At 15.0% G+C, this 72,089-nt stretch overlaps 1 pseudogene; it reads left to right on the forward strand.

Annotated features, from left to right (window-relative positions):
• The first annotated feature begins 29,324 nt into the window (after window positions 1-29,324).
• On the forward strand, window positions 29,325-31,716 carry LOC111313242 (ATP-citrate synthase alpha chain protein 2 pseudogene; annotated as a pseudogene).
• The last annotated feature ends 40,373 nt before the right edge of the window (window positions 31,717-72,089 follow it).

The following is a 72,089-nucleotide window of genomic DNA, read 5'->3' on the forward strand; positions in this document are numbered from 1 at the left end:
TTATTTATTTGAGCTTAAATGAAAGTCCAATTGTTGTTTTTAAAGTGAACTTATTCATTTTGGACTTAATACAATTTTGATAATATTGGTTTTGAGAAATAGATTAACTTAAGAAAGCTATTTTACAAGAATAAAGTTTTCCAATATTGAACTTGTTTTTATTTTTCTGTATTAATTCACAGAGTCTTAATATTTGAATTTTATATGGTTGAAAAGCTCTTTGAGTCTACTTTCTAATGGATTAAACAAAATCAAAATCCAAATTTTCTAAGAAAAGATTTTGAATTTTTACTAGACACTCTACAGTTGTTAGAAAAACTGCACAAGGCGTAAATGTGAAAATTCACTATAATTCGTACACAGTGAATTAGGTGATTAAATTTACATGGATAAAAATTCCTTTAAGTCTAGTTTCTAAATCTTCAAACGGTTTATGATTTGGATTTGTATAACTCAAGTTATGATCAAATTAGTAAGTAGAGTGCAAAACGCAAAACTGCCACCCAGCCACTGACAGGATCGATCCCCTCATGGAAGGGATTGATCGGGTCATGATTTTCAAGTGAAAAATGGTTCAAAACATGAACCAATTGATCCCCTCAAGCAAGGGATCGATCGATTCTAGGCGGAAACACTCCAACGGCTACTTTTTAGTGCTTCCAACGGCTATTTTCTTCTCCCAAACACTTCCAACGGCTACCTCTTCAATTTCTCTATAAATTGGGCACTCTAACACACCAAGAAGATTGATGAATCAAGAGAGCAAGAGCCAATAAGCCACATTTTCATTCTCTCAAAGAATCAAGAGGTTTTAGAGCTTCAAAGTCCATATCTTTGTATTTATTGTATCCAATTTTTATTTGTTGTTCATTCATCATTTTCTTGTACTTAAACTTAGCAAACACTTAGCCTTAGAGAGGTTGTTCTATTGTTTGCAAAATTATCTTTGATATACAAAGGTGGAAGAGAACAAGAGGTGAGGTATCCTCTTGAGTGTAGTGAGATTGGGTGAAATACTATAAAGGGTAGAGGTTTCTATCTTAAGCCTTAGAAAGAAAAAGATAGGTTGTATTTTCAATTCAAGAATAGTGGATTGAAGCCTTGGTGTGGACAACCAAGAAGAGAGGACGTAGATACCTTGTGGAGAAGGACCGAATTTCTATAAATCATTGTGTTTGATTTCTCTATCTCTATCTCCTTACAATTTATTGTTGTTTATATTTGATTTTAGATTCATTAATTGTTATTATTTGCATTATATTTTCATCAAAAGTGCTTATTATTTTAATTTCCATTCAACTATATTGAAATCATTTGTTTGGGAAGAATTTGGAGAGATCAAATTCACCCCCCTCTTGGATCACCATCTAACCTATAAAGCTAACATTTAGTTAAATAAATAATAATTATTTAAAACAAACTTGTAAGATATGAAACAAGTATTTGATGACCAAATTATATATTATTTAATAAATAATATAACTACTATATTTATATCATTTTAAAATTATTTATATTATATTATAAATATAAAATTATTATAATATTAGTAAAATATTTAATACTAATAATAATATCATTATTAATGATACTAATTTTTAATATATTTCAAATCTATTTGAATATTACTATTAGTATTATTATAATTTTTAAAATTATTTTTAATATAATATTTAAAAGTAATTAGAAAGAATATTAAAAAATATTATTAATTAATAATAATTAATTTAAATTATTTAATTATAAATTTGATAATTAATTTTTTAATTTTTATTTAATTATTACTAATATTATTGATAATAATCTATAATATATTAATACTACCTAATTAATTATAATAATTAGTTACTAATAATTATTAAATTATTTATAAATTATATTTAATATATTAATCAAATATAATTATATAATATTTAATTATATAATTAATAAATTATTTATTATGATAAAGTAATTGATCTATTAGTTAACAGATTATTAGTTAATATAATAAAATAATAATTATAATATAGATATAACTTATTAATACTAAGATATTTAAAAAATAAATGTGTTTGCCGAGTCAGTTTAAATAGTTAAAACTGTTAACCTTTTATTTAGTCATAAAATATTTGTTAGTAATCATGTAACAAATAAATTTTAAGTTATTTATATAATTACTTATATTATTGAATAATCTGATAAGAATTAATTATATTAATCAATAGTTAAAATATATAATCAATTATATTATAATTATATACTATTATTAAATCTCTTGCTCATTAATTTTTTGATTGTTATTTTTTGTTATATATATTAATTATATTAGTTAATTAAATTAAGATAAATAAATATAACTATTTTATGTTATAACTAAATATATTAGTAATAAATATTAATTACTATAGTATAATATTATTAATTTATTATTACTATTAAATAAGTTAATTAATTATTTTTATTAATATTAATACAAGTTCAACTTAATTAAATACAATATTTATCTTCATACAAAATTTATTTTTTAACCCAAAAAACTCTTAAAACTTTTTTTGCTTTCTGCTTTTCTCTCTCTGTTTTTTTGTTTCCTTATGTGTTCTGTTTGGTATTTATAGAATGAATCAAGAGAGTTCCTAATTAACTCTAAGTCCCACCTTTGATTGGATTTTCACATTATCCTTGAACCTAAGAAAATTAAAACCCATTGCAATTCTGCCAGCATCCCATACATGGCAGAATTTATATTTATATTTTTTTATCTTTTACTATTTCAGCTATTATCCTATTATCTAAAAATGAAAAGAAAAATAAAAATAAATAAAAAATAAAGCCCATAAAAATAATAAATAGTTAGGCCTGACTATTGGACCTTATTTAGCCAGGCCTGATGGGCTTAGGCCCAGATTTTATTGAACTAGGCCCACTAGGTTTAGGTCCGGACCAATTAGGGTGTCTACAGCTGCCCCTCTTTGCACATTTTCTGTGCAATAGGAATTGTGCAAAGACATAGACACCCTACCTATTATCAACCTAATACATTCATTTTTTCATTTTTTTTTCTTTTTTTTCTTTTTTGTTTTTCTTGAAAAAGTAAACAAAGCTCCTCTAAACAGGGGTTTAACAACTTTGAGAAAAATAAATGGCTCCTCTAAACAGAGACATAACAACTTTGAAAAATAAGAGGCTCCTTAACAATCATGTCCAAATGAGTCATAAATCAGGTCTGATGAAATTTGTAATGAAAACTTAAAGATTCACAATTCGAGTTTGAAATTTCAAAGGTTCAGATTCGCAAGAACCTTTCAACTTCGTAAGAATTCACTGGAATTTGATTATCAAAATTTTAATTTCACAAGAATTCAAATTTGCAAGATCTCAAAAATCACACTTGCAAATTACAAGACTCTCATCCACATTTAAAGATTCTCATTTGAATTTTGGAGATTCACATTCAAAAGTTCAAAGCTTCTTATTCGAGTTAAATTTGGGGTTCACATCCAAAAGGTTTAAGCTTTTTTGTTCAAATTTTGGATATTCACATCCAAAAGTTCAAAGCTTCTCATTTGAGTTTAAAGATTTACATCTGATAAATTTCATAGTTTCACATTTCAAAAATTCTCATTTGAAACTCAAATATTCTTATTTAAAGACTCAAAGATTCTCATTTGAAAACTCAAAGATTCTCATTTGAGGATTTCTTAAAAATTCTCATTTAATACTCAAAGATTCTCATTTGAAGATTTCTTAAAAATTCTATTTAATACTCAAAGATTCTCATTTGAAGATTTCTTACAGATTCTCATTTAAGACTCAAAAATTTTAATTTGAGGGTTTACAATTTTATCAAAAGACTTCATCCAAAGATTCACGATTTTTTTCCAGATGACTTTTTAGAGTCAAAATTTTGTATGTAATAAATGTCATGAACAATGATGCAAATTCTTTCTTAATGGTGTGAATGCAACAATCTAGATTCTCACAATACTGAAAATGTCATGTTCTCAACCATGAGTCAAATGTTTACTGCATAATGCAAATGCATGGCCAAACCAAAGTTTTAAACATTCTCTAGACAATAATGTAAATGCAATGCATGTAATGCAGATGTCACTGTCATAAAATTTTAATGTGGTAACATGGTTCTCAAGTCCCCATCATTTCACATTTTCCCATTTTAGCTTCTTAGTGGTTTACAACAAGTTTCATCAACTGATCCTCATCATTTTCATCACTTAATTATCATTTACAAGCTTCTCAGCATTAGCAAGTTTAAAACAAGTTTCATCATCCATCATTTGGTCACCACTCACAAGCTTCTTAGCACTAGCCATTTCAGAATAAATTTCATCTTTCATCATTTGGTCACCACTCATAGGCTTCTTAGCACCAGTCATTTCAAAACAAATTATGTCTTCTATCACTTGGTCACCACTCATAAGCTTTTCAGCATTAACCATTCCAGAACAAATTTTATTTTCTATCACTTGATCAACACTCATAGGCTTCTCAACATTAGCCATTCCAGAACAAATTTCATCATTCATCATTTGGTCACCATTCACAGGCTTCTTAGCATTAGCAATTTCAAACAAATTCTGTCTTCTATCACTTGGTCACCATTCATAGGCTTTTCAGCATTAGCCATTCCAGAACAAATTTTATCTTTTATCACTTAATCACCACTCATAAGCTTCTCAGCACTAGCCATTCCAGAATAAATTTTATCAATTGCCCCATATCATTTAATCATAACTCACATGTTTCTCAACATTATCAATCTCAAAATAAATTTTGTAAATTGATCCAGTCTTTTATCACTTGGTCACCACTCATAGGCTTCTCAGCACTAGCCATTCCAGAACAAATTTTGTCCATTGCCCTATATCATTTAATCATAACTCACAAGTTTCTCAGCATTATTAATCTCAGAATAAATTATGTCAATTAATCCACATTATGTTCATCATTTGATCATAACTCATAAGTTATGTCGACCAATCCATCACCATATTCATTTTTTGATCACATCATCCTTTTATAGTTTTGCCTTCTCTTTATTTTTTTGGCCAATCCATCACCATATTCATCATTTGGTCATACCATGCTTCCTTTTAAATCATCTTTTCAAGTTTTCGCACTCTCTTTAATTTTTCCCTTATCATCTTGGATTTCTTTTCAAAGAAATGCAAGACTCTTTTATGCACATTATCATTCATTCATTATCATTTTAAATCATGACAATTATAATGCAATCAGACATTTTTTCAATTTATTTTTAAGGATCTAAGAATAAAATAGCACAAGGTGAATTGGGAGAAAGGCAATCAATGAAGAGTGAGTTTTGTATAAAAACAAATAGAGAAAGAAACAAATTGGATGAATGGTGTATCTAAACAATGAATATTCAAACAATTCTAAACATTAATCTAGGATTCTTTTTCAAAAACTCATTCCATTGACTGTCAAAATCATTTTGAGCTCATCAATCTTTATTTTATCTTTGAGAGATCTTCAGATGTCTTTGATCTTCTATGAATTTGAGCTGTCCAACTTTCAATTCAAAGGTTTTTCTACTCAAATCGCTCTTTCGGGTTTTCAATTTGAGTTTTCCTTTTCTCTCATTTTACATTTTTCCATTCTTTCATTTTTTTCCTTTTTTTATTTTTTTATTTTTTATTTTTTTTTCAGTTTTTCTCTTCTCATTTTTCATCCATTAGTGATATCTCCCACCCATCAATCTCTAGAGTAATATAGCATGATTCCATTGTTCCATCATGAGCATGCCTTAGCCCAACATATGATCATTCAATTCAAGCACTCACATGGACTTTTAAAGGTTGTAATGTAGGCCATGGTGAGGAGTCATGAAAGAAATGGATAAAAATTGATGCTAGGAATTGATGTTTGATATGTGAAGATTAACTGTAAATAGAAAAACTCACAAAAAAGACAACTCACAAGAATTTGAATAATGGAAAATATGATTATTAGATAAAAAGGGATAAAAGTTTACCACAAAGACTAGAAACTAAGGGATACAGAAATACTACCCTAAGAATTCTAATCAAGGATATAGAACAATAGAAGTTTACCACTCTAGGAAATCTACCTAAGAGATACAGAACTTAAAAAACAATCTAAAAGATTACTTAAGATAAAGAAAACTCTAGTCTACCTTTTACCAAAGAATAACAGAAAATATATAGGCTAGGAACATCCCACTAAGCATGGAAACTTTCAAATTGCATTGCTAGAATCAAGCTAAAATCATGGGATTTGCATGTGAACATAATCTGCACATTTACTCTTGAACCTGATCACAATCTCATTCATATTCATGATCTTCTTTTCCAGTTAGTGTGAATGCAATCTCCCTATTCCAGCTCACCTTATTTATATGTGGATTTGGACCAAGGCTAGGCCCATTTTATTTTTGGATAAGTCTACCTTGGTCTTAGCCTAAGTTGTATGATGTGCAGACACTCTGATGTCAATCTCCTCTGGTTGGAAAAAACTTATCCTCAAGTTTGAACTACCATTCTCTTCATGGTAGGTTGATAAATTAATAACATTGAAGGTAAAAGATACTCCATAAGTGTCGGGAAGCTCTATTTTATAGGCATTCTTTCCAATACATTGGAGAACTCTAAATGGACCATCTATCTTAGGTTGTAATTTACCAAATTTTTTTGAAGAAAATCTCTTTTTCTGTAAGTTAATCTACACTAAATTACCTTCTTTGAACTCCATATGTTTTCGATGCTTGTTTGCTAACCTTTTATACTTCTCATTCTGCTGTAAAATCTTAATTTTGACTTGTTCATGTAATCGTTTGATACCCTTAGCCATTTCCTCTGCATCTCCACTAAATTGTTGATTAGTAGGGAGAGAAACTAAATCTAGAGGACCGATTGGGTTCTTATCATATACCACTTCAAAAAGGCTATAACCAGTGGTTTGGCTTGGTGAGCGATTATAGGAAAACTCCACTTAAGGTAAAACAAAATCCCACTGCTTGATATTCTTTTCCATATAACTTATTAGAAGGTTGCCCAAGCTGTGGTTGGTTACTTCTATTTGACCATCTGTTTGAGGTTGATAGGAGGAACTATACTTGAGATTGATGCCAAACTTCCTCCAAAAGGTGCACCAAAAATGGCTAAGAAACCTGAAATCTCGATCGGACACTATGCATATAGAAACTCCATGTAACTTCACAATTTCCCTAAAATATAGATAAAAAACATGAGAAGCATCTATAGTTTTGTTACAAGGAATGAAATGGGCCATCTTAGAAAAACGATCCACAACCACCATGATAGAGTCTTTGTTCCTTTGAGTTTTGGGTAGTCCAACCACAGAGTCCAAACTAACATCTTCCCAAGGAGCATTCGACATGGGCAGTGGAGTATACAACCCAGTGTTTTGACCATGACTCTTGGCAATGTGGCACATTCTACATCATTCAATGTGTTTCATTATATCCCTCTCCATTCTCGACCAATAAAACCTATCCTGCAAAAGAGTAAGTGTCTTGTATTAAGGAACATGAGAGAATGCAAAAGCTGTTAGCCTTGAAGAGATATCCATCATGCAACAAAAACTGGTGGTGTGGTCTTTGCTTGCATTCTTTCCAAATTCGACCAAAGTAAGAATCTGTCTCATAGAGCCCTTTGATCACCTTAAATCCAACAACTTCAATAGCCATAATCCCCAATAAAGAGTGCTTTTGACTCAAAGTATCTGCCACCACATTCTGGGTTCTCGATTTGTGTTTGATAGTGAAGTTGTAGGCTTGAAGGAACTCCACCCAAGCTACATACCTTCGGTTAAGCTTGTGCTGGCTATTGATAAACTTCAAGGCCTCATAGTCTGAATATAGGACAAATGGCTTGGGAAGAAGATACTGACTCTAGTGGAATAAAGCTCTATATATGGCATAAAACTCTTTGTCATAGGTTGAATACTTTCTCTTAGCTTTATTGAGCTTCTCACTAGAAAATGCTATAGGCTTTTCTCCTTGACTTAAAATAGCACCTATTCTAGAATTGGATACATCATATTCCACCTTGAACACTTGATCAAAATCTGGTAAGGACAAGATGAGAGTTTTAGTGATCCTAGTCTTGATGAGCTCAAAGCTATGTTAGGCTTCTTTGGTCTACTTAAAAACTTCATTCTTCATACATTCAGTGATGGAGGCCACAATGGAGCTAAAACTCCTAATGAAGTGCCCTACAAAAAAATGCAAGACCATGGAAATGGAGAATATGATTAAGACTATTAGAACAATTATTATAATGTACATTATAATAAATAAAATTTTAATTATAAAACAATTTATATAATAAATAGTATATAATACTATTTATATTTAAGTTATTATTCATAAAACTATTATAAATTTTAATACAATTATAATATAAATTATAAATTAATTTATAAATTAAGAAAATTAAATGTAATGTTATAACTATAACATACATTATAATATATTATAATTTTATTAGGCCGTAATTATTTGATCTAATTTGGTTATAACCTATACTTTGTTAATAATAGTAATATTTTTATATATAATAATAAATTAATAAAGTATAATAATATCTCAATTATAATACAAATTTAAAATATGTAAGTTATTAAATAATATATTAATATATTATTTACTAATAATTATTAATGTTATAATATTCTATTATAATATATTTAATTAAACATATAATTTATTATAATTAAATGCTATAATATAAGACTAATATGTTATAAAGTTATTATTTAATAAATTATATTGTATTATTATAATATTATAATAAATAATTTAAACATTATATTATTTAAATATAATATAATAATTATAAGTTAATATATTAATAATAATAATATTATTATTCATAATATAAAATAATTATTTTTGTTAATATAAGTTTGTTCGAAATAAAATAATATTAATTTATTAATATTTAAAAAATAAATTTGTAAAACATTTAAAAAGTAATTCTGCTTACCAAACCATTTCAAATAGTTTTTACAATTTCAATAATTATTTATTTCAAATCGTTATAACTTTTTTATTTTGTCATCAAACAATTGGTTCCTTTCATACTATTTTATTCAAAATAAAATAATACTAATTTAATAATATTTCAAAACATAATAACCAAGAAAATTAAAAAACAAATCTATTTATCGAACGAATTCAAATAGTTAAGACTCTATGAACAAAAGGTTATAATATTATTTATTTTTTTCAATAAGTATAAATTATTTTTATATTAGATTAAAAATTATTAATCCCTTATAAACAAACAATTATAAATTTTTGGAATATCAAAATATTAAAAAATTGATAATTAATAATATTATAAAATATAGTAATAATTTGATAAATTATAAAATTATATATTATTATTATAATTAAGTATTAAATTAATCTATAAATAATAATTACAATAAATATAACTATATTGCTCTTGTTATATATTTACTTAATTATTATGAATAATATATATTTATATTATATAATTAGTTAAAGGATTAAATTTATTTTATTGTTATAATAAAAGTATTAAAATAACAATGTATTATAGTTATTAAACTATATTGCTGTTGTGATTATTAATTTATTACTTAATAATAACTAATATTTCAATTATAAATATAAATAATTAAATTTATTTATAACTTAATAAATTGATTATTAACTATTTGATAATAGTTCATCAATTAACATCCTATGATTTATTAATATATATCATTATTTTATCAAAATAAATAAAATAGGTATAAGTTTTGTTTAATTTTAATAATATTAGTATATAACAATTTTTATAAAAAATAAATAAACTATAATTATTATATAAATTTAATATTAATAATAAATTAATAAAAGTATATTCATTACTAATAACAATATAAACTTATATATAAATAAGCTTATTATTATATTATTCTAAATTATATAATTAGATTTTATTTTTAATATGATTAAATAGTTAGGATTGGTTATAAATAGTTAATTACTTATTATAAAAACATTATAATAATTGTTCAAATTAAAATGAACATATCATTTGCAATAAATATTGTATATTTATATAACATATTGATTTTAATACCTAATTAAATCATTGATATTTTAATTATCAATAATTATTAAAATATTGAAATTAATTTAAATAATAATAATCATTATTAACAAAAGTCAATAGTTTTTTTAATTTGTTAATATTAATCAAACTTATTAATTAATTAATTAATATAATAAATTATAAAATTTATTTAATAATTGATAAAAATAGTTATTCTTTTGTAATTTTTTTATTAAATTAATCTTATATATTAACTAATTAATATTATTATTTATTTAATAATAGTTTATATAAATCATATAATTGTTATAATTTAATAAAAAAATATTTGATTATTTATTTGTTAATAGTTATTCTTAATATTTTTTTATTGTTATTACTAAATAAAGATTATAGATATAGTAATTAATTAATTACTATTAATAAACTAAATATTGATATATTATTATTAAATTAACATATCAATATATTAAATTGAACAATATATTTATAATTAATAATAATTATTAATTATTAGTTATTTAAAAATAATATGTATATTAATACAAATATTAATAAGCAAATAGTTAAATTTTACTAATATAACATATATTCATATTATATAATAACAAAATAATTAATATTTTAAAAAAATTAAATTATTATAAATTTCCAAAATTTATAATATTTAGTATTATTAATATTTAAATAATATTTAAATTATTTATAAAAATTCTTATTAATAAATAATTAATAAATATTGAATAATTATTGTACAAATAATAATAATTGAATTAATTTGTAACAAAATAGACTATTTATTATCAATAAATAGAATTTATTTCAAATAATTTAAGCATATAATATTTTAAATATTTATAAAATATTATAGGAACAAATTCAAATAGATAAACTTATACATTAAAAAATAATTGTTTTACGACAAAACAAAAAGTACTAACAATTTTATTTCAAATAAGCTTGTATGTTGAAAAATAATTGTTTTCTGGCAAAATGAAAGGTAATAACGATTTGAAATGGATAATTAAATTAATTATAATTAATTATAATATTATGCAAATATAATTAATAGTTATTATATTTATAATAATAATTCATAATTAATAAATTAATTATCCAAGTTTATAGTTTACAATATGTGCTATAATAAATTATAGCTAATTATGATAAATTAACTTATTTATTAAATATTTAAAATTATTAAATATATTAATTATATAATGATTATTAATATGCCAAATAATGTATATATTAATTAATATTTATAATGTATTTAATAATAAATAAATTTGTATATTTATAATAAACAAATTTATTAAATTAATTTATAAAATAATTAATATAAATTAATATTATAGATAATATTATAATAATTATAATTAATATTTAACCTATTAAAGTATTTTTATTGTTAGTATAATAATTATTATTTTATATATTATATATTTATATTATACTATAATAATAAATAATATAATAATAACAATATCTTATAATACTAATTAAATGTATAATTAAGTTAATATTATAATTATATAATATAATATTTTTCATATTATATAATTGTTATTGATAATTATAAATATCAATCATAATTAATATTATTATAGTAATAAATTAAATATTAACAAATATAATAATTTAAATTGATTATTAATCAAATAATCATAATTATTATTTAACTGATTATTTAATTAGTATTTGTAATTAAATATAACTTAACTATATATATTATTTGATATTACAAGTTAATGATTTAGTTAATATATATAAATTATTAATATATTTAATAAATATAATTATTTATAATTATAACTAATTATATAATTTATTAATTTATATTATAAATATAAGTATAATATATAATATTTATAATTATTTATTATATTAATATAAATTTTAATAAATATAAATTATAAATATTATAATTTATATTTTAAGAAATATTATAATATATATAATAAATTAGTATATATTATAATATAAGATTATTATAAACAATTATAAGTTTATAAACTAGTTATATTATACTATAATAACTAGAACTTATTATAATTTAATTATATTAATAAATAAATAAATAAATTTATTAATTAATTTATACAATTAATAATTAGTTATAATTAGTTTTATCCGATTTAATTGAAATAAAATCTGGATTACTATTGAATTTTATTATAACCTATTATTAACTAATTATAACTATATTAGAAATTCAATACTATATTTCTGGAGGAGACGTAAAAGATAATGATATAAAATTATTGATAATCCATATATTTAAACTAAATATTTAAATAATATAAATATTATATTATATTTTGTAATAGTTTAATAAATTTAAATATTTTCTAAAAGAGTTGATAATCATTTTAACTAGAATATTAAAAAATAATTTAAATTATTATTATAATTTATAACTTATTATTATATTAAGATTTTAATTATTATATATTAATAATAATTATAAATATGATATAATTAAGTTATAACCCATTATGTAATATTTATTTTAATTATTTAAATATTAATAAAAATTATATATTTCAAATGGACATGATTATATGAACTTGTTCATTATTATAATAAATATAATTTAATTATATGATCTGAAAATTATTTAAATTACAATAATATCATTATAATAATTTATATCAATATATTAATTATATATTTATAAGGATGTTTATTATCATAATTATTATAAATCATTATATATTATTAATAGTTTAGTCATATCAAATACTATTTTAATTGTATTTTAAATAATTTTCATAAAATATAATTAATTAAAGATATTATATTAATTATCTAATATAATTATAATTTAATTAATAATTATCAAAGGGAAAAAATGTTTTATTTTGAAAATTAATTATAACTTGGCAAAATTGGAATAAACAAATAATTTAATATTTATCAATATTTATTGATAATATCATTAATTTATTGATAAAATATTAAAGTAATTAATATTTATTAATTATACTATTAATTATTATATTTAATTATATTTAATTATTTATAATATAATTAAGCTATTAGATAAATATTAATATAAATATTAATTATATATTAATATTAAACAAATTATTAAATATTAATAATTAATATGCATGTATTATAATATATCATAATTATATATTTAGTTATATATAATAATTTGGTATAAGTAATTAAATTATAATAAATTTAATTAAATTATGATATATTAGTTATAATAATTATCTAATATATAATTAAGCTAATTATTAGAATTAATAAGTAATTAAATTATTTTATTCTGAATAAGCTAGTATGAACAAAAATATTAATATTATTAATTCTATTATTTGTCATAATATGAATATATAATTATTCATATTAATAATAGTATTAATAATATTTTAATAAAATATTAAATTAATTTAACTAATAAATTAAATATTATTACAGTATAATGACATATTGACTCAATATATTATAAATAATTATATAACTAATAAACTTATTATTATTAATTTAAATACTATATTAATCTAATTGCCAAACCAGTTTAAATAGTTAAGACTATATGAATAATTATCTATTTTAAATCATTATGACCTTTTATTTTGTTGTAAAACATAAATATTTATATAGTTAAATTATATAATAATTTAATAATTTATACTTAATATATAATTATATTTAATAATTAAATATTTATTATTATAATAAATAAAATAATTGAATAATTTATTATATAATAATATATGAACAATAAATTTATATACTATTATTACTTAATTAGTTTGATTAATAATTATGTATTATTAATTATATAATTAAAATAAATATAAAACAAATCATATTAATAATTCAAAAAATACAATATATAGATTAAATCATTTCTAAGTATGATATTAAACTTATAATATTAACAATGCCAAATTGAAAATTTGTTTATAATTATTAAAATTTAATAATTTTAATTGATAATCATCTCCTCAAGAATTAGTATTATCTATTTAATACCAATAATAATATATGTTTTATTATTAATATAAGATATTGTTAATAAGTATTATAACTTAATTAGGTTATAATTATTAATTCATAATTATTAAATTTATTTTATTAGTATTATATTACATTAAATTTATATTTAATTATAAAAATGGTTATCTGTCATATAGAGACACAAATATATTAGTTATTTTTTGTAAAATATTAATTCACAATATTTATGTTATTAAATATAAGTTAATATTAAAAAAATTTTAATTATTTATTTATAATTTTAATAATTATTAATAATAAGTATTATTAACTTATTAATCACTTTTATAACTATATAATTATAAAAATATATTATATAATTAATAAATCAGTATAGAATTAATTTATATATTATAAAATTAATAATATAATCTACTATTTTAAGTAAATAATATGCAACCATTTAATATAATATTATTTATATTAGTATTTAATGTTATATAATATTTATTTAATTAATAATTACAACTATTTGATTACAAGTAATTAAATAAACTTCTTTATTAATTTATTATATAATTTATTTAGTACAATATTATCTAATAATATGGAATTATTATCTTATAATATAATGTGAATATATTATATTTATAAACTATATTATATATAATTAATATTTATAATATTGTAAATAATTATTATTTAATAATATATTAATTTCTAAAATATAATAATATAATTTATTATTAAATAATATAATTATTTAACTTGTTTATTTATTATAATTATAGCTTATAATATGAATGTAATTTATATAATAAATATATATAAATAAATAATATATAATAATTATTATTTTTATAATTATAATAATTTATAATATATTCATTACATATTAATATTGATATAATTCTATTATTTGTAGTTAATAAATATTAATCTATAGCAAAATTATATAATTACTTAATAATATAATTATAATTTTAATAATTATAATTTACAATTATATATTAAAATAAATTATTAATTAAAAATTGTTTTAATATATCAAATTAATATAATTATTAATATAATTAATAATGATAATATTTTAATAATATATTTATATCAGTTAATATTATAATTAATTAATAATTAATAATATAAATATTATTTTAAATTAAGTATTTAAATATTTATAAATATATTCAAAATATAAATCCAAAAGATTTATATTAATAAATACATAAACATATTATTTAAATATTTAACAATTAATTATATTAATATATTTTGTTTATATTTTAATTTATAATAATTAATAAATTAATCTATTTAATATTATTATTGTTCTCTGTCTTTTACTATAGGTATAGGGAATTTATTTTTCACTGTAACTATATTTAATTGTCTGTAGTCAATACACATCCTCTAGGTGCCGTCATTTTTCTTAATTAAAAAACAATAATTTTTAATTAGTATTATTTTTGCTATAATTTAGTATCAAATAATTATTATATTTTTATTAAATATATATCAAATATGTAATTATGAATTACAATATTAATTATATAATAATTATAATATTTTATAATTTGTTAATTATAATTCAAAATTATTTAGCCGATAAATAGATTATTTTTTTAAATCTCTTTCTTATTAATTTTTTGAATATTAATAAATTAGTATTACTTTATTCTGAATAAGCTTGTATGAACTAAAATAATTGTTTTATGACTAAACAAAAGGTCAAAACAATTTCAAATAGATAATTGCTCTAATAATCTTAGCTATTTGAATTAATTTAGTAAACAAATTTATTTTTTAAATCTCTTATTTATTAATTTTCAAAATATTATTAAATTAGTCTTATTTTAATTAGAATAAGTTTTATGAGCAAAACAATTCTTTTAGGACAAAAAAAGAGGTCATAACGATTTGAAATAGATAATCATAAATATAATAAATATTTATAAAATTATATATTAAATAATATTATTAATAATAATTAGTTAATATATATAATATTTCAAAAAATATTTATTATTATAATTATTTAAAACAAACCAGTAGTGATATGCTTGTCTCAAATTATACTATTTATTAATATTAATATAATTAATAATTTTAATTATTTATATAAATTTACAGTAACAAATATTTTATGACTACTGATTATTTATTATAAATAACTAATTTTTCAAATTAATAAATTATTAATTTTAATATAATTCAACATTAAGTTAATTTATAATAAATAGTTATAATTAATTAGTAGGTTAGTATTCTATTAGTTTCATGTCTAATAAAATAAAATTAATTAATTAAATAATATAATTAATTATTATATTGTAATTATTAATATTAAATAAGCTAATATAAGAATATAATAACTATTATTATAAATAGTCATAATTATTAATTTTTTAATAACTATATAATATTATAATTAAATATATTATATTTAATATATAATTATAAATTAATAATTATTATAAATAATTAATTATAATAAATTAGCATTAGTATTTTTTATTAATATTAATAAATATAATTATATAATTATATTTATCAAATAATATATTAAATAATTAATAATTATTATAATAAATAATTATAATAATAGTTATAATTAGTACCATAATTATTTGAACTAATTTCTCTATCATATATGTAAATTATTATGTTATAACTAATAATAATTTGATAAAATTATTATTATTATTAATTAATATTATAATATTTATTATACTTTATAATAATATAAATTAATTAATTAACTTAAATTAATTAAATATAATTAATTATTATTCAAATAATATTAATTATATGATAAATTATAATTAATATTTTATTAATATATTTAATATTATTTTATAATTATAATATATTAATATAATTATTAATCTGAATAATTACTTAATAAAAGGTTATAATGGCTTGAAATATATAATTGTTTAAATAGTCATAATTATTTAAACTAGTTCAGTAAACAGATAATCTCCTACTTATTAATTTTTAAAATATTAATAAACTAGTATTATTAATAATTTAAAAATTAATAATATATTAATGATTATAATAATCAATTATGACTATTTTAATAATGAATTGTTTAATTATTTATACAAATTATGTATAAAATGAACTAAGATAATTGTAATAATTATTATTATAATAATTTATAATATATTATTTATAACACGTTCAATAGTTATGACTATTTTATTAAAAGGTAAATCTAATTTACTATTTTAATATTAAATTAATATAATATAACTATATATTAAATTATAATATAATTAATTAATATAATTGAATATTAAGCTACTAATTAATAATATTGTTTTAATATTCTAACAAACTTATTTCAAATCTATTTACCAAATAAGTTCAAATAGTTATGACTATTTGAATAATTATTTATTTCAAATCATTAAAATAATAATAAATAATTAAAGTAAATATAATAATTATAAATAACTTAAATATATAATAGTTATTAATATTATATAATTACACAGTATAATATATTAGTATAATTTATAAATATGATATAATTAGATTATTTTATCAAATAGTTAAATAATTATTTGTAATCATGAATTAAGATTAGTATTTTAACTATATTAATATTAATTATAGTATTATATTTAAATTATATAATTAATATTATTATTTGATATATTACTAATATAGAAATAATATAACATAATTATTAATTTCGAATAAGTATGTATGAGTTGAAGCAATTATATTAAATTTAAATTATAATAATTACTAATTTATTATAATAATAATTATAAAATTATTTTATTAATATTTTAAAAAAATTTAAACTAATAGTTATATTAAATTGTAATACATTATAATAATCAAATAACTGCAATAAATTTTGATTTTAATATTATAATTATTGAAAAATTTGATTATAAACTTTGATCAAAAGGAATTTATTAATTATTTATTGTTATATTAATTTAGTAATAATAATTATCCGTTATTTGATAATAGATTAAATATTTATACTTGTTTATTTTTATATAAAAATATACTCATTCATTATAATATAAAACAATAAATATTTAATATTATTTTACAAGAATATATAATATATATTTATATATTTGAATACTATAATATTATTTTACTATTTGATTAATAAATAATTTTTAAAATATTACTACTATTATTAAAATTGAATACTATTTAATATAACAGGTCACTTGTTAATTTATCATTAATTTTATAATATTAATTAATTATAAAATATTATAATACTTATAATATTATAATTAATATTATTAAATTATTAAATTATTTATAAATATAAAGTAATAGATAATTTAATAAATTACTACAATAATTTATTTTACTAATTTAACGATTAGGATTTGAAAAGGTCTTAACTAGGCTTTAAATATAATGATAATTATAATTATTAAATATTAATAAATTACTATTTATGATATTATTATATTGTTAATTAATTTATTAATTATAATAATTTATTAAATATAAATTCTTATTATATAATTAATTTAGTAACTAATTATTATTAATATTAATTAATAATATCCATTAATTGTTTTAATTAATCTAGTTTGTACAAATAAATTATTAGATTTAATAATTTATATTAAATATAATTTAATATTGAATTCTTAGATCCACTTATTAATAAAAAATAAGTTCAACCGCATGACTGTATCCCAGTTTGAGAAATAAGAGCCATCTTTCAGGTTCTGCTTTGGCTTTGTACCCAACTCCAACAATTTTAAGAAAGTGAAAGAATTTAGCATTACAATAATAAATAAATTTAATAAAATATAAAATAATTAATATTTTATTAATATTTATATAATTTCATTATTATATGAAATTATAATTTATTATAATCATATAATAAATTATAATGAGTTTAAATGTTATTTCAAGATTGGAGTAAGCTATTTTAAATAGTTGTAACTATTTGAATTTGTTCGGTAAACAAATTTATTTTTTAAAACTCTTGCTTATTAACTTTCAAAATATTAAGAAATTAGTATTATTTTATTTTAAATAAGCTTTTATGAATTGAAATAATTATTTTATGTCATAACTATTTTAAATAAATAATTTTTCAAATAGCCATAACTATTTGAACTTGTTTGGTAAACAGATTTATTTTTTCAAATATTTTGCTTATTAATTTTTCAAATGTTAATAAATTTGGATTATTTTATTCTAAATAAACTTGTAAAATATGAAACAAGTATTTGATGACTAAACAAAAGGTAAGAACGATCTAAAATAGATAATTATTCTAATCATTTAACTATTTGAACTGGTTCCGCAAGCAAATTTATTTTTTAAATCTCTTACTTATTAATTTTTGAAATATTATTAAATTAGTAATATTTTAATCGAATAAGCTTCTATGATCGAAAACGATTGTTTTATGACAAAAAATATCTCAACGATTTGAAATTGATAATTGTTCAAATAGTCCTAACTATTTGAACTGGTTTGGTAAACAAATTTATTTTTTAAAATTTCTTATTAATTTTTGAAATATTAATAAATTAGTATTATTTTATTTCAAATAAGCTTGTATGATCAAAAACAATTACTTTATGACAAAACAAAAGGTCATTTATTTAATCACTTAGATTTTTACTTATGACTAAGTAATAATTATTTAATTATATATAATTAAATAAACTATTATTAAATTTATATATTAATAATAGTTTATTAATATTTAAATATTATAATTAAATATTATATTAATTTATAAATATTAATAACTAAATTAATTTAATTATTAAATTAAATATTTTATATAATATTAAATAAAAAATATAGTTATATAATTACAATTAAAATAGATAATTAAGTATTTTAATTCAAATAGTAATTAAATTAAAAATATTTATTTATTTGAATAAATAAATATTATTAATATTTTGAGAATTAATATTAAAGATAATTGAAGATAATTAATATGACTGGTTTCATGTTAAAATAATTATTAAAATATTAAAATATTTTTTTAAATAAATTATAATATTTTTAATTATTAATTATATAGATTAATTAATAAGTTAATATAATTCATAATAGATTATACTAAATTAATATTATTTAGTTATAATATTTTTACTAGTTATTAACTGTATAGATTAACTTTTATTAATCTATTTGATTTAATTATATCAATAAATTAGATTTAATATTTAAAATTAATATATATTATAGTATTAAATATAACTAGTAATTTTAATAATTAATTATTAATAATTAAATATTTAATTATTATTTAATTAATTTAATAATTGTATAGATTATATAATTTAGTATAATCTATATAGTTATAATATCTATTTAAATTTATTATTTGATTTTAATAATATCAAATAACCATATTTATTAACTGTATTATTTAATTTTATATTAATTTAACTAATATAAATTAATTTAAATATATAAAATCTTAATTATTAAATATTTAATTTATTAATGATTATATTAATTTATTAATATTAATAAATATATATTTATTTAATCAATTGATATAAATATTAAATAAGTAAATTTGATTTGAAATAATTATGGCTAAAATTAATTATTAAAATAAATCATTATTAATATCATTAATAATACTAATTTATTAATATTTAAAAAATTAATCAATAAGAGATTTAAAAAGAAAATTTGCTTACCAAACCATTTCAAATAGTTTTGACTATTTTTAAAATTATCTATTTCGAATCATTATAACCTTTTATTTTATCATCAAACAATTAGTTCTGTTTATACTATTTTATTCAGAATAAAATAAAACTAATTTAATAATATTCTGAAACTTAATAACCAAGAAAATTAAAAAATAAATCTAATTGTTGAACTAGTTGAAATAGTTAAGACTATTGAATGATTATCTATTTCAAATCGTTATAACCTTTTCTTTTGTCGTAAAACAATTATTTTGTTTGTACAAGCTTATTTGGATTAAAATAATACTAATTTAATAATATTTTAAAAATTAATAACTAAGAGATTTAAAAAATAAATTTGTTTACCAACTTCTCAATTTTTAAAATAATAATAAAGTAATATTATTTTATTTTAGATAAGTTTTATTGAACTGAAACAATTATTTTATGATAAAACAAAAGATTATATATTTGTAATAAATTATTGTATAATAATTATAAATTAATTTAAATTTATATAAAATAAATTTAAATATTTAATATTTAATATTTAAAACAATATTACTTTATTATTTAACTTATTTAGATTATATTAATATATAATAAATTTATTTTTTACTATTTTAATTTATATTATATTAATATATAATATATTAATTTATTATATAATAAATTAAAAACTATCATATATAATTAATTATAATTTATAATTATTTATAATTAAATTGTTAATAATATTAAATTATTAATATTTAATAATAATTTATATATATTAAGTTTATGAATTATGTTAAACATTAGTTTATATGAATATAATTAATAATTTCTTAAGGGATTTAATTATATTAATTATAATTATTTAACAAGTTAATAGGGATTGAACTATTCAAAAGTTTTGTTATTATAGTCATTTAATCAAATAATTATACTATATTTATATTCTATTATAAATTATAATAATATATAAATTATTATTTATAAATTATTTGACAAGTCATATCCCACCAAGTTTCAAAAACTGCAAAAGTTTATACAAAGTTAGGCTTGAAGGACACCACTTCACAGGAAATATATCAGAAGCTTTTGGTGTGTATCCGAATTTGAATTATATTGCATTAAGCAACAATAGATTTTATGGTGAACTTTCTCCATATTGACTCAACTAATTAAATTAGTAATATAATTCTCAAATTTTAATATTAATAACAATATTAAATTAATTTTTAATATTAATTATACCAAATCAAATAATTAGGTTTTGAAAATAATTATAAAATAATTATAAATTATTATCAATAATAATAAGCTTTATATATTTATAAAAATATATAAATATTTTCAAAACCTAATTATTTGATATGGTATAATTAATATTGATATTAATAAATTATAATACTTAAATTGTTATATAATATATAACAATTATATAATTGTTAAGTTAATATTTTTAAAATATAAATTCAATACTAATTCCAATAATATGATTAATAAATTTATATGAATTTAAGTCAAATGAATTAATAATATTTTACTTAATAATATTAAATATTAATTATTGATATTTACTATTACTTTATATATTATATAAAACAATATTAAATAATCTTAAACTTATATAATTATTTTAAATCCTTATATATATAATTATTATAATATATTATTATAAACATTCTATAATTTAATATTTATTATATAATAATATTACTGAATTATTTATGATATAAATAATTAATTATGTACTTGGGAATCATCTGTGGTACCATAATAAACATTTTAATTATTATATAGTATTCTATTAAATATATTAAATAAATATTATTATAATTGTTTTATATATATAATATTAACTATTATTTATAATTAATTAATATATTATCTTTCAAATATTATCTCTTACTTACAATTATAGATAATTATATAGTTAGAATATAATTGAATATTAAAGATAATATAAAATATTATATATTTTATTAATTAGATATAAAAAGCCTATTTAAATATTATTTATTATTATTTAAAAAAATTAATACTATATTCCATTATTATTTTTTATTAATATTATGGTAATAATTAAATTATTAAAACTATAATAGATAGTTTTCAATATTTTAATATTAATTAGATAATTGTTCAAATAAGTTTATTATTTAATTTATTAAATAGATAATATTGATATAATTTATTAATTATTTTAATATAAGTTAAGTTTTATAATTGTTTTATAAAACTTATTTAAATTATCGAATAATTTAAATAAGTTTAAAATAATAAACTTATTAATATTAATAAGTTGAACAAACAACTATTTGAATATTATTCTAATTTAAGTTTAAATAGTTAAGACTATAAGGAATATAATTATCATTTAAATTAATAATTTAAACTATTTAAACTTGTTTGGTAAACATATTTATTATTTAAATCTCCAAATATTTCAAAATATTCAATTTATAAGATAAGGGCCATAATTTATTGACATTCAAAAATTGAAAATTTATATTATATTTATTATATTATTAATAATATATAAGATAATTAATAAATAAATTTAATTATTTAATTATATTAGATTACAACTATTAATTGTTTCTATTTAGTTATATAAAATATCATTAAATATTTTTATAATAAATTGATATAATTATTATATTAAATTAAATTAATTATAATATAATATAATTAATTTTATTAATTATTAATTGGATTTATTTTATTAATTATAATATAACTAATTATATTAATTATATGCTCTTATTAAATTACTTAATAATAAATTTTAAGTATATTGATTAATTATTAAATTATTTCATTTTTATTGTTTAATGTATAATTTTAAAATTAAAATTATATTAATAATTAGTATAAAATTGTTTATATTTTATTATATTTAAAATTAAATATAATTTTTATTAATATTAATAACATATTAATATTTTATACTATATTACTTATTTAATTATATTAAATTAAAATACTAAATATTTTATAAATATTAAATAAATGAATTAACTTAAATTAATTATTTAAACATTAATTATTATTAATATCATGTTCAAATTATTATTTGTATCTTTAAGTAAGCTAATGTTTAACATAATTCATAATTAATTATAATTAATAAATAATTTATATAAATTATTTGATAATTTACAAATTGTTTAATACAATTTAATACAATATAATTATTAATATAACTAACACAATTAAATAAATAACAAAATAGTATATTAAATTATTATAATTAATTAATTATAAATCTATAATTGTTATTTAATATATGATTAAATTATTTAAATAATTATGGCTATGTTAATAATTTAGTATGTTATTATATAAACTATTTATAATAATAATTAATATTATAAAATTATTTATTTCTTTTGTCATAAATTATTATTTCTTAAATATTATTCTTTTATATTCAATATATTAAAATATTTAATAAATAATATTTATAAATATTTAAAGTAATTGTTAATAGATTAAAATATTAAACAATTATATATTATTAATTAATATTTAATATTAATTTGCAAAATATTAAAATTAAAATTATTTGAAACTGAATTTAATTAATTAATAAAAAATTAATAATCTATTAACATATTTATTAATTTTTAATACAATTAATAGTTATTTTTAATTTTTCAAATGTTAATAAATTAGTATTAATTTATTCTGAATAAGTAATATAAATTAACTAATTACTAATATAATAACAAATATAAGTTGCTATACAGACTTAATATAATTATTAAACTTAATTTATTATTTAATATTTATAAATATATAATATAATTATTTCAGTTCATACAGGTTTATTAATAATAATTTAAGCAATATAAATTAATTATAAATTATTATCAATAATAATAAGCTTTATATATTTATAAAAATATATAAATATTTTCAACACCTAATTATTTGATATGGTATAATTAATATAATGAATTAATAAATATATTATAAATAATTATTTAAATTAATAGTTATAGTCATTACTTTTTAATTAAAGTTTTGTATAAAAATATACAAATAATTTATACTATTATATATAATATAATTAATTAAAAATAATTTAAAATAATTTAAATAATAGCTTATTATTAAATTTAATAAATTATCATAATAATATTAATTAAATTATTAAACAAATAATTTTATAATTAAATATATAATATTTAATAAATAATAATTATTTTTATATTAATTTTATAATTAATTTATAATAAGATTATAAAATTATAATAATTTAAATAAATTAAATATAATAAATTATTTATTAATATTATTAATTAATCAATATAAAACATATAAATATGGCTAAAGGGATTTCAAGGAGCTTTTTGCAAAGCTTCATTAAAGAACATTCAAACGAAGAGCAAGACATGGTTGTAATGGCTTTGGCCATATATGGACTGCAATTTTTCACTATTAATTTAATCATATAATTTACAATTAGTTAATAAGTAACAAATTATATATTTTAATTAATAACTATTTGAATTGGTTCGATAAATAAATTTATTTTTTAAATCTATTAGTTATTAAATTTAATAATATTACTAGATTAGTATTATTTTATTTCGAATAAGCTTGTATGAAGATAAATAATAATTTTATGACAAAATAAAAGGTTATAACAATTGGAAATATATAATTGTAATGAATATTTTTATTTGTAATGAATAAATATATTTATTAATATTTATTAATTTTAAATTTATTAATTAATTATATACAATTTAGATATTTATATACAAAATATAAAATAACAATAATTATGAAATAAATTTTTATTTAAAAATAATAAAATAATATCAATATTATTTAGTGTTAAAAAACTAGAAATAGATATAATAAATGCTTATAAGCAATTTTATTTTTTATCAATTTTAAATTATTTTAATTTATGATATTAATTATAATTATAAACATATAATATTATTATATTAGTAATTATATAATTATTATTATTAATATTTCATTAATATACTATAAAATTAATGAATATTAAAATTAATTATTGGTAATAATAATATATCAATATTACAATAATTATAATAATTTATATAATATAATATTTAATAATATTAATTTTATTTAATCTTCATTTATAAATATAGTATAATAATATCTAATTTATTAGTTAAATTAATTATAATATTATGTAAATTAAATAAAAAATAATTTTCAAAATATTATTAACTATTTTAATAATATTTACTATTATAAACAACAATTATATATTATTTATTTCAATTAATATATAGTACTATATAATTAGCAAAATTAATTTAAAATTCAAGTAATAAACAATTTTTTATTTATTCTATTAATTATCTATTTCAAATAAATTAATTATTTGATAATATAATTATCAAATATTACTAATTTAATACTATATTATTCTAATCTATTATAATTATAATAATTATAATTATAATATTACAAAAGGATAAAGTAATTATATTTATTATTAGAACAAGTTAATTACTAATAATTAATATTATTTAGAATAATTTAATAATATATTTGATAAATATACAATAATTGATAATATTGTTAAGACATGAAAGTAATAATATTTATGTATCAAATAAATTAAATCTATTATATTAATTATTTAATTTTTAGTTATACTTATAAAAATAATTTATAAATAGTTATTAATAAGACAATTAATAAGTAAAAGATTTAAAAAATAAATCTTTTTATTGAACAAATTCAAATCGTTATGACTATCTGAATAATTATTTATTTCAAATTCTTATGAATAAGTTTTAATATAATAATATTAAAATAATTTAGATTATTATATATTATATTTATATTAAAATATTATTTTTTAAATTATTTAAATTAAATTATAAATATTGTAATATATTATAATGAATATTATAAACTTAATATTATAATTGTAAATTATAATTAAGACAATTTTTAAATTAATTATAATTTATATAATTATTTATATTATAATATTATATATTTGAACAATTATCTGTTTATTCTATATTTATACTTATAAATTTATCTAATTTAATTTGTTTATCATTAAATTTATATAATATAATTAAATTAAATAATTTTTATTATATCTATTAAACAATAAAAGGCTCCCATATATATTAATTATTAATTATTAATTTATTTAATAATTAATAACTATATATCATAATAAAAAATATATAATAAAAATTAATAATTAATAATTAATTATATGGGAGCTTTTTATTGTTTAATAGATATAATAAAAATTATTATTATGCTACTGGATAATAATATTAATAATAACTAAATTAATTAATATAATTAGTTATTAATTTATTAATTAATAGTTGATACTAATAATTAATTTAATAATCAAAATAATTATGTCACTAAAGTTATATATATAAGTTATTTTAAATTAGCATTAAACATAGTCATTTTTTAAATAATTTTGTTACTGAATCATTCAATTACTAATTAATTGAAAATATATTAGTATTTTTAGTGATAATACTAATCTAATAATATTCCAAAAATGATAACTAAGAGATTTAAAAAATAAATTTGTTTGCCAAACCAGTTTAAATAGTTAAGACTATATGAACAATTATCTATTTCAAATCATTATGACTTTTTGTTTTGTCATAAAATAATTTTTTTAATAATATTATTAATAACTTATAGATTTGTTTAATAACATAATGTTAAGACTCTATGAACGATTATTAATAACTTTTTCAACAAATAACATTTATTAAAAGTATCAAGTTAAAAATTTTAAATAAATTATTAAAATCATTAACAATTATAATTGGTTTGGATCATTATAATTTTTCAATGTTTAAAAATAGTATTAAAATTAGTCATTTTTTAAATAATCACTAGAATGTAATTGGCTTATTTTAAAATTTTAATTATAATTTATATCTAATAATATTTCACATATTATATTAATAAATGCTAATTTATTAACATTTGAAATAAAATTATTATCTACTAATTATTAATTACAATATTAATTTTAATTGAAACTAAAATTAAAACTATTATATTTGTATAACAAGTATATTATTATACAATTACATTGTATAATTAACAAATATTAAAAAATTATATGAATTACTCTTGCTTATAACAATTATAAATTAATAATTAATATTTTAAATAACTAATTTTATTTACTATAATTAATTATAATAAGTTTTATAATTTTATAATTTGTGCGAGTGAGGATTTTGTTATAATATATATTATTTTTTAATCTATTTTTAGAATAAGTTATATCTAATAAATATAAATAACATATATTTATTAGTAATTAATAAAATAGTTAAATTATATTACTAGTTCAAATAATTATGACTATTTGATTTTACCAAATTATAAAATCAATTAATTATTATTTATTAATTATTTATTTCTTTATATTTGATAAATATAATAGATATAATTAAACATAATCTTTTAATTTACAATTATAATTAACATATATATTGTTATAGTTATATTAATTATTTTTGTTTATATAAATTTATTAATAATTATTAATATTTTAATAATTATTAAAAAGTAATAACGATTTAAAATAAATAATTGCTCAAGTAGTCATAACTATTTAACTAGTTTGATGAATAGATTTATTTTTTAAATCTTTTATTAATTTTTGAAATATCAATAAATTAGTATTATTTTATTCTAAACAAACTTATATGAACAAAAACATTTGTTTTATGAAAAAGGGAGATATCACTAATGGATGAAAAATGAGAAAAAAAAAAAGAAAAAAATGAAATATTGGGAAAAATGTAAAAAGAGAGAAAAGGAATACTCAAATTAAAAACTCGAAAGGGCGATTTGAGTAGAAAAACCTTTGAATTGAAAGTTGGACAGCTCAAATTCATAGAAGATTAAAGACATCTGAAGATCTTTCAAAGCTGAAACAAAGTTTGCTGAGCTCAAAATGATTTTGACAGTCAATGGAATGAGTTTTTAAAAAAGAATCCTAGATTAATATTTAGAATTGCCTGAATATTCATTATTTAGATATACCATTCATCCAACTTGTTTCTTCCCTATTTGTTTTTGTACCAAACTCGCTCTTCATTGATTGCCTTTCTCCCAATTCACCTTGTGCTCTCTTATTCTTAGATCCCCAAAAATAAATTGAGAAACTATCTTATTACGTTATAATTATCATGATTTGAAATGATAATGAATGAATGACAATGTGCATAAAAGAGTCTTGCATTCCTTTGAAAAGAAATCCAAGATGATAAAGGAAAAAATAAAGAGAGTGCGAAAACCTGACAAGATGATTTGAAAAGACGCATATGTAACCAAATGATGAATATGGTGATGGCTTGGCCAACAAAATGAAGAGAGGGCAAAAATCTGAAAGGATGATGTGATCAAGAAATTAATATGGTGATGGATTGGTCAACATAACTTATGAGTTATGGTCAAGTGATGACCTAATATGGATTAATTGACAAAATTTATTCTGAGATTGATAATGCTGAGAAACCTATGAGTAATGATTAAATTATATGGGGTAATGGATGAAATTTGTTCTAGAATGGCTAGTGTTGAGAAGCCTATGAGTGGTGACCAAGTGATAAAAGATAAAATTTGTTTGAAACTGCTAATGTTAAGAAGCCTATAAGTGGTGACCAAATGATGAAGGATGAAATTTGTTTTAGAATGGCTAGTGCTGATAAGCCTATGAATGGTGATCAAGTGATAGAAAATAGAATTTGTTCTAGAATGGCTAGTGCTGAGAAGCTTATGAGTGGTGACCAAGTGCTAAAAGATAGAATTTGTTTTGAAATGGCTAATGCTAAGAAGCCTGTGAGTGGTGACCAAATGATGAAGGATGAAATTTGTTCTAAAATGGTTAGTGCTAAGAAGCCTATGAGTGGTAACCAAATGTAGACATCCTATTTTGTCTAGGGTTTTTTTATCAATCGAGACTAATCTGAGCTCAGTTGTAGGGATTTTTATTCATTTTTATTTTAGATTTTTTTTATTTTTGTATTTATCCTTTTTATTTTTTTTTTGTCTATCTATTGTTTAATTTCTTTTTCTTTTTCCATTATTTAATTAATTTAAAAAAAAAAGCTGAAAGAATAAGATTAGGATTGGTGCTAATTTTTAGCTTTGGGTGATAATCAGAATTGCACTGAAACTCAATCACATAGTTTTATAAATGGTTGTAATTTACAGCAAGGAAGATGGCAACAGAACACGGGAACAACTGGAGAAACACAAAAAACAAAAGTAAAAAGCTACAAAAAATTTAAAGGCACATTGAGGAGAAGCCAAGAAGAAGTCATCGCTGCTACAGAAAGGAGTGAAAATGAAAGAACCTTTGTTTTTTCTTCATCTTTAGGCTCCCTGAAATCTCGTGGCTTCAACCTTAAATTCAAACTCGCCCATGATCCGTCTCTCTCTCTTTTCTTCTTTCACCGAAAGGTCTGGTGGATCTTTAATTTGGCAGCGGTGATTGACTTCGTTGACTCAGGTCACGACTTGATAGTAGCAGCTGATGTGTCTGCATCTGATTTGATTAAGTACGTTACTACTGAATATGGAGTTGATTTCGATGAGGATTCATCGGCAATGGTTATTGATCACAAAAGCTATGTAATTTCTGAAACTAAGGGTGACCATACGTTGATTGTCAGTGATGATTTTATCCAATCTGATGTTACTTTTGGAATAAAAAAAAAACTGAAATCCACGGCCCCACCAATTCCCACCAAGCTAATTTTGCTATCGTCTCCACCTTGCCATCCTTCCATTATTGATAATTCATCCCGAAACTGTTCATTTCATCTCCTAACCAATCTCTTTTCTTTGAATGGTATTAAGATCTTTAATCCAAATGGCTTGTAAAAAGATCAGAGAGTACGATTCCAAGAGACTTTTGAAAGAGCACCTCAAATGCTTAGCTAATATTCATCTCCAGATTTGCTCTACCCAAGTGACACAATCTGCTGATTCCACTTAGTTAGCAAACCAAGAACCATGGTTTCCATCCACCAAATTGGTTGTCAAGCCAGATATGTTGTTTGAAAAGCGTGGAAAAAGTGGCTTGGTTGCTCTCAATTTAGATCTTGCTCAAGTTGCTGAATTCGTCAAAGCACACCTTGGCGTTGAAGTTGATATAGGTGGTTACGAAGCTCTTATAACCACCTTTATTGTTGAACCTTTTGTCCCTCATGAACAAGAGTATTACCTTTCAATAGTCTCTGAAAGGCTTAGCTTAACCATTAGCTTTTCAGAATGTGGAGGCAATTGAAGAGAACTAGGATAAGGTTAAGACCATTTTTCTTTCATCTGAGAAACCTATGACCCTCGAGACGTGCTCGCCATTGATAGCTACATTTCCTTTTGAAGTTCGAGGGAAGATTGGTGACTTCATCATGGCTGTCTTTTCTATCTTTCAAGATCTCGATTTCAGCTTTCTAGAGATGAGTCCATTTACGCTGGTGAATGGAAAACCATACCCACTGGATATGAAGAGAGAGTTAGATGACACTGCTGCATTCAAGAACTTCAATAAGTGGGGTAACATAGAGCTTCCTCTGCCTTTTGGAAGAGCCTTGAGCCCAACAGAAAGCTTTATTCATTCATTGGATGAAAAGACGAGTGCATCCTTGAAATTCACTGTTTTGAATCCAAAAGGGCGTATCTGGACAATGGTTGCTGGAGGTGGGGCTAGAATCATATATGCTGACACTTTGAGCCGTCGAGCCAAGTTGAGCCGCATCCTCGAAGCCGTTCCTTTCAGTTGATTTATGTGTCTAGAGCAAAGCCGCATTAACACTCCAGCCGAACTGTTTCGATTTTTTTTTTTGGTATTTTTTTTGGTATTTTTTTTTATTTATTTTCTTTGTTTTTTTGTAGTTTTTTTTATTTTTTTTATTTATGTGTTTGTTTATTTTTTTAGAATATTTTTTGCATGAATAAATAAAAAAAGAATAAAAAATATAAAATAAAATTTTCAAGAATAATATTTTTGAGGAAAAGTTGAAAGTATCAATTTTCCTTGAAAATAAGTTTTCTAAAAAATATTTTTGAGGAAAAGTTGAAAATATCAATTTTCTTTGAAAATAATTTTCTGAAAAAGGTTTTTGAGGAAAAGTTGAAAGTATCAATTTTGAGGAAAAGTTGAAAGTATCAATTTTGAGGAAAAGTTGAAAGTATCAATTTTCCTTGAAATTAAAGTTTAAAAAAAAAACATTTTGAGGAAAAGTTGAAAGTATCAATTTTTCTCGAAATTAAAGTTTCGGTAAAACATTTTGGGGAAAAGTTGAAAGTATCAATTTTCCTTGTACAAAAGCAATGAGTTTTTGAAGAGAAAAGGATTTATATCTAAAACTGAATCATTTTTTTATTTCTTTTCCTTTTTGTTTCTTGAATTTTCTTTAATGTTAAATAATCCGACGATGGAGCCTCTATAAGTAAAATAGTAGTCTCCTTGCATACTTTTTAGGTGAGGAAATTTTCTCAATTTTCTGCTAAAAGCATTAGAGTCAATTGAGAATAATTTTCAATAATAATTACTTGGTAAATTTTTAAGGCTTATTGGATAACACAAAATTAAATTGGTACCATCTTTCGATGGGCGTTGTGAGGGTGCTATAACCTTTCTAATACGTAACCGTACTCCCAAACCCTGTTCTGATTAGTAGGCCTGAACCTATTCTTTTAGAGACCCCTTAGGCTTAGGTGTTCTTTAAAATGATAGATTCTTTAAGTGACCAATCGCACTTAGATAAAAAAGATTGGTGGCGATTCCTTCAAGTCAATGTCTAGCAATGGATCTCCGGATCTAGACATTATGACACCAAATGATGGAAGACGAAACTTGTTTTGAACTTGCTAATGCTGAGAAGCCTATGAATGATGATCAAGTGATGAAAATGATGAAGATCAGTTGATGAAACTTGTTCTAAAGTGCTGAGAAGCTAAAATGGGAAAATGTGAAATGATGGGGACTTGAGAACCATGTTACCACATTAGAATTTTATGACAGTGACATCCGTATTACATGCATTGCATTTGCATTGTTGTTTGGAAAATGTTTAAAACTTTGGTTTGGCCATGCATTTGCATTATGCAGCAAACATTTGACTCATGGTTGAGAACATGACATTTATTACATACAAAATTTTGACTTTGAAAAGCCATCTAGAAAAAAATCGTGAATCTTTGGATGAAGTCTTTTAAGATAAATTTGTGAACCCTCAAATAAAAATCGTTGAGTCTTAGATGAAAATATTTAAGAAATCTTCAAATGAGAATCTTTGAGTCTTAAATAAGAATTTTTGAGTATTAAATGAGAATTTTTAAGAAATACCAAAAAAACAAAACGACTTAGCTGGAGCGGCTTAAAGCGACTAGGCTGCAGACACAGGAAGAGGCTGGAACGGCACGACTCAAGGCATGGCTCGCGACTTAGCTCGGCTAGAGTCAAAAGTTGGAGATGGGTCAAAAGTGAGTCAGCGCTTTGGGTCGGGTTGCCCGAATGAAAAATGCACGGATCCTGGGTCTCCTTAAACACCAAAACGACATCATTTTAGTGACGCTATAAAAGGCTAAATCCTAGCTTTTCCCCTCAAATTTCTCCTTCCCCTTTCTTTCTTTCCTTTTCTTTCTAGAAACTAAAGAACTCTGGTTGAATCTTCACCGGATTTTGGAAAAAGTCACTAGAATCTGAGTAGGTTCATCAGACGTTTGCCAAAAAATTCAACTAATGTCGAAATCTTCACCGAATTTTGGAAAAAGTCACCAAAATCTGAGTAGGTTCACTGGACGTTCGTTAAAAAATTCAATCGATGTCAGAATCTTTATCGGATTCTAGGAAAGTTGCTAGAAAATTCAACCGGCGTTGAAAACTTGTCGAAAAATTTAACCAACACAAAAAAATTCACCGAAAACTAGAAATTTTTCAAAAGAATTCCTTTTTTTAACCTAAAAAACTCCCAAAATTTTTTATTAATTATTCAAATTAATAATATTAAAAATATTAATTAAATATAATTAATTATAATTATATTAATTAAATTATAATGATTATAATTAATAGATAATTATATTAATTGTATTGGATTAATATTATATTTATCATAATATAATTAATTAATTAATTAATTAATTAATTACTTAAAATTAATAAATTATTATTAGTATTAATAATAGTACTAAAAATTGTATACTATTAATTTAATAAATTACTATTTATTATAAAATTAGTATTATCAAAATTATTGTATAATCTAAAATAGGATTATTATAAATATTAAGCATAATATTTATAAATATAAATATTATATTTAAATAGTATAATTGCTTTATAATTTAGACAAGGTATAATAAGTATAAAATTTTTAATTTACTTTTAATAAAATATTATAGTTATGTGTATTCATAACTAATATTAAAATAAATAATAAAAATGATAGATAATTGTTCAAATTGTTATAATTATTTTGAACGTGTTCAAAAAATAAATTTATTTTATATATTTTTACTTATTAATCTTTGGAATATTAGTAAATTTATATTATTTTATTTGAAATAAGCTTGTATGAATAGAAACAATTATTTTATGGCAAAATAAAAGGTCATAACAATTTGAAATAGATAATTGTTCAAATCTCCTACTTATTAATAAAAAATTTATGAAATATCAATAAATTTTTTATTAATATTATTGTTTATATTAATTATAGTTTATTAATAATTCAATTAATATTACGTATATAAAATTAGTTATGACTATTTAATAACAATACGTAATATTAATATATTAATTATAATAAATTCTAATACTAAGTAATCAAATTTTATAAAAAAGTAAACCCTTTGTTTATCATAAAACAATTAAAAATAACAATGACTATAGTAGCGTGCCATTATGATAACTATTTAAATAAGCTTGCGTGAATTTAAATGTTATTTCAAGATTGGAAATTTAATTATTTAAAGATTAATTAACGAACCCTGTTATGATAGTTAAATGCATCAATTGCTTAGATTCATAAATAGACTTGAGGGTAAAGAACAGAACCTGTTATGATAGTTAAATGCATCAATTGCTTAGATTCATAAATAGACTTGAGGGTAAAGAACAATGTAGAATATTAATAAGTACTTAATTAATAAATTTAATATTATTTTTTGATAACTTATTATAATAGTTTATTAATTATATTTTAATTAATTCATTACATAATTATTATAATGAATTATCATACCACGATAGTAAATAAATTATACTTAAATTATTTAAATGTATTATAAAAATTAATATTAATAATTATTTAAATTATTAATAATATTATAATAATGTTAATATGATATATATTAATAAATCTAATATTAGCAATTAATATTTAAATAATTATAATTATAAATATAATTAAATATAGTATATTTCAAATTAATACTATAATAACTATAATAACTATTAATAAATAACATGAATTAATAATTATTTTAATTTAATAATCATTATTAAATAATATCAATAAGATTAATATAATATATAATTAATTATTCGTTATTTAATAATCCTTAATATTTATATATATAATTATTTATAATAATTATAAATATTATTTAATTGTTTAAATATTTATTAATTTATATTAGTTATAATATAGTTTATAATTAATAAATATTTAATAATAATATTTATAATTAATTATTGTTTAAATACTATATTTAATTATATTTATAATTATATTATTATAAATATATTATAATGATATAATTAATATCAATTAAATAAGTATTTAATTATGATAAGTATTTAATTATAATTAATTTTATATGAATAATTAATAATTATAATATTATATTTATTATTATAATAAATTATTAATATAAAAATTAAAATATTATAATTTATAAATAATACTAATTAATTATAATAATTAAATAATTATTAATATATAATAATAAATAAATATTTATTTTATAATTATTCATATAACTTAATTATATATTATATTTAATATTTATTATTATTAAATTTATTATAGTTATATTTTAATTATAAACTTGTATACAAATTAGTTAATTAATTTAATATTTATATACCAATAATTATATATAAATTCAATTATATATAATTAAATTATAAATATTATTAATATTATTAAACTAATTTAACCATTTATGAAATATTAGATAATAATTCATTACAATTTATAAAAAACCTATAATGATACGAATTTTAATAATTAAAGTTATCAGATATTATAAATTAATATTATTAGTATTAGAATAACTCAATTGTATAAGTTAACTAATTTACTAAATCTTATAAAATTAATAATAATATGTATTACTATATTAATATAATAAATTATTATAATTATAATATTATAATTTAGTAAATATTTAGTTAAATATTATTATAATAATTATTAGTTAATAATTGATATAAAAATTAATTAATTAATTATTTTTTTTCGAAATAAGCTTACATGAACAAAACCAATTGTTTTATGACAAAACATAAAGTCATAATGTTTTGTGATAGATAATTGTTCAGATAGTCATAACTATTTGAACTTATTCAGTAAACAAATTTATTTTTTAAATCTTTTACTTATTAATTATCTTAATATTAATAAATTTGTATTATTTCATTCGAAATAAGCTTGTATGAACAGAAAATTTTATTTTATGACAAAACGAAAGGTTATAGTGATTTCAAATAAATAATTATTCAAATAGTCATAATTATTTAAAATTATTCAGTAAACATATTCATTTTTTAAATCTTTTTATCATTAATTTTTAGATTATTAGTAAATTAGTATTAGTTTACTTCGAATAAGCTTATATGAACTGAAACAATTCTTTTATGACAAAACAAAAAGTCATAATAATTTGAAATAGATAATTTTTAGCCTTGAATTGATCCTTATTTTGAAATGACAAAATATTAAGCTAAATAAGCTTGATCAAGATTTTGAAAAAGATTTATTTAGTACATGTTCTTAAGTTTTATATTTTGGTACTAAATAAATAATATGATTTTCAAAGCTTAAACAAACCTTTCTTTGTTTTCATATTTCTCAAACCAAATCTACCTTTAAAGATTGTTTATTTGAGCTTAAATGAAAGTCCAATTGTTGTTTTTAAAGTGAACTTATTCATTTTGGACTTAATACAATTTTGACAATATTGATTTTAAGAAATAGATTAACTTAAGAAAGTTGTTTTACAAGAACAAAGTTTTCCAACATTGAAATTATTTTATTTTTTTTGTATTAATTCACAAAGTTTTAATATTTAAATTTTATATGGTTTGAAAGCTCTTTGAGTCTACTTTATAATGGCTCAAACAAAATCAAAATCCAAATTTTTTAAGAAAAGATTTTGAACTTTTACTAGATACTCTATAGTTGTTAGAAAAACTGCACAAGGGTAACTTTGAAAATTCACTATAATTCATACTCAATGAATTAGATGATTAATTTTGATAGAAAGCCCTTTAATTCTAGTTTCTAAATCTTCAAACGGTTTGTGATTTGGATTTATATAACTCAAGATATGATCAAATTAATGAGTAGAGTGCAAAATAAAAGACAACCACCCAACCATTGGCAGGATTGATCCCCTCATGGAAGGGATCGATTAGGTCGTGTCTTTTAAGCATGAAATGGCCTAAAACTTGAACTAATTGATACCCTCAAGGAAGGGATAGATCGGGTCTAGGCAGAATCACACCAATGGCTATTTTTTCATGCTTTCAACGGCTATTTTCTTCTCCCAAGCATCCCTAACGGCTACTCCTTCAATTTCTCTATAAATTACGCACTCCAACACACCAAAAAGATTGATGAATCAAGAGAGCCAGAGCCATCAAGCCATATTTTCATTCTCTCAAATAATCAAGAGTTTTTAGAGCTTCAAAGTCTATATCTTTGTATTTATTTTATCCAAATTATATTTGTTGTTCATTCATCATTTTCTTGTACTTAAACTTAGCAAACACTTAGCCTTAGAGAGGTTGTTCTATTGTTTGCAAAATTATCTTTGTTATACAAGGGTGGAAGAGAATAAGAGGTAAGGTATCCTCTTGAGAGCTTTGTAGTAAGATTGAGTAAAATACTACAAAGGGTAGATGTTTCTATCTTAAGCCTTAGAAAGAAAAAGATAGGTTGTATTTTCAATTCAAGGATTGAAGCCTTGGTGTGGATAACCAAGAAGAGAGAACGTAGGTGTCTTGTGGAGAAGGACCGAACCTTTATAAATTATTGTGTTTGATTTCTCTATCGCTATCTCACCTAAAGAGCTAACAATAATTATTCAAATAGTCATGATTATTTGATCTAGTTCAGTAAATATATTTATTTTTAAAATTTTTTACTTATTAATTGTCAATATATTAGTTTAATCCAAATAAGCTTGTATGAACAGATTATTTTATTTCGAATAAGCTTATATGAACTAAAACAATTCTTTTATGATAAAACAAAAGGTCATAATGATTTAAAATAGATAATTAATCAAATATTCATGATTATTTGATCTAGTTCGGTGAACATATTTATTTTTAAAAATTTTTACTTATTAATTATTGATATATTAATAAATTAGTATTAGTTTAATCCAAATAAGCATTAATAACTATTTGAACTAGTTTGATAAATAGATTTATTTTTTAAATCTCTTATTAATTTTTGAAATATTAATAGATTAGTATTACTTTATTCCAGAACAAACTTATATGAACAAAAATATTTGTTTTATGACAAAACAAATGGTCATATTTATTTGAAATAGATAATTGTTCAAATAATCATAACTATCTATTAATATGGTTATTAAAATAGTTAACCAAATTAGCATTATATAATTACTATTATATATAAGTACAAGATTTATTAAAATTATAACTATTAAGTCTATAAAGATTAATACTAATATTTATGTTAATATAAAATTCAAATTTAATAAATTAATATAACTTATATAAAAGATAAGTTAATATAAAAAATAACAAATATATCTATTATTTCAATTGGTATAGAACAATTATAATTAATTATATTATAGTATTATAATAATATAAATACTTTATATTAATATTTTTTTGTATATTATAGATAATATAATATAATTTATAAATTATGAAATATTTCTAAGTTATAATAATTAAATTTAATTATAATTTAAATAAATTTAAATTTATATTAATAATTTATAACAATTAAATTTAAATATGCCTTAATTTAAATTAATCGATTATAATTTATAATAAGTTATTAATATAAATAATTATTTAAATGATAGTTATTAGTAATTAACTATTAGTTAATAATCTCTATTTATTTGTTAATATGAAATTTAATTAATTTAAGTAATATAATAATTAAATAATAACTTAAAATAAATTTTAACTAATTTATGCTTTTAATAATGATAAACTAATAAATATTAATTATATATATAAATAATATATATCGTATTAGTTGCTTGATTACAAATATATTAATTTATAAAGTTAAATATTAAAGTTATTTAAAAAAATTATTAATTAATATTTATTGTAATATGTATATTATTTATAGATTAATATAATAAATAAAATTGATTTAATAGATTAATAAAGTTTAAAAATATTTGATTATTATAAATATTTTTAATTATTATAATTATAACTAAGAATTATATATTTTAATCTATTTGATAATAATAATTAAGTGAAAATCCCTTGGAGCTTTAATTTATAATAGTTATAACAATTAATGAATTTGTTATATATATAATAATTAAATAAATTATTTAACTATAATTATATATTTACTATTATAAAAGCTTATAATATTTATAACAATATATATTTTTATTAAAATATTTATCTGATGATTCATGATAACTCGACGGATCGCACGGCCTTTGTGCAATATAACATAAATTAATTTAATTAATTATTAAATTATAAAATAATTATATTAACCCCTTATATATATTATAATAATTAAATAATATTATACTAAAATGTAGTCTTATATAAAATTATATTATACTAAATTATTAAATATTATTAAGGTAATATCTAATACTTAATTAATTAATTTAATTATGAATAATTCATAATATTAAATATTTAATTAATTAATATCTAATAATTTTAATTAGCTTCGAAATGGACAATTAACTAATTTATTAAATATGTTATAAATAATATAATATTAATTTTAAGTTAACTAATTTATTAATATAATAATATTATTTAATAATTAATTACTTATTTATTTCAAATTGTTAATAATTAATTAATATTATATTATTATAAATTAACTAATAATTTTTAATATTATTATTAAAAAATCCATTAATTTTTACTATAATTAGATTATAATTATGAATATTATTAATATTTATTTATTAATTGAAAAGTTATAAATAATATCAACTAATAAATTATTACTAATTTATAATAACTATAGTAAAACTAGATTAATTATTATTATAACTTATAATTTATATTAAAATATAACTAATATCATAATTATTATTATAATTAATTCTTTTATTACAAAACAAAAGGTTATAGCTATTTCAAATAGATAATTATTCAAATAGTCCTAATTATTTAAATTTGTTCAGTAAACAAAGTCATTTTTTAAATCTCTTTATTATTAATTTTTGGATTATTAATAAACTAGTATTATTTTATTATGAATAAGCTTATATGAACTGAAACAACTCTTTTATGACAAATTAAAAGGTCATAACGATTTGAAATAGATAATTATTCAAATTGTCATGATTATTTGATCTAGTGTGGTAAACATATTTTTAAAATTTTTTACTTACTAATTGTCAAAATATTAATAAATTAGTATTATTTTAATGCAAATAAGCTTGTATGAATAGAAACAATTGTTTTACAACAAAACAAAATGTCATAATGCTTTGAAATAAATAATTGCTCAAATAGTCATAACTATTTCAACTAGTTTGATACATAGATTTATTGTCTAAATCACTTATTAATTTTTGAAATATTAATAGATTAGTATTACTTTATTCCGAATAAACTTATATGAACAAAAACATTTGTTGTATGACAAAATAAAAAGTAATAATGATTTGAAATATATAATTGTTCAAATAGTATAATTTTTTGAGCTGGTTAGGTAAACAAAATTAATTTTTAAATCTCTTACTTATTATTTTTTGAAATATTAATAAATTCATATTATTTTATTTTGAATAAGCTAGTATGAATTGAGAAAATTGTTTTATGACAAAACAAAAAGTCATAACGATTTGAAATAGATAATTGTTCAAATAGTCTTAACTATTTGAATTGGTTTGGCAAAAAAAAAATTTATTTTCTAAATCCCTTAGTTATTAATTTTTGGAATATTATTAGATTAGTATTGTTTTATTTTGAATAAGCTTGTATGAACAGAAATAATTATTTTATGATATAACAAAAGGTTATAATGATTTTAAGTATAGAATTGTTCAAATAGTCATAACTATTTTAATATAAATAGTATTAAATTATTTACCATAATTTATGTTAATTATTATTATATTATTATAAACAATTTAATTAAACATTAAATAGTATTTCAAATGGTTAAGACTATTAGAACAATTATTATAATGTACATTATAAAAAATAAAATTTTAATTATAAAACAATTTATATAATAAATAGTATATAATACTATTTATATTTAAGTTATTATTCTTAAAACTATTATAAATTTTAATACAATTATAATATAAATTATAAATCAATTTATAAATTAAGAAAATTAAATATAATGTTATAACTATAACATACATTATAATATATTATAATTTTATTAGGCCATAATTATTTGATCTGATTTGGTTATAACCTATACTTTATCAATAATAGTAATATTTTTATATATAATAATAAATTAATAAAGTATAATAACATCTCAATTATAATACAAATTTAAAATATGTAAGTTATTAAATAATATATTAATAATTATTTACTAATAATTATTAATGTTATAATATTCTATTATAATATAATTAATTAAATATATAATTTATTATAATTAAATTCTATAATATAAGACTAATATATTATAAAGTTATAAGTTAATAATTTAATAAATTATATTTTATTATTATAATATTATAATAAATCATTTAAATATTATATTATTTAAATATAATATAATAATTATAAGTTAATATATAATTTTATTTTTATTTTTATTATTCATAATATAAAATAATTATTTTTGTTAATATAAGTTTTTTAAAATAAAATAATATTAATTTATTAATATTTAGAAAATAAATTTGTAAAACATTTAAAAAGAAATTCTACTTACCAAACCATTTCAAATAGTTTTTACAATTTTAATAATTATTTATTTTAAATCGTTATAACTTTTTATTTTGTCATCAAACAATTGGTACTTTTCATACTATTTTATTCAAAATAAAATAATACTAATTTAATAATATTTCAAAACTTAATAACCAAGAAAATTAAAATACAAATCTATTTGTCAAACCAATTCAAATAGTTAAGACTCTATGAACAAAAGGTTAAAATATACTTATCTTTTTCAATAAGTATAATTTATTTTTATATTAGATTAAAAACTATTAATCCCATCTAAACAAGCAATTATAAATTTTTGGAATATCAAAATATTAAAAAATTGATAATTAATAATATTATAAAATATAGTAATAATTTGATAAATTATAAAATTATATATCATTATTATATTAAGTATTAAATTAATCTATAAATAATAATTATAATAAATATAACTATATTGCTCTTGTTATATATTTACTTAATTATTATAAATAAGATATATTTATATTATATAATTAGTTAAAGGATTAAATTTATTTTATTGTTCTAATAAAAGTATTAAAATAACAATGTATTATAGTTATTATACTATATTGCTCTTGTGATTATTAATTTATTACTTAATAATAACTAATATTTCAATTATAAATATAAATAATTAAATTTATTTATAACTTAATAAATTGATTATTAACTACTTGATAATAGTTCATCAAATAACATCCTATGATTTATTAATATATATCGTTATTTATCAAAATAAATAAAATAGGTATAAGTTTTGTTTAATTATAATAATATTAGTATATAACAATTTTTATAAAAAATAAATAAACTATAATTATTATATAAATTTAATATTAATAATAAATTAATAGAAGTATATTCATTACTAATAACGATATAAACTTATGTATAAATAAGCTGATTATTATATTATTATAAATTAATAATATATATATCAAAATTATATAATTAGATTTTATTTTTAATATTATTAAATAGTTAGGATTGGTTAGAAATAGTTAATTAATTATTATAAAAATATTATAATAATTGTTCAAATTAAAATGTACATATCATTTGCAATAAATATTGTATATTTATATAATATATTGATTTTAATACCTAATTAAATCATTGATATTTTAATTATCAATAATTATTAAAATATTGAAATTGATTTAAATAATAATAATCATTATTAACAAAAGTCAATAGTTTTTTTTAATTTGTTAATATTAATCAAACTTATTAATTAATTAATATAATAATTACAATTGCAAATAATTAATTACAAAATTCATTTACTAATTGATAAAAAATAGTTATTCTTTCGTAATTTGTTTATTAAATTAATCTTATATATTAACTAATTAAAAATATTATTTATTTAATAATAGTTGATATAAATCAAATAATTGTTATAATTTAATAAAAAAATATTTGATTATTTATTTGTTAATAGTTATTATTAATATTTTTTGACTATTATTACTAAATAAAGATTATAGATATAGTAATTAATTAATTACTATTAATAAACTAAATATTTATACTATTAATTAGTATAAATATTTATACTAAATATTGATATATTATTATTAAATTAATATATCAATATATTAAATTGAATAATATATTTATAATTAATAATTATTATTAATTATTAGTTATTTAAAAATAATATGTATATTAATACAAATATTAATAAGTAAATAGTTAAATATTTACTAATATAATATATATTCATATTATATAATAACAAAATAATTATTATTTTAAAACAATTAAATTATTATAAATTTCCTAAATTTATAATATTTAGTATTATTAATATTTAAATAATATTTAAATTGTTTATAAAAATTCTTTTTAATAAATATTGAATAGTTATTGTACAAATAATAATAATTGAATTAATTTGGAACAAAATAGACTATTTATTATCAATAAATAGAATTTATTTCAAATAATTTAAACATATAATATTTTAAATAAGCTTGTATGTTGAAAAACAATTGTTTTATGACAAAATGAAAGGTAATAACAATTTGAAATAGATAATTAAATTAATTATAATTAATTATAATATTATGGAAATATAATTATTAGTTATTATATTTATAATAATAATTCATAATTAATAAATTAATTATCCAAGTTTATAGTTTACAATATGTGCTATAATAATTTATAGCTAATTATGATAAATTAACTTATTTATTAGATATTTAAAATTATTAAATATATTAATTATATAATGATTAATAATATGCCAAATAATGTATATATTTATAATGTATTTAATAGTAAATAAATTTGTATATTTATAATAAACAAATTTATTAAATTAATTTATAAAATAATTAATATAAATTAATATTATAATAATATAATTAATATTTAACCTATTAAAGTATTTTTATTATTACTATAATAACTATTATTTTATATATTATATATTTATATTATACTATAATAATAACAATATCTTATAATACTAATTAAATGTATAATTAAGTTAATATTATAATTATATAATATAATAATTTTCATATTATATAATTGTTATTAATAATTATAAATATCAATTATAATTAATATTATTATAGTAATAAATTAAATATTAACAAATATAATAATTTAAATTGATTATTAATGAAATAATCATAATTATTATTTAATTGATTATTTAATTAGTATTTTTAATTAAATATAAGTTAACTATATATTTTATTTGATATTACCAGTTAATGATTTAGTTAATATATATAAATTATCAATATATTTAATAAATATAATTATTTATAATTATAACTAATTATATAATTTATTAATTTATATTATAAATATAAGTATAATATATAATATTTATAATTATTTATTATATTAATATAAATTTTAATAAATATAAATTATAAATATTATAATTTATATTTTAAGAAATATTATAATATTACAATAAATTAGTATATATTATAATATAAGATTATTATAAACAATTATAAGTTTATAAACTAGTTATATTATAATATAATAACTAGAACTTATTATAATTTAATTATATTAATAAATTTATTAATTAATTTATACAATTAATAATTAGTTATAATTAGTTTTATCCAATTTAATTGAAATAATAATCTAGATACTATTGAATTTATTATAACCTATTATTAACTAATTATAACTATATTAGGAATTCAATACTATGTTTCTAGAGGAGACACAGAAGATAATGATATAAAATTATTGATAATCCATATATTTGAACTAAATATTTAAATAATAGTTTTTATAATCAAATAATATAAATATTATATTATATTCTGTTATAATTTAATAAATTTAAATATTTTCTAAAAGAGTTGATAATCATTTTAACTAGAATATATAAAAAATAATTTAAATTATTATTATATTAAGATTTTAATTATTATATATTAATATTAATTATAAATATAATATAATTATGTTATAACCCATTATGTAATATTTATTTTAATTATTTAAATATTAATAAAAATTATATATTTCGAATGGACATGATTATATGAACTTGTTCGGTATTATAATAAATATAATTTAATTATATGATCTGAAAATTATTAAAATTACAATAATATCATTATAATAATTTATATCAATATATTAATTATATATTTATAAGGATGTTTATTAATATCATTATATTAATAATTTATTTATTATAAGATATTATAATAATTATATATATAATTGTTATATATATTTAAATATTATAAATTGAGTTTGATAGTTAGTTATGTAATATTATTCATATAATTTTTATATCATATTTATATTTATTAATTGGATAATTAAACCGATAACTAATATATTAATAGTATATATTATCAGTAATAATTTATTTAATAAACAATTGGTTATTATAGTATAATTATTGTGGTAAACAGATTCACTTTTTAAATCACTTATTAATTTTTGAAATATTAATAAATTAATTCACAATAATTAATTGTGATATCACAATTATTAAACATTCATATTAATAGATTTATTTGTTAAATAATTATTATAATAGAAATTTAACTATAACTAAATAGTACTAATTACAATATTATTTATAAATAATAAATTGTTATAAATCTATATTTAATAATTATATTTATAAATTATTATAATCATGATTAATAATATTAACTACAAATAATAGAATTTATTTAATAGTTTTAACATTAAATATATTAAATTATAATATAATAACTAGAACTTATTATAATTTAATTATATTAATAAATTTATTAATTAATTTATACAATTAATAATTAGTTATAATTAGTTTTATCCAATTTAATTGAAATAATAATCTGGATATTATTGAATTTATTATAACCTATTATTAACTAATTATAACTATATTAGAAATTCAATACTATGTTTCTAGAGGAGACGCAGAAGATAATGATATAAAATTATTGATAATCCATATATTTGAACTAAATATTTAAATAATAATTTTTATAATCAAATAATATAAATATTATATTATATTCTGTTATAATTTAATAAATTTAAATATTTTCTAAAAGAGTTGATAATCATTTTAACTAGAATATATAAAAAATAATTTAAATTATTATTATATTAAGATTTTAATTATTATATATTAATATTAATTATAAATATAATATAATTATGTTATAACCCATTATGTAATATTTATTTTAATTATTTAAATATTAATAAAAATTATATATTTCGAATGGACATGATTATATGAACTTGTTCGGTATTATAATAAATATAATTTAATTATATGATCTAAAAATTATTAAAATTACAATAATATCATTATAATAATTTATATCAATATATTAATTATATATTTATAAGGATGTTTATTATCATAATTATTATAAATTATTATATATTATTAATAGTTTAGTCAAACAAATACTATTTTAATTGTATTTTAAATAATTTTTATAAAATATAATTAATTAAAGATATTATATTAGTTATCTAATATAATTATAATTTAATTATTTAAATAATTTAATTAATAATTATCAAAGGGAAAATTTGTTTTATTTTGAAAATTAATAATAATTTGGCAAAATTGGAATAAATAAATAATTTAATATTTATCAATATTTATTGATAAAATATTAAAGTAATTCATATTTATTAATTTACTATTAATTATTATATTTAATTATAATTAATTATTTATAATATAATTAAGCTATTAGATAAATATTAATATAAATATTAATTATTTATTAAATATTAATAATTAAATGCATGTATTATAATATATCATAATTATATATTTAGTTATATATAATAATTTGGTATAAGTAATTAAATTATAATAAATTTAATTAAATTATGATATAGTGGTTATAATAATTATCTAATATATAATTAAGCTAATTATTAGAATTAATAAGTAATTAAATTATTTTATTCCAAATAAGCTAGTATGAACAAAAATATTAATATTATTAATTCTATTATTTGTAATAATATGAATATATAATTATTCATATTAATAATAGTATTAATAATATTTTAATAAAATATTAAATTAATTTAACTAATAAATTAGATATTATTATATTATAATAATATATTGACTCAATATATTATAAATAATTATTTTATTTTATATAGTATTAATTATAAATAATTATATAACTAATAAACTTATTATTATTAATTTAAATAATATATTAATCTAATTGCCAAACCAGTTTAAATAGTTAAGACTATATGAACGATTATTTATTTTAAATCGTTATGACTTTTATTTTGTTGTAAAACATAAATATTTATATAGTTAAATTATATAATAATTAAATATTTATTATTATAATAAATAAAATAATTGATTAATTTATTATATAATAATATATGAACAATAAATTTATATACTATTATTACTTAATTATTTTGATTAATAATTATGTATTATTAAATATATAATTAAAATAAATATAAAACGAATCATATTAATACTTCAAAAAATACAATATATAGATTAAATCATTTCTAATTATTTTATTAAACTTATAATATTATCAATGCCAAATTGAAAATTTGTTTATAATTATTAAAATTTAATAATTTTAATTGATAATCATCTCCTCAAGAATTAGTATTATCTATTTTATTATTAATATATAAGATATTGTTAATAATAATTATAACTTAATTAGGTTATAATTATTAATTCATAGTTATTAAATTTATTATCTTTAATTATAATAAATTAATTTTATTAGTATTATATTATAATTAAATTTATATTTAATTATAAAAATGATTATTTGTCATATAGAGACACAGATATATTAGTTATTTTTTGTAAAATATTAATTCACAATATTTATGTTATTAAATATAAGTTAATTTTAATTAATTATTAATATAAGTATTATTAACTTACTAATCCTTTTTATAACTATATAATTATAAAAATATATTATATAATTAATAAATTAGTATAGAATTAATTTATATATTATAAAATTAATAATATAATCTATTATTTTAACTAAATAATATGCAACCATTTAATATAATATTATTCATAATTAGTATTTAATGTTATATAATATTTATTTAGTACAATATTATCTAATAATATGGAATTATTATCTTATAATATAATGTAAATATATTATATTTATACACTATATTATATATAATTAATATAATAATATAATTTATTAAAATAATTATTAAATAATATAATTATAGCTTATAATATGAATATAATGTATATAATAAATATATAAAAATTATTTATATATAAATAAATAATATATAATAATTATTATTTTTATAATTATAATAATTTATAATATATTCATTATATATTAATATTGATATAATTCTATTATTTGTATTAATATAAACAATAATAAGACACTTTTCATATTAATAATAATTGAATTTAATATTATATTAGTTAATTCTAAATTAATAATTTGATATATAATAATATAATTATATATTAGTTATAAAACTTTAAAACCAATATTATATAATAATGATAATTTTTTCTAAATATTATTTAAATAAATTATTAATTAATAATGACAATATTTTAATAATATATTTATATCAGTTAATATTATAATTAATTAAATAATTAATATATAATTATATTTATTTATAATTATAATAATTATAAATTCTATTATTTGTAGTTAATAAATATTAATTTATAGCAAAATTATATAATTACTTAATAATATAATTATAATTTTAATAATTATAATTTACAATTATATATTAAAATAAATTATTAATTAACAATTGTTTTAATATATCAAATTAATATAATTAATAATGACAATATTTTAACAATATATTTATATAAGTTAATATTATAATTAATTAGTAATTAATAATATAAATATTATTATAAATTAATTATTTAAATATTTATAAATATATTCAAAATATAAATCCAAAATATTTATATTAATAAATACATAAATATATTATTTAAATATTTAACGATTAATTATATTAATATATTTTGTTTATATTTTAATTTATAATAATTAATAAATTAATCTATATAATATTATTATTATTGTTCTCTGTCTTTTACTATAGGTATAGGGAATTTATTTTTCATTGTAACTATATTTAATTGTCTGTAGTCGATACACATCTTCCAGGTGCCATCATTCTTCTTAATTAAAAAACAATAATTTTTAATTAGTATTATTTTAGCTATAATTTAGTATCAAATAATAATTATATTTTTATTAAATATGTATCAAATATGTAATTATGAATTACAATATTAATTATATAATAATTATAATTATTAATTATAATTCAAAATTATTTAGTCGATAAATAGATTTATTTTTTTAAATCTCTTTTTTATTAATTTTTTAATATTAATAAATTATTATTGATTTATTCTGAATAAGCTTGTATGAACTAAAACAATTATTTTGTGACTAAACAAAATGTCAAAACTATTTCAAATAGATAATTATTCTAATAGTCTTAGCTATTTGAAATAATTCGATAAATAAATTTATTTTTTAAATATCTTATTTATTAATTTTCAATATATTACTAAATTAGTATTATTTTAATTAGAATAAGTTTGTATGGACAAAACAATTCTTTTACGATAAAAGAAAATGTCATAACAATTTGAAATAGATAATCATAAATATTTATGAAATTATATATTAAATTATATTATTATTATTAATTAGTTAATATATATAATATTTCAAAAAACATTTATTATTATAATTATTTAAAGCAAACCAATAGTCATATGCTTGTCTCAAATTATACTATTTATTAATATTAATATAATTAATAATTTTAATTATTTATATAAATTTATAGTAACAAATATTTTATGACTACTAATTATTTATTATAAATAACTAATTTTTAAAATTAATAAATTATTAATTTTAATATAATTCAATATTAAGTTAATTAATAACAAATAGTTATAATTAATTATTAGTTTACTATTCTATTAGTTTCATGTCTAATAAAATAAAATAAATAATTAAATAATATAATTATTTGTTATATTATAATTATTAATATTAAATAAGCTAATATAAGAATATAATAACTATTATTACAAATAGTCATAATTATTAATTTTTTAATAACTATATAATATTATAATTAAATATATTATATTTAACATATAATTATTAAATAAAATTAATTTATAATTATAAATTAATAATTATTATAATTAATTAATTATAATAAATTAGCATTAATATTTTTTATTAATATTAATAAATATAATTATATAAATATATTTATCTAATAATATATTAAATATATTAATAATAATTATAATAATAGTTATCATGAGTACTATAATTATTTGAACTAATGTCTCTTTCATATATATAAATTATTATATTATAACTAATAATAATTGGATAAAATTGTTATTATTATTATATTATTATTATTATTATTTTTAAAGATTATAATGATTATTAATTAATATTATAATATTTATTATACTTTATAATAATACTAATTAATTAATTAACTTAAATTAATTAAATATAATTAATTATTATTCAAATAATATTAATTATATGATAAATTATAATTAATATTTTATTAATATATTTAATATTATATTATAATTATAATATATTAATATAATTATTAATCTAAATAATTAATTAATAAAATGTTATAATGACTTGAAATATATAATTATTTAAATAGTCATAATTATTTGAACTAGTTCAATAAATAGATAATCTCCTACTTATTAATTTTTAAAATATTAATAAATTAGTATTATTAATAATTATAATTATTTATTATGACTATTTTAATAATATTTTAATATTATAACAAACTTATTTCAAATCTATTTACCGAAAAAGTTTAAATAGTTATGACTATTTGAACAATTATTTATTTCAGATCATTAAAATAATAATAAATAATTAAATTAAATATAATAATTATAATTAAATTAAATATATAATAGTTATTAATATTATATAAATAATAAATATATTATATATTATATAATTATATAGTATAATATATTAGTATAATTTATAAATATGATATAATTAGATTATTTTATCAAATAGTTAAATAATTGTTTGTAATCATGAATTAAGATTAGTATTTTAACTAAATTAATATTAATTATAGTATTATATTTAAATTATATAATTAATATTATTATTTAATATATTACTAATATAGAAATAATATAACATAATTATTAATTTTGAATAAGCATGTATGAGTTGAAGCAATTATATTAAATTTAAATAATAATAATTACTAATTTATTATAATAATAATTATAATATTATTTTATTAATATTTTAAAAAAAATTTAACCTAATAGTTATATTAAATTGTAATACATTATAATAATCAAATAATTGAAATAAATTTTGATTTAAATATTATAATTATTGAAAATTTTGATTATAAACTTTAATAAAAAGGAATTTATTAATTATTTATTGTTATATTAATTTAATAATAATAATTATCCATAATTTGATAATAGATAAAATATTTATACTTGTTTATTTTTATATAAAAATCTACTCATTCATTATATTATAAAATAATAAATATTTAATATTATTTTATAAATAATATATAATATATATTTATATATTTGACTAATATAATATTATTTTAATATTTGATTAATTAATAATTGTTGAAATATTAATACTATTATTAAAATTGAATACTAATTAATATAACAGGTCACTTTTTAATTTATTATAAAATATTATAATACTTATAATATTATAATTAATATTATAAAATTATAAAATTATTTATAAATTTAAAGTAATAGATAATTTAATAAATTACTACAATAATTTATTTTACTAATTTAAAAATTAGGATTTGAAAAGGTCTTAACTAGGCTTCAAATATAACGATAATTATAATTATTAAATATTAATAAATTAGTTAATTAATCTATTAATTGTTAAATTATAAAGTGATTTAAAAAATAATTCTATTTATCAAACTTGTTCAAATAGTTATGACTATTTGAGCAATTATTTATTTCAAATCTTAACATATTAATATTATATAATTAATCCAATATTAGAATTTATTAATTGTATATTACTAAATAAATATATTAATTTAATATATTACAATTAAATAATTATAAATATTATATATTATAATTATATTTATAATATAAATTAATAAATTATATAATTAGTTATAATTATATAATATTAATAATTAATTTATTGTTCATAAATAAAATAAATAGTTATGATAATTTAATTATATTACATTATAATTATTTATTAAAAATAACCCTTATATTTTTATAATATTATATTAGAATAAATAATTTATTATTTTATATTTTATAATTATAATTTAATATAAAATAATATTAATTTATTATATTTATAAATTATATATAATTATTAATTTATAATCTTATAATTATAATATACTAATAATAATGTGATGTTATTTAAATAATAATATAAATATAAATTAATAATAATACGATATTATAACTTGACTTAATTATCAATACAATGATATAAATAAATATAAATGTTATATATTAAATAAATTAATATGGTTTTAATATTTAATTTTAAATCATTATTAATAAATTAAACATATTCCTAATTTATAGATAATTTATTTTTATTAATTATTAATAGAATTAATATTAAGTTAATATTAAATTTTAAATTCTTATAAATTATTATATAAAGTATGTTAATAATTATCATTAATATTATTATATTAATTTAGTTTATATTTAATCTACTTTTTAATAATTAATTATAGTTATTTATAATTATTAAATTATCAAATAGTTACTTTAAATAATAATTATTAATATATATAAATATATTATATATTATAAATCTAATTTAGATTATATATAATTAAGTAATATTAAAATATATTATCTAATAATACTTATATAATATAATATTATTTAATTAATAAATATTTAAATATTAATATTAATTATATTTATATAAAATATATTATAATTAATTATAATATAATTATATTTATTATAATGTAATAATATAAATTAAAATATTAATAATTTGATATATAACTAAACTATTTAAATATATAAAAATATATTCTTTACTTTTTAAATCATAATTATTGAAAAAATGACTATTTATATATATTAATAAATAAAATAACTATATAATTTTTATAATAAATTAATTCTCAAAGTGATGTTATATTTTTTAAATATAAATATACTATAGTTATAATAATAAATATTATTAGTACTATTAGAATAATTATTAAACCAAACGACTATAATAATAATTAATATTTGAATAGTTATCAAATAAATTAAAATAATTATTAAATTTTTAATAATAACAAATAAGTTATAAACAATTATAACATAATTAAATTATATAATTATTAATATTAGTTAATCAAGTTATATGTTATAAACTATTATTAATAGAATAATTATATTGAAATTATAAAATTGTTTTATATATGTAAATTCTTCATATATAATATAATAACTTAATTAATTTATATTAACTTATAAATTTGATAACTATTATTTTATAAATGTCTTATTGTGTTATTATATAATTGATTAATTATTAATTGATAAATAAATTATTATTATTAAATATTATAAAAATAATAATAATAATATATATTAAATATTATAATAATGTTTTTACTAAACAAATTTAAATGGTTCAGACTATTAGAACAATTATTTATTTCAAATCATTCTTATTATTATATATATAATAATTAAATTATTATAATTTGATAATATATTACTTATTATTACTATATCTAGTATTAATAATTAGTATTATAGTAATACTTTAATTATAATAATAAGTTATAATAAATTAATTATTTGAACAGATTAAATTATTATATTAATTTATAATAATTTATAAATATATTTAGATAATTATTCAATTAACCTTAATCAATAATTGTAATTAATTTGTATAACTAGTTATTAAAATTGTAATTATTGGATTAGAACTAATCACTAATTAATTTATAACATATATTAAATATAATTACTTTAATAATTAATATTATATTAATAATTTATTTATTTATTTATTATAAGATATTATAATATATATATATATAATTGTTCTATATATTTAAATATTATAAATTGAGTTTGATATTTAGTTATGTAATATTATTCATATAATTTTTATATCATATTTATATTTATTAATTGGATAATTAAACTGATAACTAATATATTAATAGTATATATTATTAGTAATAATTTATTTAATAAACAATTGGTTATAATAGTATAATTATTGTGATAAACAGATTCATTTTTTAAATCACTTATTAATTTTTGAAATATTAATAAATTAATTCACAATAATTAATTGTGATATCACAATTATTAAACATTCATATTAATAGATTTATTTGTTAAATAATTATTATAATAGAAATTTAACTATAACTAAATAGTAATAATTACAATATTATTTATAAATAATAAATTGTTATAAATCTATATTTAATAATTATATTTATAAATTATTATAATCATGATTAATAATATTAACTACAAATAATAGAATTTATTTAATAGTTTTAATATTAAATATATTAAATTATATATTAATATAATTGTTTTGTTCATACAAGCTTATTTGGATTAAAATAATCCAATTTTATTAATCATTATTAAAATAACTAATAATAATTTATTAGATAATAAATTATTAATATTATATCTCTATTTAACTAATAATTATAATCCATAATATTTAATAAGGTTATAATTATATTAATTTATATATTTATTAATATAATTCAAATAGTTATTTGTTAACTTAATTTGTATAATATATTAAATAAATATATAATTTATTATAAATAAATTTAAATTAATAATATTAATATAAATATAAATATTAAATTAAATTAAATTAATTAAATTAATTTACTTAAATTTGTATATTATCAATTAAATCTCATAATTAAAGAATTAAGATAATTAATTAATAGCATAATAATAAGAAGAAAATTTTATTATTAAATATTTAATTTAATTTAATTTAATTTATTATATTTAATTATTTGTCATAAAACAATTGTTTCTGTTCATACAGAATTATTGAAAATAAAATAATTTTGATTTATTAATATTTTAAAAATTAATAAGAGATTTAAAAACTAAATCTATTTACTAAATCAGTTCAAATAATTATGACTATTTGAACAATTATCTATCTCAAATCATAATGGTCTTTATTTTGTCATACAACAATTGTTTCCTTTCATACAAGCTTATTAGGATTAAAATGATACTAATTTAATAATATTTCAAAAATTAATAAGAGATTTAAAAAATAAATATATCAGCCGAACTAGTTCAAATAGTTAAGATTATCAAAATAATTATCTATTTCAAATCATTCTATCCTTTTGTTTAGTCATAAAATAATCATTTCAGTTCATACAAGCTTATTTGAAATAAAATTAGTATTATTAAACTAATATAACGATTGATGAAATATTAGATTAATTATATTAAGTTAATTATTCATACTACAATAATTAGTTTTATGAATAATAATAATATATATCTATTAAATAATAATTAAATAATTTATTAAATTTAATACTATAAATTAATAATATATTATTTATTAATTTAGCATAAATTAAACATTTTTAATTTAATTGTAATTATAAATATAATTATATGAATAATTATATTTTAATAATGATAACAATATATTTTAATTGTTGTCAGATAAATTTATAACAATATTATTGAATATTAAAATATTAGTCATATTTTAATATTAATTAAAATGTTATTATAATATATAATAAATATTTAAATTATTGACTAACATTATAGGATAAATATTACAAATATTTATTAACATTATTTTAATATTAATATCTATTGAATAATATATATTATTTATATATATAGATATTTAACTTATAATAATATTATTATAAAATTATTTTAAAACAATTATAATAAATATTAATTATTTAAAATTATTTAAATAATAAAATAATTATATTAATAAGCAATTGTATAATTTATATTAATTAATTATAATATATCATTGAATTAATGAAGTTAAATATTAATTATTAAGTAAATATGATTTGTCATATAAATAATATTTATATAATATATAATATATAAAGTTAAAGTATATATACATAATTTATCAATAATATGAAACAATATTATTTTAATAAATATAATATTATCGTATTTAATTAATGTAAATTTTTTATGACAAAACAATTAATTTAATTATATTTAGTTTTAATTATTTGCACATTTAATTTATTTATTAAATTAATAATATAATTAACTAAGGTGTATAATTAATTTAAAAAATTAGTTATTAATATAGCAATTTAATTATCTAATAATATTATTGTTAAAATAATTATATTATAATTATAAGTAATTAATAATTATAATTACTACAAATATTTAATAACTAAAGTATTATATTATATTAAGTATACTATAATAATTATAAGTAATTGTATTATTGATGAACCCGTTTAATCTAAATTGCTTATTCGAAATAATAATCATTTTAATTATATTAAATTTATTTAATAAATTATTGATAATTCTTTTATTTAGTTATATAATGAATATATCTTTAATATATTCAAAACTTAATTATAATTAATACTAAATAAGTAAGAGATTTATAAATTTATATAACAAATTATTAACTATTAATTAATTTATAATATAATTAATATTATTTTATTAGATTAATTAAGAATATTAGTATTATATAATAACTAATACTAATAAATTTATAAATTTTATATATAAATTTAATATAATTAATAGTTAATTAATTATAAATTTAATTATTTTATATTAATGTTATAAACTAATTATTTTATAATTATTATTAAACTAATATCTAATTAACTAATAATAATATTATTAATATTAATATATGAATTAAATTAATATAATTATTAATAATAAAATAATAAAATAATTTATTTAGTAATATATCATATTATAAATTTAATTATTAAATAACTAATATTTAAATATTATAAATAGTTTATTGGTTTTTTGTTTTAACTGATTAATAATAATTTTTTAATTATTTCATAATTTATAAATTAAGTTATAGTATTATAATTTATTACTAATAAATATAATAATTTAAAATAATTTAAATAAATTAGGACATCTAAGTGACAATTGTACAATTATTTATTTGAATAATTATACCTAATATTGATATTATTGTTTGTAATTAAATTATTAATTAAATATGAAGTTATAATAAAGAGTTTAATTATAAAATTAGTTATATAATTAATAATTTAATTACAAATAATAATATCAATTATATTAAATTATTAAATATAAAATTTAATAATAAGGTATTATTAATAATAATAATTTAATATGATTCACTATTAATTTATTATAAAATAACAAAAAATTATATGTAAACATATTTATTTTTATTATTTAATATATATTGTTAATTAAATATTACTAAATCTTATAAAATTATGAATAATAATTATCGATCTCAAATCATAATGATCTTTATTTTGTTTATCCAAATCTAATCAAATTATTTTATTTCAAATTAATTAAATTTAAAATTTATATTAATAAAATTTATATTTAGAATAATTATAATTAATATTATTATCTATTACAATATTAAGTTTGTATGAATTGATTATGATTGGATTTTGTTATAATTGACTAAAATCAATTATTGCTAATAATTATAATAATTATAAATTAAATAATTGAGATAAATAATTATATTCTTGTAATTTATAACTATTAAAAACTATTAATAACTATTATTACCAATACTATATAAAAACCTAATCATTCATTAATATTAATGAATATAATTTATATTCATAACAAGTATTTTAATATTATATATTCTACTTTTGTTTATAAATGGTAATTTTAATATATAATTTAATAATTATTATTATAAATATTTAACTTATTCATATTTTGTTATAATATATATCATTTTTTAATCTATTTTTAGAATAAGTTATATCTAATAAATATAAATAACTTATATTTATTAATAATTAATAAAATAGTTAAATTATATAACTAGTTTAAATAATTATGACTATTTGATTTTACCAAATTATAAAATCAAATAATTAATATATATTAATTATTTATTTATTTATATTTGATAAATATAATAGATATAATTAAACATAATCTTTTAATTTATAATTATAATTAACATATATTGTTATAGTTATATTAATTACTTTTTTATATAAATTATTTATTATTAATTTATTAATAATTATTAATATTTTAATAATTATTAAAAAGTCGTGATGAATAGATTTATTTTTAAAATCTCTTATTAATTTTTGAAATATCAATAGATTGGTATTATTTTATTCCAAACAAACTTATATGAACAAAAACATTTGTTTTATGACAAAGAGACATAATGATTTGAAATAGATAATTGTTCAAATAGTCATAATTATTTGAACTGGTTAGGTAAACAAAATTATTTTTTAAATCTCTTACATATTAATTTTTGAAATATTAATAAATTCATTTTATTTTATTCTAAAAATGCTAACGTGAATTGAAAAAATTATTTTATGATAAAACAAAAACAACTTGAAATAGATAATTATTCATACACTCTTAACTATTTGAGCTAGTTTAAGAAACAAATTTATTTTTTAATTATAAATTAAAATTTATTATATTTTAATTAAAGATAATAATTATAAATATTATTACATATTTACTTATTATAATATATAAATTATATTATTAAATTAGTATTATTATTATGTAGATATTATTAAAATAGATATCTTATATAGTAACTAGTTATTATTATATATAAATTATAATATAATTTTTATTTAAATTATTAATTTAAAATAATAAATTAGTATTACATTAAATATAAATTGTTCATTATAATAGTTTGTAATGCTTGCTGTTTTTTGATATGTGCTTAAGAATACTTTCATGTCTTAATAATAACTATTTGTATTATATAATTCATCCATATAATCAACAATTATATAACCATTCAATTAATTATAATTAAGAATTATAATAATAAGTTAATTATTATGTAATAAAGTAGATTATTGTATTAATAATCCAATAATTATTATTTGTTAAAATATTTAACAAATAAATATTAAATTATAATATTAATTAAGGATTATTATTGGATATTTATTATTAATTAATAAGCTTATGGCTTATTGAATAGTTATTATATAAATTTTTATTATTAATTTAATAATACTAATATTTTAATAATAAGTAAAAAGCTAATATTATTCGAATAATTATCTATTACTTAATCAATGTTAATCAAATTCAAAAAAATTTTTTATTTCGAATAAGCTAGTATGAATTGAGAAAATTGTTTTATGACAAGACAAAAGGTTATAGCGATTTGAAATAGATAATTGTTCATATAATCTTAACTATTTGAATTGGTTCGGCAAACAAATTTATTTTTTAAATCCCTTAGTTATTAATTTTTGAAATATTATTAGAATAGTATTGTTTTATTTTGAATAAGCTTGTATGAACAGAAATAATTGTTTTATGACATAACAAAATGTTATAATGATTTGAAGTATAGAATTATTCAAATAGTCATAACTATTTTAATATAAATAGTATTAAATTATTTGCCATAATTTATGTTAATTATTATTATATTATTATAAATAATTTAATTAAACATTAAATAGTATTTCAAATGGTTAAGACTATTAGAACAATTATTATAATGTACATTATAAAATAATTTATATAATAAATAGTATATAATACTATTTATATTTAAGTTATTATTCATAAAACTATTATAAATTTTAATACAATTATAATATAAATTATAAATTAAGAAAATTAAATATGATGTTATAACTATAACATACATTATAATATATTATAATTTTATTAGGCATAATTATTTGATCTAATTTGGTTATAACCTATACTTTATTAATAATAGTAATATTTTTATGTATAATAATAAATTAATAAAGTATAATAATATCTCAATTATAATACAAATTTAAAATATATAAGTTATTAAATAATATATTAATATACTATTTACTAATGATTATTAATGTTATAATATAATTAATTAAATATATAATTTATTATAATTAAATTCTATAATATAAGACTAATATGTTATAAAGTTATAATTTAATATTTTAATAAATTATATTGTATTATTATAATATCGTAATAAATAATTTAAACATTATATTATTTAAATATAATATAATAATTATAATTTAATATATTAATATTAATTTTATTTTTATTATTCATAATATAAAATAATTATTTTTGTTAATATAAGTTTGTTCAAAATAAAATAATATTAATTTATTAATATTTATAAAATAAATCCGTAAACCATTTAAAAAGTAATTTTGCTTACCAAACCATTTGAAATAGTTTTTACAATTTCTATAATTATTTATTTCAAATCATTATTTGTTTTAATATGAATGAGATTTAAAAATATTTATTTTATCTTTGATTAATTTTTACGATATTAATATTTTAAATTTTAACCATTGCAGATTGGACAATTATTAACAATTATTCATATTAATATTTATTATTAATATGATAAGCTTATATAAGATTTAAGGATATAAATCCTTACTTATTAAATAAATAATTAATAAAAATATAATTAATTTATTATTAATTATTATATTAATATTTATAATAATATTATTCAAATATTATACATTTAAATAACTAATATTTAATAATATGAATACTATTAACAATATAAATTGTAGTTAAAATTTTAATTAAATATTATATAGATATTATAGTATCTATAGTAAATACTTATTAATAATTATAATAAATGATTAACAAATTCTTATTAATAATATTATCTATTACAAATAATAGAATTATATATAAGGGGTTATTATAATATTACCCCTCATATATAACAATCAAAATTTAAATTCAATATTAATTAATAATATTAACAATAATATGATTTACGTTAATAAAATTAATATCATAAAAATTAATTAATAATTTTTCAATAATTTATTAATTATTAATATTATTATAATATTATTAAAATAAATCTAATACATAATTATTAATATATAATAATTTATTCTAATAATTAATATCAATTCAATATTTTAAATTATTAGAATTAACTATAACCATTTGTTACTATTATATTTAATTTATAATCTTAATTAATTATAATTAATTATCATATATTATTTAAAAAAATAAGTTATTAAAATTAAATAATTAAATAATTAAATAATTAATTATAATTAATTAAAGATTATAAATTAAATAGATTTATTTTTTAAATCTTATGATAATTATTATTTACAATAATCATGTATTAATTTGAGTATCATTAATTATTAACTTATAAACTTAATATTATAATTAATTTACTACTCTAATTAACATTATTACTTTTGATTAAAGTATTATCAATAATATAATCAAAATAGATTTAATATTAAATTAATCAATTAATATACTAATTTTATAATTAATTAATTTAATAATAAATTATTAAATTATAATTATATTTTTTAATATTAAATTGATAAATTATAATAATTTAAATACATAAAATAAAATAATTTATATTAATATTTATTATAATTTAAGAAGTTATTAATATTTTAGATAAATAATATTTTTATAATTTATCAATTTAATATTATAATTATAAATTATTAATAAATGTATCTATTAATAATTAATAACATTTATATGAAATATAAATTTATCCAAAAATAGATTATAAAATATAATTTTTATAATTATATTATAATAAATATAATAATTATAATGGTTTAATAATCCATAACCAATTAATAATAATAATAATAATAATAATAATATATTATATTAATTACTCATTAATAAAATAATTTATTAGCGGCCCCATCGAAATACATCCTCCATATCTCTTCATCATCTTCCTCTAACTCTGAGATGGCCATTAGTTCCTCAACTAGAAAATCAAGCTTATTATTAACAATTGTAATAAGTTTACAATACTAATTAAAAACTAAATAGATTATAATAATTTTTTTACTTATTAATTTAGAAAATATTAATTATAATATATCATTAACTATTAATAATTTAAATATAAATGTAAATATAATTTAATTATAATTCAAAATTGATATAAATAAAATTAATTATTATCTAACAAAAATTATGAAATAACAGAATTAATAAATTCTTGTTTATCATGTAAGTAATACTATAAATAACTATTAATTATAGTTATAATTATTTAACCTAATATAATTATATTATTATTTATTATAGTAATTTAATTAGATAATATATACAATAATAAAATATCGTTAATTATTAACAATTATAATAATTATATAATAATTATATATAATTATACATAATATAGTTTATTAATAATATTATAATATTAATTGAACTTATTATATTGATTTATTAATATAAATTAATTATATGTATAATTATTAGTATAACAATATAGATTTTAATATAATAAATTTATTTTTAATAAATTAATATATAATTTATAGTATTATAATTTAATAAATATAATTGTAAAATAGTATACATTATGTATTATAATTATAATTATAATTATATAACTAGAGCAATTATATATTAAATTGTTAATTATATAATACAATAATGAATATATATAATATTCATTATATATTCAAATAAGTTTATAATTATTATATATAAATGTTAAGTACATAATAATAAGTATTTAATTATAAATAGAAATATAATATTAATAAGTTAATTAATTATATAATAATTTATATATAATATTATATATTAATTATACTTTTTGTTTTGCAAATATTATACTATAACTATTTATAGTATTAACAATGATATTGTTTATTATTAATTTGTTTATAATTGTTATAATTAATAACAATTATAATTTATAATAAATTATTTATTACATTTGAATTATTAATATTATGATTATAATATTATAATTGTAAATTCATTCAAGCTAATTTATAATTATATTAATAATAGATATAATTTGACTATATTAATTATAATAATATTACATTTATTATATTTATAGTCATATTTTATAGTTTTAAATAATATGAATTATTGATATAATTAATAACAATAACAAATTATTGCTAAATATTATAATCTAATATTAAATAATTAGATTTATAAATTATAATTAAAAATATATAAATAAATAATTGTTTAAATAGTCATAACTATTTAAACTTGATCGGTAAACAAATTTATTTTTTCATATCATTTGCTTATTAATTTTTTGAATGTCAATAATTAAAATATTTAAATATTTAAATTAAAATATTTAATTATCAATATTTATTAATAAATAAGCTATGAAATAATAATATAATTTATGAATTTTGTTAAATAATTATTAAAAATAATCATAAATATTTTAAAATGTTTATTTAATCTTTTATGATAAATTATCAATAATTAAAATAGATAATTATTCAAAAATCGGATATTTGAGACAAGGCAAATGTCTAATTATTCAAATAAATTACTCAGTAAGAGATATTAATTTTTATATCTTTAATTAAATTAGCATATTTTAAATAACTAATATTTAATTAATCTCTATTTATTTCAAATTATTATCATAATTTACTTAATTAGTATCCATGGTAATAATATAATTTAATATATTATTATATTAATAATAAATAATATCCAAATAATATTAATAATAGATTTTCTAAGTTACATAAAATATTCAATTATTAAATAATTATTAATTGTCATATTATTAATAATTATGGCTAATAAATAATGTTCATATTATTATTGTTTATTTACTAATAAACAATATTATACAAATTATGTTAAATAATTTGACTTTTAGTTATATTCAAATAATACTATAATATTATTAAATTAATACAATAATAATTGTTTATAAATTATTAGTCCAAATTATTGTTAATATAATAATTGAATGTTTTAGTATAAATTTGTAACAAATTTATAAAATTATGACAATTTTTTATTACTATTTATTAAAATCAATAAAATAGTCATAAAAATTATTGTTAATATTATTTAACTAATAAATATCGTTAATTAACTATTTTATATTAATTACTAATATTATTATAGTAATAAATTATAATTGCTTATTAATTTTTGAAATATTAAGAAATTAGTATTATTTTATTTTGAATAAGCTTTTATGAACTGAAACAATTATTTTTTATTAAAACAAAATGTCGTAATGATTTAAAATAAATAATTGTTCAAATAGTCATAACTATTTGAACTTGATTGGTAAGCAAATTTATTTTTCATATCTTTTGCTTATTAATTTTTTGAATGTTAATAATTAAAAATTTTAAATATTTAAATTTTATTATTTAATTATCAATATTTATTAATAAATAAACAATGAAATAATAATATAATTTATGAATTTTGTTAAATAATTATTAAAAATAATCATAACTATTTTAATTATTGATTCAATAGACTATTCACATATACATTTAATTATTATACTATTTGATTATTATAAAATTATTAACTAATTTAATTGTAATAAATTTATTAAAATATACAATTATAATACTATTTATAATTCATTACAAAATTTGTATTATTATAAATTAATATTATACTTAATTATAAATAAATAATTTATTAATTATATTAAATATTTATAATAAAATAATTATTATTTCTTGAAACAATTGTTATATGACAAAAAATTATTTTTGTTAATTAAATTAATTATAAGCTAATAATAACTAATTATTATACTATTTAGTTATAATAATTATCTAATATATAATTAAGCTAATAAATTAGTTTTATAATTTAACAAATAATATGAAATATTTTATTCAAAATAAAATAACAATAATTTATTAAATTATTTTGTTTAATTAAAATTATTAAATTAAATTAAATATTAATTAATTATATATTATTAATTTACTAATTAATAAATGTTAATTAATAAATTAACTAATATTAATTAATAACAATAATTTAAATATTTACAATTGTTTCTAATAATATTAATTATTATACAAGCTAATACAATAGATAATATATTGTTTAATATTACTAATATTTAATATTAGTTAAATATTTTAAAATATTTTATGACTAATTTAAATTCACAACGATTTTAAATAGATAATTATTCAAATAGTCATAACTATTTGAACTTGTTCAGTAAACAAATTTAGTTTTTCAAATGTCTTGCTTATTAATCTTTCAAAAGTTAATAAATTAGTATTATTTTCTTTCGAATAAATTTGTATGAACTGAAACAATTATTTTATGATTAAACAAAAGATTAAAACGATTTGAAATAGATAATTATTCTAATAATCTTAACTATTTGAACTGATCAGCAAATACATTTATTTTTTAAATCTCTTACTTATTCATTTTTAAAATATTATTAAATTAGTATTATTTTTATCTGAATCAGCTTATATGATAAAAAAACAATTGTTTTATGACAAAACAAAGATCATAATGATTTGAAATTAATATTTGTTCAAATAGTCATAACTATTAGAACTACTTTGAAAAACAGCTTTAGTTTTTAAATCTCTTACTTAATAATTTTTGAAATATTAATAAAGTAGTATTATTTTATTTCAGATAAGTTTTTATTAACTGAAACAATTGTTTAAATAGTCATATCTATTTGAAATTGTTTAGTAAACATATTTATTTTTTAAAATCTCTTGCTTTAATTTTTTGGATGTTAATAAATTAGTATTATTTTATTCCAAATAAGCTTGTATGAACTGAAAATAATTGTTTTATGACTAAAGAAAATGATAGAATGATTTGAAATAGATAATTATTCTGATAGTCTTAACGATTAGAACTAGTTCGGCTAACATATTTATTTTTTAAATCTCTTATTAATTTTTGAAATATTATTAAATTAGTATCATTTTAATCCGAATAAGCTTGTATGAAAGGAAATAATTGTTGTATGATAAAATAAAGATCATTATGATTTGAGATAGATAATTGTTCAAATAGTCATAACTATTTGAACTAGTTTAGTAAATAGATTTAGGTTTTAAATCTCTTATTAATTTTTAAAATATTAATAAATCAAAATTATTTTATTTTGAATAATTTTGTATGAACAGAAACAATTGTTTTATGACAAAACAAAAGGTCATAACAATTTGAAATAGATAATTGTTCAAATAGTCAGATCAATTTGAACATGTTCAAAAAACAAATTTATTTTTTAAAATTTTACTTATTAAATTTTGGAATATTAATAAATTTAATTATTTTATTTGAAATAAGCTTGTATGGACAGAAACAATTGTTTATCACAAAATAAAAGGTAATAACTATTTGAAATAAATAATTGTTCAAATAGTCAAAACTATTTGAACATGTTTAAAAAACAAATTTATTTTTTAAATTTTAACTTATTAAATTTTGGAATGTTAGTTAATTTAATTATTTTATTCGAAATAAGCTTGTATGAACAGAAACAATTGTTTTATGACAAAATAAAAGGTCATAACGATTTGAAATAGATAATTGTTCTAATAGTCATCACTATTTAAACTTGTTTAGTAAATAGATTCATTTTTTTAAATCTCTTACTCATTAATTTTTAGAATATTAATAAACTAGTAATATTTTATTTCGAATAAGCCTATATGAATTGATACAATTGTTTTATGATAAAACAATAGGTTATAATGATTTGAAATAGATAATTATTCAAATAGTTATGAATATTTGAATTATAAGATTTCAAATTCAATTGTTTTAAAATCTTTATTAACAAAATAAATCTATTTTTAGAATGAGTTATATCTAATTATAAGAATAAGTAATAAGTTTACAATTATTGATTTGAATAAACATATTTAACTAATATTCAATTTATGAATATTGGTTTTAATTTAAATATTTTAATTATTAATTTTTATTAATTAATAGATATCTAAAAAGATTTATTTTTAGATCTATTATTAATTTTTAAAATATTAATAGAGTAGTATTAATTTATTCTGAACAAACTTATATAGACAAAAACATTTCTTTTATGACAAAACAAAAGGTCAAATTATTTGAAATAAATAATCATAATTATTTGAACTAGTTAGGTAAGCAAAATTATTTGTTAAATTATTAATTATAACTACTAAATATTAATAATAGTATTTTATTTTAATTAATATTAAATATTAGTTATTTATAAATAATTATCAGTTAAAGATAATAATTTAATATATAATTAAATTAAAAGTAGTTTATCGTAATTAATTTAAATGATTGATCTCTATTTATTTATTTTAAATTAAGACTAAATTTAATGTTATCAAATATAACAATTAAATTAATCTTGTCATAATTAAATATTATATTTAAATTTAATATTAGTTAATTGTATAAATTGCTTAAATAGTCTTAATTTGAACTAGTTTGATAAACAGATTTATTTTTTAAAATTTTTATTAATTTTTGAAATATTAATAGATTAGTATTATTTTATTTTGAACAAACTTATATGAACAAAAACATTAGTTTTATGACAAAACAAAAGGTTATAACAATTTGAAGTATACAACTGCTCTAATAGTCATAACTATTTGAATTGGTTTTGTAAAAAGATTTATTTTTTAAATCTCTTACTTATTAATTTTTGAAAGATTAATAAATTAGTATTATTTTATTACAAATAAGCTTGTATGATCAAAAACAATTGTCATATGACCAAACAAAAGGTAAGAACATTTTGAAATAGATAATTATTGAAATGGCCATAATTATTTGAATTGATTTGGTAAACATATTCACTTTTTAAATCACTTACTTATTTGAATTTGTTCGGTAAACATATTTATTTTTTTAAATCTCTTTCATGTTAATTTTCCAAATTAGTAGTAATTTATTATGAATAAGCTTGTATGAACTGAAACAATTGTTTTATGACTAAACAAAAGATCAAAATTATATGAAATAGATAATTATTCTAATAATTTTAAACATTTGAACTGATTCAGCAAACAAATTTATTTTTTAAATCTCTAACTTATTAATTTTCAAAATATTATTAAATTAGTATTATTTTAATCCAAATAAGCTTTGTACAAACAAAACAATTGTTTTATGTCAAAAGAAAAGGTCATAACGATTTGAAATAGATAATCATTCATAAAGCCTTAACTATTTGAACTGATTTGATAATTAGATTTATTTTTTAATTTTCTTGGTTATTAAGTTTTGAAATATTATTAAATTAGTATTATTTTATTCTAAATAAAATAGTATGAACAGAACCAATTGTTTGATGATAAAATAAAAGGTTATAAAATTTTGAAATAAATAATTATTGAAATAGTCAAAACTATTTGAAATGGTTTGATAAGCAAATTTTCTTTTTAAATCTCTTACAGATTCATTTTCTAAATATTAATAAAACAATATTATTTTATTTCAAACAAACTTATATTAACAAAAACAATTGTTTTATGACAAAACAAAAAGTAATAACGATTTAAAATGGATAATTGTTCAAATAGTTATAATTATTTGACTAAACAAAAACATAATTATAACTATTTAAAAAATTACCTATTTCAAATTGTTATTACTTTTTGTTTTATTATAAAATAATTGTTTTATCAGTACAAGCCTATTCATATTAAAATAATACTAATTTAATAATATCTCAAAAATTAATAAGTAAGAGATTTAAAAATAAATTTGTTTACTGAATCTGTTTAAATGGTTAAGACTATTAGAATAATTATCTATTTCAAATCATTTTGACCTTTTGTTAAGCTTGTATAATAGGTCAAATTATAATAAACTTATATTACTTATTTATTTAATTAAAATAAAAATAATTTATATACTTAACTATATATAAATAAAATATCAAATATTATTATAATATAATAATTAAATTTCAAAATTATTTATAATTATATATAAATTATTAAATCATTCAAATGGGAATATGTTAAATAAAATACTATAAGATATGATATTTAATGTTATATTAAATAAAATTAATATAATAATTATTATAATAAATAATAACAATAAATATAATTATAATTATAATTGTTTTCATAAATTAATTAATTTAATTAATTAATATATTATAAATATTATATTATAAATTATAACTAACAATATATATTAAATTAGACTATTATACAATAAAATAATTTATTGTAATATTAATTATATTACTAACTATATAAATATAAATATATTATAGTTATAATAATAAATATTATTAGTACTATTAGAATAATTATTAAACCAAATGACTATAATAATTAATTTATCATTAATAATTATTAATTAACTAATAAAAAATTAGTATTTTATTAAACTATTTATTAGTTAAATAACATATATATTATTAATAATTTTAAGGAAGAGATTTAAAAATTTTTTATTAATTTTAAAACAAAAGAATAATTTTTTTTAATTTATACTAATTAAATTATCACTTGAAATATATATGATTAAACTATTATAATTATTTATTATGCTAATTTGAAATATTAGCAATAATTATAATTAAATATTAATTAATTGAAAAAAAGATTTATTTTTAGAATTAATTATAATATTTTAAATTAATTAATTCAAAATTATTTTGTTAATAATACTAGCAATTATTTTATTACAAAACAAAAGCTCACAATGATTTGAAATAGATTATTTTTTAATATGATAATAAATTATTATATAGTTTATTAATTATTATAATATAATTAATTTATAGTTATTATTAATAATTATATTATAATTAGTTGTAACTATATTATAATTATAAATTGAGACAGATATATAATAACATAATGACTTCATTATATAAATTAGATATAATTTGACTATAATTAAATTAACAAAAGGTCATATGAATTCGTGTTACATATTATAATTTATTTTGAAATAAATTTGTATTATTACTATAATTGTTTTAGTTCATACAAGCTTATTCAAAATAAAATAAAACTAATTTATTAATATTCCAAAAATTAATAACTAAGTGATTTATAAACAAATCATATTTGTGCAAACTATTAGTAACAATTATCATAATTATTATGGAATTTATTATTTTTTAAATCTCTTACTTATTAATTGTAAATTAAATATCAATCAAATTTATAATTATTAACTATTAATAATGATAAACATTTCCATTCAATTATTATATTAACGATAATTTGGACTAATAATTTATAAACAATTATTATTGTATTAATTTAATAATATTATAGTATTATTTGAATATAACTAAAAGTCAAATTATTTAATATAATTTGTATACTATTGTTTAAAATTACGAAAATTAATTAATAGTTTTATCAATTAGTTAATAATAAATTACTAATAAATTAATATTTATACTATAATATCTATATATGTTATTTGTAATAATAATAATATAATAATAATTAATAAATTGATTATTCAAATATTCATTAAAATAATTATTAATATTTATAAATTAAATATTAATTATAAATATTTACCTTATTAAACTAATACAATTAATCCAAATTGTATTAAGTAAATAATAAATAATAAATAATTATTATAATTAATGAATATAATATTTTTATTAATATAAATATACATTATTAATAATTAATAATGATTAATTTTTTGGATTATTGATAAAATAATTCTATTTGAAGAATTAATAAAATATTTATTTAGTTTATATTAATTTAATCATTTAATTAAATTATATAAGATTATAAGTAATAAATAATTACTTTATTCCTTATATTATTATAAATAATAATAATTAAATATTATTACTAATATTTATGATTAGATTAATCATAAATTATTATAACTACTTTTAATTTATCTTAATTATATAATTATATAGTTAATATTTATGGGTTTAAATTTTTAATTAAATAATTAAACTTTTTATAATTAATAATCTTAATTATTAATATTAACAATTTAAAATTTAAAATTATCAATTTAAGGATATAAATTGTTATTTTAATTAAATTATATTTATTTCTATTTGTTTAATTTATTAATTGAAATTATCTAAATAGAAATTATAAACTAAAATAAACAATATTTTTATCTACTATAAAACTAGTAATATTTGTTAAATAATAATATTGAGCCTTAATTAATATTAATTGAATAATAATAATTTATTATCTATGATTATTCAATTATATAATACTAGTTTTATCTAATAATTTTATAATAAATCCTAAATACAAATTATTATTATTTAATTTAAATTATTAATTATATTTATTAATAATAAATATAATATTAATTAATAATTGTATTTAGGATTTATTATAAAATTATTAGGTAAAATTATTAATATTTTACTAAATATT

Source organism: Durio zibethinus, chromosome 13 (genome assembly GCF_047325235.1).
Source record: "Durio zibethinus cultivar Kanyao isolate XHJ-2024 chromosome 13, ASM4732523v1, whole genome shotgun sequence".
Taxonomy (NCBI): Eukaryota; Viridiplantae; Streptophyta; class Magnoliopsida; order Malvales; family Malvaceae; genus Durio; species Durio zibethinus.